This window comes from Phaseolus vulgaris, chromosome 1 (assembly GCF_000499845.2).
Source record: "Phaseolus vulgaris cultivar G19833 chromosome 1, P. vulgaris v2.0, whole genome shotgun sequence".
NCBI lineage: Eukaryota > Viridiplantae > Streptophyta > Magnoliopsida > Fabales > Fabaceae > Phaseolus > Phaseolus vulgaris.
This window is the reverse complement of record NC_023759.2, coordinates 33,773,749-33,845,837: the sequence shown is the minus strand read 5'-3', so window position 1 is coordinate 33,845,837 and position 72,089 is coordinate 33,773,749. Positions and strand designations below refer to the sequence as shown.

The window sequence follows — 72,089 nt, the reverse complement described above, 5'->3', positions numbered from 1 at the left end:
ACATTGCTGAAAGAATCCTTACAGAAGAATAAGGTGTCATTAGCGAACTGTAGAATACTTAACTCAACCTCTTTCCTCCCAATCCTCAAACCGGATAGTAAGTTAGCCTTTACAGCTTGCCTTACAAGCCCAGTCAAGCCTTCCGCTACAATCAAGAAGAGAAACGGAGCAAGTGGGTCTCCCTGCCTCAAACCTCTCTCAAGTTTAAATTCATCTGTCGGGCTCCCGTTCACCAGCACAGAGATAGAAGCACTTTCCAGACAACCCTGGATCCAACTGATCCACTTCATATGAAACCCTATCTTGCGCATCATGTCGTAGAGGAATTCCCATCTAACCGAATCATAGGATTTTTCAAAGTCTACCTTTAGACATAACCTGCTTTGCCGTCGTCGTCTGATGTCCTCAATCACCTCATTAGCCATTAGAACACTGTCCAATATCCCCCTATTCTTCAGAAAAGCCGACTGGCAATCATCAATAACCGTGGGCAGCACTTTCTTGATCCTTTCAGCTAACACTTTGGATATAATTTTATACACAGCACCAACAAGTGAAATAGGTCTAAAATGATCAAGAGAGACAGGATTCCTAACTTTAGGAACTAGTGCAATGAAAGACGCATTGCACCCCTTGGGTATAAAACCTGTTTCATGAAACAAGTTCATCACTTCCATAAGATCTTCCTTCATAACCTCCCAACCCTTCTTTAAAAAATTGAAGTTAAACCCATCAGGTCCAGGACTTTTTGATCCTTCGCATTGCCACACGACATCCCTTACTTCTGACTCAAAGAATCCCTCTATCAGCCTCAAGTTATCTGTCATAGATAAAGACTTAAACTCAACTGCATCGAATCTTACCCGTAAATCTTTTGTTGCTCTAAATCTGTTTTCAAACCACCTTCTTGCTTCAGCACGAACTGTACTAGGCTCTTCACACCACAATCCTCCTATCTCCACTCCCTTCACTTCATTCCTGCTTCTTCTCCATCTCAACGAAGAGTAAAAGAACTTTGTGCAGGAGTCCCCATTCTTAAACCAGCTGACTCTGGTCTTCTGGCGCATAAGAGACTCAAGCTTATTATCAACCTCCTTCAGCTGGCCTACTAACTCAATCCTCTTCATTCTATCACAACCCAACAGATTGTCATTGCAATCTTGACAATCATAGTCCTCTAACTCCTGTAGGATCCTCTTTTTAGTTGTCTCCAAATTACCGAAGATGTCCCTGTTCCATACTTTTAAATCTCCCTTCAACCGCTTCAATTTGTCTTTAACCTTCGTGAAACTACTCCCTTGTACTGTGTATGTAGTCCATATATCCTTCATCATTTCCATAAATCCTTTCTCTGCTAACCAGACATCAATTGTTCTGAAAGGTTTAGGACCTCAGTCCTTGTCCACAAACTTTACTACTAACGCACAGTGGTCGGATACTTCCCTACGTTGCACATACTGTTTGCACAAAGGCCACATTTGCATCCAATCTTCCGATACCAACACTCTATCAAGCCTACTCTTCGCCTTCCCATTGGAATTAAACCAAGTAAAATTCTTACCGACAAAAGGAAGCTCGATCAACAAGTTGGCGTCAATGAATCGGTTGAACTCTCTTATTTCACTTAATTGAGAGCCCATTTCCTGCGTTCCTTTCCTTTCACAATGACTTCTTACTGCATTGAAATCGCCACAAAAACACCAGATCAGATCTTGGGATGCAATTTTGATGCGTGACAGCTCCCCCCACAAAACCTTCTTCTCCCTCAAGGAACAGGCGGCATAGATATTGACCACCACACACCTACAATTAGCTTTCACATGCTGCCCAGAGACTGCTATATACCCCTTCCCCATAATGTGGTTGTCATAGATAAAAGCATCTGTGCGCCACATAGATAGAAAACTTCCCCCACCATTATCCCTTTCGTAATGCACCCATCCAACATTGTTATCCCCCCATAGCGAATAACACCTCGCATCCGAGAACTGAACCGCTTTAGTTTCTTGTAAACAAACAAAAACCGCATCCTCTCTAGTTATAATGTGCTTCAAGTACCTAGCTTTGATACCTCCCCCCAGCCCTCTTATGTTCAAATTTATTATTATCATGACAACCCATCCTTATCCCCCTCCTTGGCCAGTTTCGCAACCCCCGTCTCTCTCTCTTCCATACACACATATTCTTGGACGACTTCTTCTTCAATCCCATGACAGAAAATCCCTGATGTTTTTCCAATCTCCCACAACAGTGCTGGTTCAGCCCCATTGCCTTGTTCGCACAGCCGAGAATTATAGTTATAAATGTCTCCATCCGAGATCGAGGCAGAGATCTTACCTTCTTGGTGATGCTTGGACGGTGCGGAGAGAGCTTGTTTCTTGTGTAACCTTACAGACCGCCTCCTTTGGGGTAGAGATGAATCCCTCAAATCAGTGAGCCCTTTCTCCTTACGCTGACGAAGTGGAGAAAACCACAAGCCTGTAATTCGTTCCGAGTGGCCCCTTGGGTGGTTTCCCCCTTCGACCGCAACGCCTTCTCCATTCCTCTGATACTCATCTTTCTCCATTGACCCATACTCCCCATTCTTGTCAAGCTGCATGCCTTTCATTGACCGTGCAACTCCCTCCCAATTCTCTTCAGTGTGTGAATTGCAATCGTTATTACGTGCGTGCGCCTCCGCTATTGCCCCCTGCATCCCACGCACGTAACCTTCGCTTCCTTCCTTTCTCCCACAACACTCCCTAGCGGGCCTTGGCCCACCTTCAATGATAGAGAGAGTTTGGTCCCACCCCGTCCCGGATTGGGCCTCCAAATTTCCTACTTGGCCCAGTCTGTTATCTTTGAGCGTTGCTATGGAAGATACTTCAATATCTACTACCACTTTAGCCAGGTCAGCGTGTACAGGACTACTACTATAGGCCTCGGTGCACACAATAGCTGAAAGAAGACCTATTTCAGCACCTTCCGTATGCGTCCTTCTCTCACGTACTTTTTTCGTGAAAAAAGAACAGCTTTTCCCCTGATCATCTCTGATCCCTGAACTTGATTCCTTAAAAAACTGCTCTTTTGAAGATGTTCCCAAAATGCCCCTTGCCTTTGCTTGCCCTTCGTCCTCCTCCTGCCATGAACGGATGCACTCCTCTTCCCACTGTCGGAGCTCATCCTCGCCACTTTTAATCGATAAAGAAGATTCTTCAACGTAGGTCTCCGAAGACGATTCGTTAACCGTTGAATCATAGATATTGCACTTGCACACGCCTCTGCCATCTGTAAAAAATTCCTCCTCCATGACAATGCTACACAACATATCATTAAGCCTCATACTTTTCACCCACCTTAAGCTATGACTTAGAGAAGTGCGCACCTGAAATCTAGCGAACTCTACGTTCTTCCAGGATAACGTAGCATCATCCACAGACACCAGCGTTACCTCTTTGCCCACCACCTTCGTAAACCCATCCATGTTCCACAAGGTTAAGGGCAGCCCGTAACACCTCACCCACACACGTTTATGGTCCACTACAAAAGCTGGCGTCCACAACTTAATACTAATGAAGACACTATCCATCCATTGCTGGTTATCCGAGCAGAAAGCTTCAATATCCACCCCTTCTTTTGGTGTCAATAAGGCAAAATTGTCCCCCAGAAACCTTACTTGCATCATGTTTAGGCCTCCTTTTATGAACTCCTCCTCCACCTGGTCGAAGCTTAAGTCTTCCTTGAACTGGCCTATACTACTTCTTACCATCCATGGTAGCGACTGTTGTAGACATTTGACCGAAGGTTCTTTCCAGCTTGCCTGGCTTGCCCCTGTAACCGCTTCAACGAAGGACCTACTTCCTTGCTTCTCCACCCATACTTGTTTTCCATTCTCCACCCATGCTTGCTTTCCATTCTTCTCCCGACTAGTCTCGTTTTCCTTCTGTTGCTCCTTCCCTTCCCCCCTGTGCCTCCCCACATCTATGTTCCTCAGAACCCTTCTACCATACCTTTCGTTTTCCTCCTGAGTCCTACGGTATTTTGGGATGTTGACGTATAGTTTCCGGTTTCCAACGATTATTTGGTCTAGCTCACTCTCAAACCATCTCACATTTCTAACGTAAAAAAATCTCACAAAGCCGAACCTTCTCCCCCATTTATTCAACCTTCGAGAGACAAACACTTCTTTCACTCTGGCCCATCTTTGAAAGACTTTGAGCATATCTATTTCCGTATAACCATTTGGAAAATTGGAGAAAAAGAACGTTGTGTAATCCTGTGATGAACCATGGTCTCCATGTCACTTTCTGGTGTTTACGCCCCTCTCATGCTCTATCTGTAAAGTTGGCACATTAAAAAACAGTTAATGAAAGCTATGAAGGTAGCTTGTAGGGTGCATCACTCCCATCCACTTATTCCTTCTCATCATGTTCATGGAGTGTGTTCATGTGTCTTGGTAGAATGAATCTGTGATCAGTAGTGCGTGAAACAAAGATGAAAACCAGAGAGCAAGGAGTAAGTTTTGCGAAAAGACTATTCCATAACCTATATTATCTTTACTACTGTGCTGTGCATTGTTTTTATATATTTTGTGTTTTTAACGATCTCTTCTAACTTTGTAGGATTGACATTTTGGCTCATTAATTTTGTTATTTTTTTCTGTTTCTAATAGACAAGACTTGTATTTTTACTTAGATTTATCATTTGGTGAATGTTAACTAAGGTTTTATGTTTTATAGGAGATATATTTTTTATTATTAATTAGAAATTCAATGTGTAAATAAATTATAAAGAAAAAAATTTCTTTGACATCACATACTGGAAAAACATATATTTGACACCATATTATAATATTTAAAATTAAAAAATAAATTAAGTATAATTAAAATATTACTTTATTAGTTTGTAAATGAATGTTTTCTACTGTTGGTTTGTGATGTACTACCCAATTATAAAATAACAATTGGATTATTTATATACTTCTAACTATTAATGAAAATAATACAATAATATTACATATATTACTAATGTAGAAATAAGTTGGTGGTTGACTTTGATAAGTAGATATAAAAAATATAGAATTAAAGAAAACGTGTGGGGTCTATCTATATTAACAATTCTTCTGGACTATTTATGACGTCTCTAACATTTGAATTGAGGACTCTTCTTGGAAGTAGCTTTCTGGGAGAGTTGTTGGAGAACCCCCGACAGAAAACGTGTGGGTCTATCTATATGACTCGGTGAATGTAATTGTGTAAGTATTTTTTATTTAAAATTTACTCGTTTTCCTTTAGTTTTTTGAACATGAAATTTTAGTTCTATATAAAGTTTTCATCACATTGAGGTTTCTCTCATCCAAAAATGGAGGCTGTCTGTTTGAGATGGCTGAAGAAACCAAAGGTACTGAGATGTATAAGTCTTGCTTCATTTGTTGTTGGACTCATCTGTTATACACTCAGTTCCACTTTCAACCATTCACTGGGAAACTGGACCTGGTGGAAGATGCTTCTTTATATTGTAATCAGCTTCATCATTTACCTTGCCGTCTTGTTCGCACCGGCAAGGTCCAGCTCCATCTCTTTCCGGCTGGAAGTTCATTTAGCATTTTTGGTTCTTATACTCACTTCTGTTTATTCCTTTTTGTTAGAGAACGTGGTGAAGGGTAAACCAGATGTATACAGCCTTATCTCTTGTGCTGCTTTTGCTATCATGTCGCTTGGCTTGTCAAATCTGACTCAATTCGGATTCCAGATTGATTTACTACATTTCTTCTGTGAACTTCTAATAATACAACTCTTGATGATGAAATGGTGGTCAGGCTTTGTTGGAGCGGGCTTCAGTTATTGCCTCCTCCAGCTTCGTTTTTATACAAGCAACAGAGAAGTTGATCCAGTCAGAGTAAGTAGTGTCAGTCATGTTATTAACATGCCACAAGAAGGTGGTACTGATAACGTCACTCAAAGCATCTCACATCCACAAGATGACGTCAACTTGGTGATGGATGACCCTCCGTCGGAAATTACGAGGCACCCCATTAAGAATCCAATCAACCTGAACTTCGAACGGGCAGATTCCATAAGTACAGGGAAAACTTCGTCCACACGGGCAGATTCCATAAGTACCTTGAAACCTTCGTCCACACGGGCAGATTCCATAAGTACAGGGAAAACTTCGTCCACACGGGCAGATTCCGTAAGTACAGGAAAAACTTCGTCCACACGGACAGATTCCACAAGGTTAGAACCCACAAGGGGAGATTTACGACGCATCACAAGTGCAAAGTTTCGACGGGAGCCTAATGATTTACCTAGGAATCCATTTAGCCGTGCTGAAATCCGGGAGCCTAGAGCGAAAACAATTTTTGGTGATAACATCCAGGAGCCTAGTGCGAAAACAACTTTCCGTCATAAAATGCGTCCGCCAGATAGCTCTGCCAAATATAAAAACTTCTAAGATGTTTTAGGATATATGTCGGTTTAGGATATATTAATATTTTAATAAGATATCACGTGTTTTGTTTTTTAGTTTTTCTCAATCATTGTAAAATTTATAGTTTTCTTCTATATTAAGTTTGTGTTTTTGTTTTGTCTTCTTTTCAATTTTATTATTTTTATTATTATTATTATTAATATTAATAATATTAATATTAATATTAATATTAATATTAATATTATTAATATTAATAATAATAATAATATTAATATTAACAATAATGTAATAATATTTTTCTAACTTAATAATTATTATCTATCTATTTATTTTTATATTTTTACAATCTTAATTTAACTTGATCAAATATGTTGTTAAATAAAATGAATATTTATTATAAATATATTTTTGAATTATATTTTTTTTGAGAGAGTATTGTTATAATTTTATTTAAAATATTTTTTTATATATTTAAATATAGATTGTGATTAATTTTAGTATTTTGTTTATTAAAATATTGATCAATTGGAATTGAGTATGGTTGAGGTTAATGTCTTACATTCACAAAAATAGTTTAGGATGTAATTATCTGGTGTAAGTTTTTGCACAGTGATTAGAGAGAACGATGAATAAGGTGAACTGAGTTTGTTTATCACATGTGAAATTTATTTATCATATGAAAAATAAAATCGATTACATTAAATATTTTGAACAATATAACATTGGTAACAGAGACCCACTAACCAATAAAATTGTCTAACCTAAAACATATATTATAAATATTGTACACAACTACGGGTTCGACTGGTTCACTGTGATAATTATACACTGATAACAATGACATTAGAGAAATTCATCTTCGTGTCCTCCATTGGGGTCACTTCACACAAACCTCGTGCACCACCCCATCGAACAACAACAGTAAGCTCAAAATGTCAGAAATTTATTCAATGTGCAGAAAGTTAATAGTAGGTCACTACTTATTCCTACACAAGTCACCACTTATTCATACACAAGTCATCACTTACTATGACTAACTACATTTATACTAAGATTAGAGAACTTTTTCTCGGTGTCCTCCACTGAGGTCACTTTACACACACCTCATGCACCACCCCACCCAAGAACAATATAAAGCTCAAAATTTCTAAAACTTTTTCACTATGCAGAAACTTGGTAGCAGGTCACCATTTATTCCAACCTAAGTCACCACTTAGTGTATCTTTCACTAACTACATTGACACTGAGATTACAAACCTTGACATTGGTGTCCTCTACCGAGGTTACTTTACAAACACTTCATAAACCACCCCACCCAAGAACAATAATAAGATTAGATTTTGAATTATTTGATCAGTGTGTAGAAACTTGGTAGCAGGTCACAAATTATTCCTATACAGGTCCCCACTTACTATGACTAACTACATTCACACCGAGATTAGAGAACTTGATCTTGGTGTCCTCACTAAAGTCCCTTTGCAAACACCTCATGCACCCTCCACCCAAGAACAAAACAACGTTTAAAATTTCCAAAATTACATCATTGTGCAGAAAAATGGTAGTAGGTCACCATTTATTACTATGCTTACAGGAGACTAAAGCTTTGGTGTTTTCAGATGTAATATATTTCTCTTTGTGGGGGAACAACAATGTGGGTTGGTTACATAACACGGGGTTGAATGGTGCAGGGAGTTTGCTTATCGCGTGGAATAAAGGTGCGTTCATTTATGAGAACCATGTGTAGGTTAGGGGCTTCATAACTATTTTTTGGGCAGTATCTTAAGGAGAATTTGGAATGTGCGATAGTCAATGTGTATGCAATATGCAATATAAAAGATAAAGAAACTTTATAGGAGAACCTTTAAGCTTTAAAATCTGCAACCCGAAACCTGGCGTGGTGTTTCATTGGTGATTTTAATGCGGTTAGATTATCTTATGAGAGGAAAGGAGTCAGAGAAGGTGGTACCCAAAAGAGTGAGATCCTTGATCTCAACAATTTCTTTGATAATAATTTTTTAGTGGAGTTTTCTGTCGTGGGTAAGAAGTATACGTAGTATAAGGCAAATGGTTCAGCTAAAAGCAGGATTGATAGAGTTCTTGTATCTGATGAATGGTTACAAAAGTGGCCTATGGGAAAACAATATATTTTACCGAGAGAGGTATCAGATCATTGAGAAATTGTGGTCAAATCCTCGGTAAAAGATTAGGGTTTGAAACCTTTTAGGTCTCTAGACACGTGGCTGATGGAACCAGGGTTTAAGAATATGGTGGAGGAAAAGTGGAATACTTATTCTGGTAAGGGTAGTAGTATCTCTGTGTTCAAAGATAAGTTGAAGTGTTTGAAAGCTGATCTTAAGATGTTGAATCATGATGTGTTCGGGCATTTGGAATCAGAGAAAAAGAATATTGTGAAGGAGATTGAGGAGCTAGATGGCCAAGATGACGGCGATGGCCTACCTGAGAGTTTTGAGGATGAGAAGGTTGACCCTCTTCAGTCGTGTAGCAATGATTAATAAAAAGTTGGAGTCTCTTTTTAGGCAGACAGCTAAAGTTAATTGGCTTACATTTAGGGATTCTAACTCCAAGTTTTTTCTTAATAAGATGGAGGAGGCTTAGGAATGAGGTTAAGGGTGTCGAAGTGGGAAGTATGTGGATTGAGGAACCTGAGATAGTTCATAGGGAAGCGATGAAGCTTTTTGAAGCTAGATTCTCGACTACTCAAGACTTTGGAGTTAGACTTGACCATGTTGAGTTCAAGACCTTTTCAGAGGAGGTCAGTTTAAGTATGGTATCCAAGATCTCAGAGGAAGCAGCTTGGATGTGTGAGGGGTCAAAAAGTTCTGGACCAGATGATTTTAATTTTAACTTTATCAAGAATAGTTGGGAAGTGCTGAAACATGATATTGTAACTTTTGTTCTTCATTTCCAGGAGACGGGATGTATTCCAAAGGGGTGTAATGCGTCCTTCATCCCTCTTGTCCCTAAGTAAGGGATCTGATGAGGACCAAGGAGAGAGGACGCGTGAAGCCCAAGCCCAACAAGCCAAAGCCCAATCTGAGGCCCAAGCCCAACCTATGATTACATCATCCACCATGCCAGGAATTACTAGAAACAGGGCACAAGCATTAGGAGATGAGCATCAATTGATGTCTCTTTTTGTAATTTCTTTAGAGTGGTTTTTAAATAGAACATAAAAGGGAGTTGTGGATAGGAGTTTATGACTATGAGAAGAAGTAGCAAAGTCACACTTGTTGAACATGGGAGATTTGATGTGTCAAATCCACATGAAGCCTGAAGTTGTGCTGCTTTTTGGTTTGGGTTTAGATTAGTTTTTTTTAGAATCTTTGTTAAGATCAGTTTTTAACCCTACACAAAGCTTGATCAATTAGTTTTAAAAGAAACAAAGTGTTTTTCCAAGCAAAGGGAAAACAACTAGTTGAATCATCGAGATAATCGGTTGTTTGTCACCTAGCTGGCTTGAGGTTTTTGAAATTTCTTTTTGAATTAGTTATGCTAGTGCTTGACAAATTCAACCGGTTAAATCGTGGTTTACTCGGTTAAATGTGTGTTTTCATAACAATTTTTTTGAAAACTTGTTTTAACTGATTGAGCTGATTAAAACTGATTTAAACGACTACATTTCAAAGCTATAAATATAGTCTGTCTTTCAAAGCAAAATACACATTCAAATACAACAAGTATTGATACAAATTTGAGATAAAGAAAAGAGATTTGTTTTTAAAAGGAGTTTGTCAAAGTGCAAGATTGTTGTTCAAGCTTTGTTGTGGTAACAAGTTATGATCATAGGATTTTCCTGTATTGTGCAAATCCATGCGTTTTCTATCCTCCTTTTTGTGTGTTGTAATATGATTTTGATTACTAGTGGAACTTAGAGGTTTTATGAGAACTGGATGTAGCTCTGTGTGAGTGAACCAGTATAAAACTTTTGTGTAAATCTCTCCTTCTATCAAACTCTCCATAACTATTTGATAATTTCATTTTTGCTACTGGTATAAACAACCGATTAAAATGAAGGTTTAACCGGTTAAAATTTTGATAACTGTTTCTGTTGGATTGTTTGATTTCTTTCCTCAATTGCTTATCTGGATTGTTTGATAAAGATTCATTCTAAATCAAGTCTTTGCGAAAATATTTCATAAAACAATTCACCCCCCCTCTTGTTTAAGCCATCAATTCTTACAATTGGCATCAAGAGCTAGGTTCTTGAAAATTACTCAAATTCCTGTTTCTGTTTTTCTAAAAAATCTTTTTGATGGCTGACAAAATGCCTTTTGGGAAAGGTGCTTCTTTGAATAAACCACCTCTGTTTTGTGGTAAAAACTATCAGATTTGGTGCATTAGAATGAAGTTCTTTATTGAATCATTAGATAAGGAAATATGGAATGTTATTTTAAACAATGCCTATATGTAGATGCCTGAAAATAATTCTGCATCATCTAAAGAACACCTTGATTGTATAGCAAAAAATATAATTGTCTCTGCTCTAGATTCTGATGAACCACTCAAGATCTCAGAATGTATCTCAGCTAAAGAAATGTGGGAAATGCTTGAGAAAAATCACAAGAATCCAAGGAGTGATTTGGTGGACAAGGAAGAATCTTCTGCTGATTCATTCCCTTCAGAAATCAAGATGGAAGTCTGTCTAATGGCCAAAGAAGAATTTGGATCAAATCAAGTAAGTACATCTTCTTCCAACAATTGTGAAAATTATTTTCAACTTCTTAATGCTTTCCAAGAAACCCATGGAGAAGCTAAAAGATTAGCCCTTTTAAATAACCGATTGAAAAGTGAAAACAACAGGTTAAAAGGGAAAATCACAGTTCTAGAAAATGATTTGAACAATTCAAATGCTGATTTCAAAAATCTTGAACTGATTTATGAAAACTCATCTTGCAAATGTGATTCAAGTTTTTGTAAAAATTGTAAGTCCCTTCAAAAGAAAGTTTTATATCTTGTGAAAATGGTTGATACAATTTCAAAAGGGAAATCAAATCTTGAAGTTGTGTTAGCATCTCAAACATGTGTTTTTGGGAAATCTGGCTTGGGTTTTAACCCTCAAAGCAGAAAAGTGGATGTTCAAAACCTTTTTCAACTTTCACCAAAATCAATCGGTTAAAAAGTTGAAACAACCGGTTGTTTGTTGTTTCTATTGCATGAAAAAGGGCCACCCTGTTAGGTTCTGTAAAATGAGGAAGTTTTTTGTTCCTAAAGGTATCCTGAAATGGGTTTCTAAGGATCCTAAGGTTCCTTGGAAACATCTTAACACACATGGACCCAAATTCGTAAGGGGACCAGATCTAGCCACCTGATTTTAAATTTTGCAGGGTTGCTTGGAGAGAAAACAACACTTATGGTATCTAGATAGTGACTATTCCAAGCATATGACAGTAGATGCATCCAAGTTCATCAACATTTCTATCAAACAAGATGAGCATGTAACTTATGGTGATAACAACAAGGGAAAGATCCTTGGTAAAGGTACTATAGGCAATGAGAATAGCTTGCTTATTCATGATGTGCTTTATTTTGAAGGTCTAAAGCACAACCTGCTTAGTATCAGTCAACTCTGTGACAGAGGATATCAAGTCAATTTTAGAACGAATTCGTGTGAGATTCGATTGCCAAATTCAAAAGATGTTCTACTTATTGGTAAGAGGTCTAACAACATCGATTTCCTTGATATATCTAGCTCCACATCAATAGGTTGTCTTCTAACAAAACATGAGGAATCATGGCTTTGGCATAAAAGAATTTAACACATTCATATGAATCATTTAAATAAACTTGTTTGAAATGAACTTGTTCATGGCTTACCCAAACTCTAGTTAGAGAAGGAACATGTGTGTGAGGCTTGTCAAAAGGGGAAACCAACTAGAAAATCTTTTAATTTGAAACATTGTGTTTCAACTTCAAAACCCCTTGATCTTTTGCACATGGATATTTTTTGTCCTTTTAGGACTATGAGCCTTGGAGGAAATCTGTATGCTCTTGTGGTTGTGGATGACTTTTCCAGGTTTACTTGGACTCTTTTCCTACACTCAAAGAAGGAAGCATATCCAGAATTCAAAAAGCTAGTAAAGAGGTTGCAAAACACATGTTGCAGTAACATTAGAGTTATCAGGAGTGATCTTGGAGGGGAATTTCAAAATGAGAAGTTTATCAGCTTTTGCAACAAGCTAGGTGTTGAACCAAGTGGTGTTCATGTTTTGAAGAATCCAAATCCTTTGAAGGATGTTGAAGCCTCTGCTATGCTTGATGTTGCTGTGCTGGTTTAAGCTTTGTTCTGGGGTAGTTTATATGTTGTAATCCACCCTTTGATTAAATCTAAAGCATTAACATTCTCAATCTTTGTGAAAGTAAAATGTTTTCAAACTAAGTTAAAACAACCGATTGTTTTGTCGAAACAACCGATTGTTTATACTTAGGTGTTTTGAGAAAAAGATTGAAAACTGTTTTGAATGGTTGAACTGTTAAAGTACCAAAACAACCGATTGATTCGAGGAAACAACCGATTGTTTGTTTTGGGACCATAACAAAAAAATTGTTTTCTCTTTGACTAAGCTTTAAATGTTTTAACTGCTTACGCTCCAGTCATTAAATGCTTTGACCAATCTTTTAATGCAATTTAAGAGTTTGTTAAGATTTGATAACAAACTACATCTTTGAATAAATTCAGAAAAACAGATTTGACAAAAGAAAAGAATCTTTGAAAAAGTTGTTCCACAGAGTTTTTCAAAGTGCTGAGATTGCTAAGAGTTTGTGATTGATCAAAGTGTTGGAATAGGATTCTGCTTGTATTGATTTCAGATTATCTTTTGTAACAAGTGTAATCCTTGTACTCTGTTGAAAAATTCGTTTCTGTGTTTGCTGAGATTGGCTGTGTGTTCTTGAGGTGTTCAAGATCAACAATCTTAGTGTTGGCTAAGGAGAGTGTGTTTCTTGAGGTGTTCAAGGTCATTCTCTTGGTTGTTGTTTAAGTGATCAAGTGATGATTGCTTAGTGGATTTCCTCAGGGTTTCTGAGAAGACTGGATGTAGCTCTGGTTTGGAGTGAACCAGTATAAACAACTGTGTACAATCTCTCTATCTCTAACTCTTTAAATTTAGTTTATTTGTTGTTTGCTGGTATAAACAACCGATTGTTTCTACGAAACAACCGATTGTTTTTCTGGTACTACAACTTGTGCTTGCTGTTTTGGCTAACTTAATTGCTGAATCAATTGGTTCCTGAGATAATTTCATTCTAGTTTTGAAAAGTTTGCGAAAACCCTCTTTAAACAATTCACCCCCCTCTAGTTTAAAGCCATCTTTTCTAACAATTGGCATCAAGAGCTTGGTTCTTGAAAGTTATTCAAGTTGATCCTAAAAATCTTTTTAAATGGCTGATAGACTACCTTTTGGGGAAGGTGCTTCAATTAACAGACCACCTTTGTTTTGTGGTTTGAACTACCAGTTTTGGAAAGTAAGAATGAAAATATTTATGGAATCTCTTGACAAAGGAATTTGGGATGCAATTGAAAATGGTCCTTTTATCCCAAAGTTTGAAAAGGATGGATCTGTCATTGAGAAGCCATGGTCTCAATGGACTGATGCAGAAAGCAAAAAGGCCAAATTCGATTGCATTACCAAAAATATTATAACCTCTACTTTAAATTCTGATGAGTTTTTCAGGGTCTCGCAATGCAAATCATCAAAAGAAATGTGGGACACTTTGGAAGTCACTCATGAAGGAACAAATGAGGTGAAAATAGCTAGAAAGCATGCTCTCATCCAAGAGTATGAGATGTTTAGAATGTTTAAAGGAGAAACAATTGCTGAGGTGCAGAAAAGGTTTACGCACATCATCACTCACCTTATGAGCCTAGACAAGACCTTTGATAAAGAAGAGCTGAACATCAAGATCTTGAAATGTCTTGATAGAGCATGGCAACCAAAGGTAACTACTATTTCCGAATCTAAAGATCTAACATCATTAAGTGTTGCTTCTTTGTTTGGAAAGCTTAGGGAACATGAGCTAGAGATGAATAGACTCAATGTTCAAGAGAGTGAAGATAAGCACACAAGGAGCATAGCCTTGAAAGCATCCACACACAAGGGAAAGCAAGATTCAAGTGATGATAGTGATGAGGAAAACCTTAGCTTGCTGTCAAGAAAATTCAGCAAATTCCTAAAGAGAAACCGCAACAAATTATTTTTTTTCTAAAATTGATTTCTATTCAATCATTTATAGTGACGATTCCAAGTGGGTCAGTGGTCCATGGTTCACAATAAATCATGTTAGAAAAATAATACACACCTTATATGCATTGAAGACCTTTAAAACCTTGATGATGAGTTTTCGATGATGAATAATCTCTAACTATGTCATATTTACCAAAATAAATTAAAATTGCCTCATTGCATTATTGACAAAAGATGCCAATTTCCTAATTGCAATATAAATTTAACTCCATTTCCTTAAAATAATTGCATTACATTGATGCTTAGTACGTACATGGTTAAGATTGCAATAAAACTTGGGTGGTAAGCTGTAAACCAAGACACAGTGAGTTCATCTATCCAAACGGCAACATTGATAACTAGGTTGAGATCAATCTTGCAGTCCACATAGGACATTATAAAGAAATATTTTGTCTCTCTCAATTAACTAAAATTTAATCTGAATATATCGCTTTAAAATACAATATGCCACACAAAGGAGTGGCCGGCCATCACGTAATCAACGAGGAAAATGTCTCTAGTGACAAATGACAGAAAATAATAATGTTACTAGGTAAGACCATAACATTAAATGCTTCAAAAACAAGCAAAAATAAAAAATTTGCTAATTCTTTTAAAGAACTTTGATCATATAATCTTTGTCCATTCATATATACGCCTCAAGGAAGCACACAAGAGTACCCTAGCCAACTACTTCTCTATCTCATATGCATTCTTTTGACAATACCATGGATAACATTGAACCCGGAGGCAGTATTTCTCTCTTGCATTTTCCAGAACCCATTTTGGAATGCATTCTAAAGCTTCTTTCACCAAAGGAACTCGTTGGAATGACTGAAGTGTGTACTTGTTTGAGGGATAGATGTCGAAGTGATCCTTTGTGGGAAGTCCATATAAAGCAAAAATGGGGTGGAGTCATTGGTGATGTTGCTTTCAAGGAGTGGCAATGGCATATCACAACAACTAAGGAGAAACAAATTAACCAATTGGATGAACAAATCAATCAGAAGGGATCATTGGGATCTTTCAATGGTATTTGGCCTATGTTATACCTTAGATCATATGTAGAAGATTGTAGCCATCTTAATAGCTCATTGTCAAATAGCTTTATGATGTCCTTGTATTTCTCTCTAGAGAATGGCAAGTTTTGGTTTCCAGCTCAAGTCTACAGGGTAAACCCTTTCTGGCTAGCTTATTGGTTATACTTTTCACTAAGAAAATTTTATCATGAGATCACTATGTTTCTCTTTCTCAGGGAGTCTTTGTTCGTGACGCCTTAGTTAGATATGATTCCAAATCCGATAACTTTCAAGCAAGGTAAAGGGAGATCACAAATGAGGAGGGAAAGTACTATTTAGTGTGGTTATTTTTCTAATCCGAGATTAAGAAATGAAAATTAGCAACATTAAATATCTGAATTAATTGAAGGTAATGCATAATTGTAGACAACAAAGTGGTGGTTGGCACATAATGGGCAACAACATCCAATGGGATAACCTGAGAGCTCCTCCAGTTGATTCTCCTGCATGTGTTAGATACGTCTGTGATTGTTTGCAAGAGCTGAAACCAGGTGATCATATTGAGATCCAACGGAGATTTAGAAGAGAAACTCCTTATGGTAGGTTTCTTGTCACTTTGTTTTCGTATAGTTGTAACATAAATTTGGATGTAGGACGTTTAGGTTAACATTAATGTATAACCTTTTGGGTTGCATGTTTACATTTTGTATTGTGATTTCATATTGACTTTTACCTGAATTAAAAATTATAGATATTATTTAAGATATGACCAATGGTTTGGTCAGTTGATGAAACAAAACAATTGGTGGTTATGTTTAGTTTGCTCAACTTATTTTTGATTTCCCTTTTCTTTAAACTGTGAAATAGGAGCAAACAAAAATTTGAAGAATATGTACATTTTTTTAAATATCAAGAAAACTCTGAAAAGAAAGATTAACAAAACATTAATGTTAATTATTGTTACTTTATTTCAAATTTCAAGATATAAGAATAAATAAAATGGCTGAATTCTATACTGAAGCTATTTGGGTGAAGGTATATATAAAATGATTTATTTCTTTACAATAGCTTATAAACTTCAAAATAAAATGGACCAAACGTTAGCTTTGATTCGATCCATTGCAATTACTTTCCTCTTTCATATATTCTTCAACTCTTCTTATTTAATTTCATTTTATTTCTAAGTTTTCTTATACAAGCTTTGTCAATTACCATAAAGTAATGCCTAATCAATGGATTGCAGATTGGTGCTATGCTGTTATTGGTCATCTGGAATCCTGTAATGAAAATGAGAACTTCTGCAGCTGTCACCACTCTGGTAAGAAATCTTTTTTTTCTCCACAAATAGTAAGCTAGCATGAACAAACTTCCTCTCACATTGTATTGTACCACTCTCACTTTCCACATAAATAAAAAATATGGAATAATTGTACTCTTCTTAGTCAGCACCAACACTGACTCCTGTCTTTATTCTCTGAAGAAGAATCATATATATATATTATTAGTGCAGAAGAAGTTGCTATCTCACTCGTTTGCGTGTATCTAATTTCCTTTACTGACAGACACATTGATCTTGGAGTTCAAGCAATACTCTGAAGGATCAAGTATGAGACGAATAAAGCTACACAGAAATGGGGAGCAATATGAAGAAGCAAGTAGATGCTATGGAGGAATTAGAAAGCTTCAGAGTGAGGAGGAGATCCAAAGATGGGAGAAACATTTCCCACTGCGTCAAACTCCTGTATATATAACTTTGCAAGCAGGCTTTAATAACATGTTTGGTTAATTCTTTTCTTCCAAATCATTGTTTTCTTAAGAATTTTGTTTCCAACTTCTTCCTTTTTACATATTCTCTCTCCAGTTTTTTTTTTCAAATATGCTATAGAATTTGACTCTTCTGTCACATTTATAATAAATTTCAAACTAGGTTAACATTTTGGATTGTTTTGAATTGCGAGTGATTAAAATAACATTGTATTATAAATTAATGATATATTATTGAAAAATATTAATGTTTATTAATTTAAATTTTGATTATTATATAATTTATGCATATATATATATCAAATTAATATTTATTATGAATTTTAGTTACATGAAAATAAATACTTATTCTATACCACGCAGAGGTGAAAAATACTAGTAAAAAGTATATAAAATATAAATAGATTTTAATATGATGACGAAAAAATGAATAAAATTGAAATTTAGCATAAAAAATAATCTCCTTTTATACAGATAGTTTGGAGTGACATGCCACGATCACGAAGGGTGGTCTCTAACTCTGTTTCTAAGTTTTGAATAAGGTCAATCTAAATTCTCCTTCTTTACTATTTACTCAAATTTCGTCAATAAATCATACGAGATCATAAATATGCTGATGGGTTGGCATGGTTAGATCTGTGCAATATATAGTTTCTAATGAAATGAATAACAAAAAACTAGGATTAGTTTGACTTGAACTGAATGATAGAAAAAAATAAATGTTAGGCCATGGGAGACAAAAATATTATTTTCAATAGAAATACTTTTTTATCTAGATAAATAAATTATTTTCATGTCTATGCTAATTTCCTTTTTCTTGCCACTATATATTATATATTATTAATTGTGTTTTGTACATTTCAGATGCTCCTCCAACAAAAATTTGTTGTCCTCCGTCTTTCGATTTACAAGAAGAAATCTTCATTACTCTCTAATTAGAACGTGTGTAATGTCATTATTGAGATTAACTCATTTCTTTATAATAGGAATAAATTGATTTCAATGTAATATTTTATTTAATCTTGTGTTTTTTATTCATTTGACTTTTGGTCACTATTTTGTGCATAATTTTTGTTCCGTAGAAATTATTTTTGGTTGATTTCAATTGCATTTTATTATAGATTTTTAGTACTTGAAAATGAATATATGATTTTCTTTGATTTGAAGTTCTATATTACTTCTTATGATTTTTTTTGAAGTTGTGATAGATTTGTTGAAATTTTGTAAATGAATTTTTGCAGATTGAATTTTTTTTTATTAGCTTAACTTTAATTCCACTTTATCAACCCACATTTGTTTAATCAAGAATTGTCTTTCATCTCCTTTGCTCTTTTTTTTATTTTGTATTTTTCTTTTGTTCTTCTCTTTTCTTTTTTCTGACATGTGTTTTCATCGACATGTGTTTTCATCCATGGAGAACTAAATATTATTGATCAATTCATGGAATCAAGATCAAATAAATCAAATTGAATTTTGCACCAATCGTTGAACACTCTTAGTTTGTTCTTCTTTTCTCTAATCTCGGTTTTGATCTTTCTGATTGCAAATTGCATTTCTAATTTTAGAATTTAATTAGGAATAGATTGAACGTTGATTCGATAATTAAATACATATTAGGTTGAATGATAGTTTAATTTAATTTGTATAACCGGTTTAGTTGATTAATTGAATCAATTAATTGTTCAAACTTGGATTTGACTTGTAGGTGCAGTTGGCTCTAGAAGGAGGGGGAATTTGAATAGTCTTAGACTCTTTTTGTAGAGGATAAAGATAGATTGTCCAATAAACTGTTTAATGAGAACAAATTAGATTGTCTAGCATAATCATCTAGGCAGACCGTCTAACCAGAATAATAAAACAAATAACAAATAATGACCAACAGTAAAAGTAAAGAGATATCAACACATAAGAATTTATCCTGGTTCACTAAAACCCGAGCTACATTCAGTTCCCTCAAGAAACTTCTTAAGAGCTTCCACTAACCAACTGATTATACAAGTATCATCACATTTCCATGTTACTCCAGGTTACACCTTCTTAACCTCCTAAGATTAAGAACTCCCAAAAGAAACAAGAAACACTCTCAAAGATAACACAAAGAAAGCTCACACGAGTATAACCTCACAAAGTGAAGTATTACAATGGTTTCACACTCAACCCAAAAACCTAAAAGTTCTTATGGCTTGATTTGACGTTCATTACAACTATCAATATATTCAACAAGATCACATATCTTCTTGTTGCTTGACTTTCTTGCTCTTGTTCTTCCCTCCAATCTCTTTATAAATCTTTTTATTTCGTTCCCTCCTACATGATTTTGTTAAGATTGGATATTACAGAATCTTATCTATTTCGTGTTAGATGCTCAAATTAGAAAGTCTGGATTTGTAATCTTCTTATTTGTTTTCACTTTGAATCTATTTAAGAAATTAATTCAACAGTATTTTCAATATGGGTAAGTATAAAAAAGTCAAAACATAATTAGAAAATTATTTCATTCTAGATAACACATGATACTAAAACAGAATATTTTGAGATTTTCAATTTATTCAAATTGTTCTTATTTAAAGAAGATTTGGAGATATTCACAATATATCAAGAAGATATTCACAAAGTTACTTAAACAATAGTATTTAGGAAAGGATAGATTTTAAAAGATATACGAAAAACATAAATGAATAGAGTTAACGTGTAGATTCAAATCTTGTTATTTTTTGACACAAAATATCTTTAATTGAAAGTGTTTTTAGTAGATATATGAATTCAAAAGATTTCATTTAACAATTATAAGCAAAACATGTTACTTGTTCAACTTATTCGTGAGACCTTCTAGCATGAACAAACTTGTAGACACTCAAAGAGTCTACTCTACTCTACACTATAGTTGTTTCAACATGTTCATCAGATCGTCTAACATGAACAAACATGTAGACACTCGAAGAGTCTAATATATACTCTAGTTGTACAAATCATTGTTAGAATCAAGTAACACATTCACTATGAATTATGTTATTCACTTAACAGGACTTCTCAGACCGTCTAACAAATATATGTTATAGACGCCTAGATTGTCTATCAAACCATCTAATGAACATTGTAGTCGTAGAAACATTGTTTAGATCTTGCAATATACGTGTAAGTCATTGAAACAATTTTTGTTATCATCAAAACATAAAGACATGAACTCATATATTGTCTAGAAAAATCGTCAAGGGTCTCAACATGACTGTGATGATAAGAGGAATTTTATTGTTAAATTTGTAGATTAATCTTTCTTCATCTTCTTGATGTCGATCTTTAAAATCTGAAACATTTACTTTAACCTTTTCAAATCCCTAAACCCCTAACTTGTATTCCTACGGAATAATACTAAAGATTGAATATAATGAATATGTGTCCTCGTCATAATCAACATATGTTGTGCTCTATATTACAAAATTTTGAGAAACTTAGTTTATTTAGTTATAAGTATAAAATTGAACATCTAAGAGTCATATGAAAGAAATTGTGGTTCATGGTAAAAGATATCCACAGGTATTATTAGCAAAGGGTGGCATGAAATTCACAAATTCCATTAGCTAATCTTTTATTTTTTTTCCTCAAGAAGTCATTTGTGGAGTGAGACTTGTGAAACCAAGACATGGTTGGTTATGCGTTTTCTTTACTTGGCTGCTAACTGCATACCACTACTATGCAATTGTTCTATTGCCTTCGATATATCCACTAAAAAATTCCAACAATCCCTAATATATAACCACCAGCTCTTGGTTCTCTATATCATGAAGTGTTGTTGGTGCCTAGCAGGACAATCAAAGACTTCTAAACAACACTACTTTGTCTCATCTCCCACTTCCTAATTCAACCTTCTCTTTACCCCCCGTCCCATTTCTATATCTCCTACTCCTTATCTCTTGCACTGCTTATCTGCTTGTAAAAACAATGTACATTTACAACAAAATGAGGATCATTATATGCACTTCCTGATCCACAACTACAAATTCTAACAAATATGACATGTATCATCATCTTTTTGTATCATTCATTGGGGTCCATGCTTTTCTATCTCTTCAATAGTATCATCATCTTTTTGTTTCAACTTATAACGTGATAACCCACACCTCAAACAACTTTTCAACAATTCAAAATCTTTCCTATATAATATACAATCATTAGGACATGTATGTATCTTTTTATACTCCATACCCATTAGACAAAGAATCTTTTTGGCCTCATAATTACGATTAGGTAGAGTATCTCCCTATGGAAGCATATCCTTCAACAACTGAAGCAATTCCGTGAAGTTTTTATCAGTCCATCCATTTATTCCCTTCAAATTCATCAATCTTAACACCGCCGATAATCGTGTGAAGTTACTTGATCCAGGATACTTCCATATCCATGCGCTTTTGGAAAAGACTCAGCTCCCACATCACAAATCATGTCCTCCAATCATCATGTACTGCATCATCCATGGTGGACCCCACATATTCTTTAGTTACGGAAACACATGGTAAATTTAATAATTCACCATGTCATGTCCAAGTTGTATAAGATTGAAGAAACCCTTCACATAGAAGGTGCTCCCTGATTTTCTTAACATCAAGTATCCTTCCATTCAAACAGTTAATGCACATACACCTAATCTTTGCTCCATCATGACCACTATTATTCGTGTTACGTTGTGCAAATTGTATAAATTATTTTATTCCTTTTTCGTACTCATCACTTATGCGAATAGAATTAATCCAATTTCAATCCATTATATTTTGTAATAGTCATTTAGGTGTTTTCTAATGAGTGGTTCTATCTCACGTTTGTTGAGGGTCGAATACCCCCAGACTCAATACCAGCATGTATCAATTTCTGAGGGTCGAACTCCCTCGGACTCTATACCAACACGATAATTCTGTTCTAAACTAACAACTAACATAATATAAATTAATAATAAATAAAAGTTATAATAAATACTAAATAATTGAATTAATTTTAAATATTAAATAATATAAATCTATTTAATAATTTAATAATTCTATTCTAACATAAAAACAAAAATAATATAAATTTTAAAAAATACAAATTATAAAAAATAAATAACATTAATAACATTAAAAAAATGTAAAAAATTTAAAACATACTCCACCAACCTTGTGCGTGAAGGCAACGGTAGTGATGAAGAATGAAGGCGGGACAAGCAGCGGTGGCAGCAACAACGACGAGCGAGGCACAATAGAACCAAAATAAAAGCTTGCCCGCAATGGCAAAAAACAAGCTAATAAGAGAAAAGGAAAAGTATGAAAACATAAGTGGCGTGCTTATGACACTAAGTCCTTTCAATGACCGAAAAAGCATTAACCATTAGACCAAACAAGTTCTTTAGTTATATTATGATTTTTATTATAGATATTATTATTAATATAATTTATACTTATTATTATTAATAATAATTATATTATTAATAATTATAATTATATTAATAATTATATTAATAATTATTATTATTATTATATTAATAATAATAATAATAACAATATAAATTATATTAATATTATTCAAATTATTAATAATAATAAATATAATAAAAATCATAATAATACAAAAGAATTTGTTTGGTGTAGTGGTTAAAGTTTCTTTGGTTACTAAAAGAACTTGCTTTTGAGTCCCATTCACTGTAGTTTTTTTTTTTACTTTCCGCTTCATAGTGCGAAAGTTACATACAGAATGTTCACTCTGCATACGGATCCGTATATAATTCGAGATTTTCTTGTAATGAGTTAGGGTAAGAAATGTTTTAAGAATGCGACTATTCTTATATGAAGTTAATTTTAAAAAAAACATTAAATAAATAGTCGTTGTTTTTACATTTTGCACTAGTAAAGATATTACATCCAAGCCTAAGGGCAGCTAATCTTTTGAAGGCCCACAGTTTAAAAATACTAAGTTGATTACACGCACAACAAGATTGGAATATTATTATTTTATTTAGAGTTAGGATTTGAACTCAGGACCAAGTAAAGAGTATCAACCTAACCATTGGGACAATTTTTCTTACAAACAAGAAAAGACCTCTAGCTAAATTTGCAATTTATACACTGTTGGAACTCAGAATAGGGGAACAAATATGACAATTTTAAAGAGTGTTTCTCTGCTAAGGTTTTTCCTTGCATCTTGCGATCTTATCAAGAATCCACAAATTCTTATGGCGATCATCCTTAGGGTTAACAAACTTTGTTTGTAGCGCCTTCCTTTATCCAGGTTTCTATTGTTACTGTTTTGAATTTATTCCGTTCCGTAACCCTAAATTCCTAATTTTATTGTCATTTCTATTTAGATTCATATCACTACTCCCCAATTTCGACGTTGACCTATGTCATACACTTTCAAACTAAATCAATGATGGTGTGACTCTGAGAAGTTTCAATCTCTAACCACATTTGTTGCCCTAGTCTACAACCTCCACAACATTTTAAAAGTTCATAAGATCCAATTTCATTAAGTTCAAAATGAAGATTATTGGTCTCCTTACATGAGACCAAATTTTATACCCGACCCACACATGAAGATCACAATAGGAGTCGTCCATATAGACAATAACATGTATACAATTGTACTATTTTTCTCTTCACCAAATACCTGTACATAACTTAACATGTTTAACTATTTTTTTCCTTAACTATTTTATTTTTAAATACATTAACTCTCCTTCCTCTTCCTTCTAACACATATACAATAATTCTATTCAATTTAATTAAGAATTAATAAAAACTCAATTCAAAGATTAAACACGTACAAAATATATGATGAGACAAAGTTGTCCCAAGATTCCATGACTTTAGGGTTTAATGTAGTGTTAATTTTGCATACTAAGTCATTTAATTGTTCCACGGTCAACCTTAAAGAATAAAAGGTCATAGCATAGCATGGTACTACTTCACTTAGTCTATTAAAAAATTATTTGTTCCACTGAACAAAAAATTCGTCCAAGGATCACACGAAGGACACTAAATTCGTTCTTAGGTCATACAACACCTTTAAGCAAATTCATTCCAAACTCAACTTTAGAATGATGAATGACTTACACTAGTGCAAAAAGAAAAAAAGATACGCTTTATTTAGTGCGGCTTTTGCGCTATCCGCTTTCGAAAAAAACGCGGTGGCATTTTTGAAATTATTTTGATTTACGAATGCGGTTATACCTTTAACCGCATTCGTAAATCCTTTTTTGCCTTAAATTTTGAAGCGCGCCACACACAATTTCAAACTTTATTTCTCGTCTTTGCCTTCGTTTCGCGTTTGCACTCTAAGTTCGTCTCCTTCTACCGCATCTGCATTCCATTTGTGCAATGTAAGTTTCTTGAACTCTTTTTTTTCCTCTTCATCTTCACAAATATATGCATAAATGTTTTTCGTTTTTCTTATATATGTTTTTTTCCTTGCATTAGTGGTCTTGAAGCACTCTTTCATTGTCTTCGTGGTTTCTTGTGGATTTTTTTGTTTGCTCCGTTGCTGTCGCTTCTGCTGCCGCCACCGTTGTTCGCTCCCGTGACTCTTCATCAATCTTGGCTTCACACAAGATTGATGATGTTTTAAAATTTTTAATTTTTTTTAATGATTCGGCATATACAAGTGCGGTTAAAGCAAATAACCGCACTTGTAAATGGTATTTATAAATGCGACTATATAGCCGCATTTATATTTTTTGATTTACAAGTGCGTGTTGATCAAATGCGGTTATAAAGCCGCATTTATAAATTCAAAACAACCGCATTTGTTTTATGTTTCTGCACTAGTGTTACTAATTTATTTAATTAAAAAATATTTATTTCAATAATTAACCACTAAAATTGCATCACTTATGTAAAATTTCCTTATTTATATATAACAATCTTTTAGATAATACTTCATATACTAATCAATCTAGCCATCAAATTATTATCCTTAAGATGGATGCAAACTCATAAGAGACAAAGACGATTTTTTATTTAACGATTTATTGTTTGATCATCAAACAATTTCTACACTCTCCATAAAACAGTAATTCATATTAGCTTTTTGAAGGTCATATAACTCTTTCTGAATAAAAGAAATCCTGAATAATAGGCTTAAGCATTCATATATATATATATATATATTAGTCTAATTTTTTCCTTCTTATTTTTATAGTTTCCCCCCTTTTTACACATATAAACTAAACGAATACTTAAAATTATATATGCAATTGTAAAATAAATATATTTTTATAATAAAATAATAATTTATTAATAAAAAATATGAAAAGAGTATAATGAACAAAATAAAGAATTAAAGTATTAAAAATGGTAAACACACATCACACCTATAAATAAATGTTGATACGCAAAAAAGACAAATAAGCTTGTACAATACATTACTTGTGCCTCACCCTATCTTATTATTAAGTTATATAATCTTGTTTACCCAAACCAAAAGGTTAATTATTTAACTCATTGTTCTTGCGTAAAAGTCCTTATTCTATCGATCAACATCCAAGTGAGAATAACTGGAATGGTGATGAATAAAACAACGAAAATAAGGCCGAAATTATCGACAACGTATAACGGTGCATTCGATGTGTCTATAAGACCAAGTCGTGTACGCTTCAAAGTTTAACTTTCTATCTCTTAAATTTAAATATAACCAAAGACTAATTGATAAAAAAAATGGTTTTAGTATAAGTTATAAATTGGTTTCATAAACTATCTTAAAGATTTATTGCTTAACATATGTTATTTTAGATATATCTTTTTTCAGTTCTGATAAACTCCCATCACTTGTGGAGTGGCAATGCAAGTTGGTGAGTTAATGGATAAAATGTGCAATGCTGATATATGTGTTATTTTCCACCACTTAGTTTGCATAATTTTTTTATTCATTGTTGTTTGAAATTATTTATTTCGAATATAATAAGATATTGTTATTCATTATTTTATTAATATCATATTAATATAATTTTTTTACTGTTGAAAATTGCTTACACTTGTATACTTATACGTATAAGTTTAAATTTTATTTTTTATTATATTTTATTATATTTTCTAGAATATATTTCCTTATTATTTACCGTCAACAAGAAACATTTATTCTTTAATTTTTTAATGATTTAACATCATTTTATTTACATAAAAATATTTAGGAGAGCTAGGAAGAAAAAATTATCAATTGTCACCCCTAATTATTTTACTTCATAAATATTAAAATATGTGTTAGTTTAGAATAGTGTGTGATCTAAATGATAAATAACTTTGTTTAATAAGAAATTCAATCTCATATGAATCTAACTTCTAAATTGGATATCAGTATATCAAGAGATTAATCCTTGACTCTTTGCAAAAGGATACCTAGGATTTGTTAAAAAATACACACATACATGTCATTTTACAATATTTTAAAAAAATTGAATTGATTATAGCATTTTCATCTTTAGAAAACTGTTTTAATTTTATGTAATAAAACTTCCTTAAGAATGACTAAATCAATTAATAATCTGACTTGCCAATTCAATAAGCTATGAAGTTTCATATGTAAGATAATTCCTCCTTAATCAGCCAAACCTTTGGGTTTGTATTGTTGAAAGCTGCAAAATCACTTCAAGTCATCTGGTGTCTCTAGGTTTCAACAAATCATAATGTCATCTGAGAAGAACTGTGTATCTAAGCTGGAGAAGCAAAAAGATTGCAAAGTTTATTCTCTCTTAGATTTGCCTGAGTGGACCTTGGATTGCATTCTTGAGTGCCTTTCACCATTGGATTTGTTTAGAGTGGCACAAGTATGTAACTGTTTGAGGGATAAAACCAGGAGTGATGCTTTGTGGGAGAAGCTGATCAAGCAGAAATGGGGTAGGCTTGTTGGTGATGTTGCTTACCAAGAGTGGCTGTGGCACACAACAAAAATAAACACACAAAGCCTCTTGTTATTACAGCATAATCAGAGTGGATTATGTGGCTCTTTCAGTGGTGTTTGGCCTTCTCTAAGCTTTCATTCTTACTTGGAAAATTTCATTGACTTGATTAGTTTGTTCAAAAATTGTTCCAAAATGGCTTTGTACATATGTCTAGAGAGTGGCCGCTTCTGGTTTCCACTTCAAGTTTACAAGGTTACACTAATTGATCATCAATTGCTTCTATCTTTGTACATTTCTAATTTATATCCATTGCTTTAATTTCATTATATCATGTATGAATAACTTTGTAGAATGGAAATCAAAACCTATTCTGCTGTGATGCCATTGTCAGCTATGACTGTAGAACCAACACCTTCCAAGCAAGGTATAGTTTGACTCAATCCCCTTCAAAATAAAAATGAACTACCACTATTTTGTGACTGTTGTTGGCTTAAAATTGAGGAAAAAGTCAATAATCATACTGTTCTTCACACACTAAGATAAAAGCAAAAAGCTAAACACATACTATGATAACTCAGTATATTTTCATATTTTGATCTGTTTGTGGGCTATGTATGTATGCTTTATATTTGACAGATCTCCAAGAGGAGGGTGGCAAATGATTGAGGGAAATGTTCCATGGAATAGGTTGAGAATATCACCTGTTGAAACTTCTACTAGGGCTTTTTATATGTCTAACTCTATGAATGATTTGAAACCAGGGGATCAAATTGAGATTCAAATTAGAAGACGAAAAGATTCCCATTATAGTAAGTAATTAATTAATTCAACATGTTTTCATTTAAATTTAAGAGTATATATTCCTTTTTAACATAATATTATTTTTCTTTAGGATGTTTAGATAAGTTTTTTTATAAAGACTTCTACATGAAAAAAGAAAATTAATTATTTTATAAGATAAAATTATAAGTAAATATTTGTAGAACTTTTTCCTATAATGTTTTTTAATTTTTATATAAAGTAATTTTAACTTATGAAAAATTGTATTTATTTATTTTTCTATTTTAAAAATCTTTATAGAAAATTTTGTTCACAAAAAGCACTTCTTACAACATTATGTCAAATATGCTACTTAATCATATTCTTGTAATCTATTTCCTTACTTCTGTTTTAAATGAGCTGCAGATTGGTGGTATGCTGTAATAGGTCATCTGGAAGCATGTGAAGAAGATGTGAGTCAATGCCATTGCCAACATAATGGTAAGATTCATCTCAAGTTTTAAAACTACAATTTTCAAATTTTTATCTACACCAAATCATCTACAGGTGCAGATATATTAAGGATTTACCAGCAATAAATATTTATAAAAATTAATAGAAAAAATGTCATGTTTCTTGAGTTTTTTCTATTGAATTTTTACTAAAAGAAAATTCTTGTACAGATTTTTTTAGATTTTGTAAAGTCTTACAAATTTCTGAGATAAATCCCACCATGAATATAAGTCAAATTTTAGTAATGAGATACAATTTTTTAAGGTTTTACCTTAAAGAGTTGTAAGTATAATTTCTTGAATGAAAATTATTCTTTCACATCACCAGAAAAGTGAAAGTGTCAAACTATGATGACTATTTCTTGAAAGTTGGATTAGTGATAGAAAGACATTCTGGTAAAAGTATCTCTCTGTATAAGTTATTTTTCTTACAAGGAAAATGTTTTCTTTCAATTTTTCATAGATGTTTGTCTTGGTTGCAGAGATGTTAGTAGTGGAGTTCAAGCAATTTCAATCCCAGAGTAGATGGAGAAGATCAGTGTTGAACAGAAACATGCATGAGGAACAGGGTTCTAGGACTCGCTGGTTCGGTGGAATCAGAAAACTTGATAATGTGGAGGAGATTAAAAGGTGGAACAACTTTCTTGAATCTAGATAACTAGATTTTGTACCCTATTCTGCATGAATCTGTTCATGCATAATAGCTTTATCTTCATGCCAAATTACGATAAGCTACTCTACAATGGAATTTATATTTGTCATATCTTACACTCTTTTTTGGTCTTCAATTCCTTATTAACTTGAAAGGGGAAGGGGAAAGAGGCCATGAAGGGGGAATTTGAAGGAAATTTGCTTGTGATATATATATATATATATATATATCAGTTTTTTGTTTCTTTTGTTTTTTTTTTATTTTCAATTTGCTTCTTCTATTTTTTATTCCTGCAACTCGATTAGAGTAAATGTACGTCATTTGCATGCAAGAAATAAAATATATTATTTTTCCTTTCACTATGCATTGTTTTAGCACTAAAATTTCCACTCAGTCTCAGAAGTTGTTGAATTTCAGCCTCTAATCACACTGCACGCTCTGCTTTCAAATAAAGCTTTTACTTATTATGGTGACCATTACGCAATTTTCTTAAACCAAAACTCAGGTTGTAGTTCGTCTCTTATTTCTTTTACATAGATGGAGTCTTTGCAGAATGAAATGCAAAACAGCACAGATCATCACAAAATCCTGCCAGTGCCTATTATCTACACCCAAACAAGAATCCCGACATTATTATTTGTAAGTCCTCAACTGAACAGGAATAATTACAAGAGCCATGAAACGCGCTCTTCTTCCTAATATAACAAACTTACACCAGATAGAAATATGTGTTATTACATTGATAATGAAATTGACTTGTGAAAAAATTTAAAAGAAAGATTCTCTAAGGGAAACAATTTTAGAATACTTTATCCTATTTAAGAGCTACATTTCAGATTTCTTTACATATCTAAAAGTCTTGTGGGAAGAATTAGAATAATTGAGATCTACACCTAGTTGTGTCTATGAGATAAAATGTAGTTACAACCTTGTTAAGAAAAATTAATGGAATCTGCAAACTCCCAAAACCCAACTAAGAATCCAACCAACAACCAAACACATCATTTAACCATTTTCATACTAATCAAAGGATCCAGACACCAATAAGAATAAGAGAAAACAATTGAAGATGTCACGTAATCCAAACCTTTAACTGAACAAGAGAGAACACTTCTAGAACATTTACCACGCCACCTTTAAAAATGACATTATTTCTATGTTTTCAAATCTCACTTACTACATCAATCCAAATCGCTCCCCAAACCTCGTTCGCAGAATCAGAAGAACTACTCAACCAAAATTGCAAAAAGTGGCTGAAAGAATCATTGTGAACCACCGATGTAACGCCAAGCCAGCAAAACACTAACTCCAAACTAACCAAATTATTGTGCACTCAAAGAATAAATGACGACAAGATTCCTCTTCCTCCCCGCACATACTACACAGGAGACTTTCAACCTCAACTCCTCGCCTTTCCAAATTGACCCTAGTAGCAATCTTATTTAACAACACCCTCCAAGCAGCAGTGACATGGGCTGAAGGTAACGCTTTACACCTCCAAAACTTATCGTACACAATTCTATTATCCCCTTCAACCTCCCTCCTTAAAGATACATACGTTGATTTAACCGAAAAACTCTGAGAACTCCCCATCCTTCCAAGCCGAACTATCCTCCTTGTCCACGTCAAACCTCAACCCTTGAAGAACCTGTAAAAGTTGACTCTTCAAAATCTTTTCCCATTCAAAAAGACTCATTCTCCAAACTAAACACCACTCTCAAACACCGTTACTCCAACCACCAAACTCTGCCAACTTAGAGGCTTTGGAAGTGCTCAAGGAAAACAACCTCGGAAAAACACACTTCAAAGCACCACCACCCACCCAATTATCCTCCCAAAAGCAAATTCTCTTCCCTTCACCAATCTTCCACAAGAAGGCATCATCAAAGCTCCTTCCCCAACCCTCCAAACCTCAAACCTCATTCAAGAAGGTAATTAAATACAAGATTTTGAGCACGTTACTACTTTCTAAAAGGGCTCAATGATGTTTATAACACCATCGAAACTTAGATCTTGCTCATGAATCCTTACTGGCATAAATTTTGTTTTTCCTCTTGTTCTCCAACAAGAGAGACATTAAAAACTTGATCAATAGTTTGCCAATAATCATACCAATTGGAAGTAACAAGGGAAGACTAGTAAAAACAACTACAATAATAATTTGAAGACACAAGAAAGAGGAAGAGCTTGTAATTCAAGTTATGGGAAACAATGCACTTATTGTAACAAGATGAATCACACAACATAAGAGTGTTTTTTTAAACACGATTTTTCACCTTCATATAAACACAAAAACAAACATGTCACTAACAATTTTTCGTTTGACATTGATTCTAATAACAGTGAAAGTAAATATGATGAAATGATAGAGATCAATCAACAAATTACGGGAAATCAGAACATTATACAACTTATTCAAGAACAAATGCAACAAATATGAAAAATCATGCAAAAACCAAATATTGGTTACACAGAAAACTAACAATCTCATTGGTGATTTAGTTGTATTTTCAGAGAAAGGTAAACAAAATCAAAACCTTTGGATTCTTGACATAGGCACTAATCATGTCATTTATACCATTTCATTATTTACCAATTATCACAAATTAAACCCATTTTTTTTCTTCAATTACCTAATGGATTTAAAGTGGAACAATGCATTTTTCAAGGCATCTCTGTATAGATAATGTTCTTTATATACCTCAATTCACTTTCAACTTAATATTTATTCAACACATGATACAAGTTTTAAACTGTAAACTTTTTTTTTTCTCATGAGTTTTGTCAAAATTAAGGATATTCATTCTTAGAAGATGATTGACAGAGTTGAGTTGCATAGTATTTGTACAAGGGTTTAAACACAATCATATTATAAACTTTGTTGATTTTGAAAAGATAAATTCTTGTAATAATGACTTAGATATTTGACATCATAGGTTTGGACTTCCTTCTCATAATGTCTTACAGTATCACTACAAGAAAATCTTAATTTAGCTGCAAACAAATATTGAAGGTCATAAGTGGACACTAAATAGTGTCCATTAAACCTTCACTAAACCTTCATTATTAAAATAAATTAAATAAGGTGTGAGGAAAGCGTGAGTTATTCCCACGTAAACTTAAAAAAAATAAAAATAATGGTTGCGTTGCTGAAATGGCAGCTACTAAAATTATAAAAATAATTAAAATTTAAATATTTGAAGGTTAAGCCCACGCTAAAAGTTTTAAAATTAAATTTAAATAATATGAAAGTTAAGCCCTCGCAAATTAAACACAAATAATTAATTTTAATTTTTCTTTCATTTTTCAATTGTGAAGAATTCTCTCCTACTCACTTCACTCCACTTTTCCTCATGAGGCATCAACAACATTCTCACATCAGCAAATTCGTGTGACGACAGAGAGCATTCAAGCATTGCGACGATGAAGAGCATTCAAGCATTGCGACGGAGAGCATTCAAGCATTGTGCCCTACCGTGTTCTTGATTGTGCCCTAACACCGTAAGTTTCACATTTCCTTTCGTTTTCAATCCATCTCGACCTCTACAGTAGCTAATTCGTGTTTCGCTATCAGTGAAAGAAGGAGGCTCAAGGCTCTTTGTGGTGGATTGGGATTGCGGAGGAACAAGCCTCACGACCACGCTTTCAACGTTGGCGAACCCTCGTTTTTGCTGCCGCAACAGAGTTGTGCCTCGTTCTACTGTGAGTTTTCTCGCTTTGTTTCTATCTTGATTTTTTTCATTAGAGTGAGGAGCCATGGGTTTAGATTTGGCTTCCTTAATCATTTTAATCATATCTCTAATGTCTCCAACCAAGGGACAGTAGGAACTCCCTTGGATACCCTGTTCCTTGAGACGCCTCTCTATCCTCTTAGGTCTCAGCCACATCCAGTTGAGTGCATTCCAAAACCACCATATCAGCACCGTAGCAATCAAAGTCTCATATATCTGTGTGACTAAGTGTACACCACATGTATCTGTGCGACTAAGTGTGTCTGGAATCATGGTCACACCAGCTCTTGCTAATTCAGAGATGATATTCCTAATAGCTCTGTCCGACTAAGTGTGAAAGCTTGCCCTCCCCTGCTTATTTCTTCCACTGCTCATTTTCTCCATCGTGATTCAAAGTACAACTATTTTATCGATTTTTAGTAGCAGTGATTTGAAGTTGGATAGCCTTAGATAACCATGAAAGGTTTGAATGAGTATAACTAGAGTTAAGTTTTCTTCTTATAGCTATAACAACGTCTTCTGGATCACTAATACCTAGGTGGATGCTTAGGTAGTGGAATGGTTTTGAAAGGTAGTGGAAGAAGCGTTGGGACATTTGAGTATCTTGCAAGACTAATTGAACTGTAGAATTGTAAGCAAGTCTATATAGCTTTGCTCTAGTCACGGTATTTAAATTGGATGGTTGTGTTCCTGTGAAGTTATAAAATACAGGAGGATTTCCAGGAAAATCATCTGTGAAAACTCCCTTAATTTTGAAGAAATGTGCTTGGAGAAGAGAAATTTTAGGCATCACAAATGTAACATTGTTGATATCTGCTACCACCCTGCTATCACTAGTACAAAATTTGAAAACAACGACTATTTATTTAGTGCGGCTTTGCGTTTAAACGCATTTGTAAAAAACGCGGTGGCATTTTTGTAATTAAATTGATTTACAAATGCGGTTCTAGGGTAAGACCGCATTTGTAATTCAATTCAGAATGAATTACAAATGCAGTCTTTACTATGACCGCAGTTGTAATTCATTTTAATTGATTTACAAATGCGGTCTTACCCTAGAACCGCATTTGTAAATCAATTTTACCCTAAAAATAGAAGCGCGCCACTGGTTTTCACTTTCACTTTCGTCTTCTCCGCTCTTCGTTTCAACGTTCTCAGCTCTCTCCGCTTTGCATTGTAAGTTTCGGCTCTCTCTGCTTCAACGTTTGTTTTCGTTTTCGTTTTTGTCATTGTCATTATTCACTTCCTTGGCATTGTCATTTCGTTTCCTTACTCGTTTTCTGCATATAGGTGGTTACTGTTCTATTGGTTCTCTGGTTTTTTCTGCTCCGCCACCGCCACTGCTTCTGTCACCGCCACTGCTTCCGCCACCGCCTTCGCCTACGCCTTCGTCTTCGTCTCCGATCACCATCAACCTAAAGGTTGGTGTTGTATTTATTTAATATTTTGAATTTATATTTAAAATTTTGAATTCATATTTAATATTTTGAATTTTTATTTTTCTGTATTATAATATATATTTAATTAATAACTAATATAACTTGGAATGTATAACTAATAACTAATAATTTATATATTTGTGTGTATTTTGAATTTTTGTATTATATAATTTCTATTTTCTTAAATTTATATTATATATAAATTCTATTTTTGTAATTATTTTTATTTTTTGCACTTTCTCTTTGCTTATCTTTCTTTTTTTTCCCTGGCATCATTTATTTTTTATAATTGTCACTTTAAACTACTTTTACTTAAATAAAAATGAATATGATATTAATCTTTATGGAATTATAATTCTATAGTGTATTAAACTTTGTTCTAGAATTTTAATTTTAGAAGTGAAATATTTAGTTAGTTGTTAATTACATTTTAATAAAAGTTTTATGTTATGTTAGTTATTGTTACTTTTAGAATAGAAATATCGTGTTTGGATTGAGTCCGGGGGTGTTCGACCCTCGGCAAATGTGTGAGATTGAAGAGAATACTAATTATTAGAAAATCCTAACTATATTCCAGAATATATAATGGATCGAAGTTGGATTAATGTTGTTCGTATAAGTGATGAGTACGAAAGGGGAGTAGAGGAATTTATACAATTTGCGCAGCGTAACGCGATTATTAGTGGTCATGATGGAGCAAAGATCAGGTGTCCGTGCGTTAACTGTTTGAATGGAAGGATACTGGATGTGAATATCATGAGGGAACACCTGCTATGTGATGGGTTTCTTCGATCTTATACAACTTGGACATGGCATGGTGAATTATTAAATTTACCACGTGTTTCCGTAACTGAAGAATATGTGGGTTCTACCATGGATGAAGCAGTACACGATGATGGAGATGATGATCGATTGGAGGACATGATTCGTGATGTGGGAGCTGAGTGTTTTGCAAAAGCGCATGGATATGAAAGTATGTCAAAAGATGCAGAGACTCCTTTGTATCCTGGATCAACTAACTTCACACGGTTGTCGGCGGTGTTAAGATTGATGAATTTGAAGGCAATAAACGGATGGACTGATAAAAGCTTCACGGAATTGCTCCAGCTGTTGAAGGATATGCTTCCAGAGGGAAATAGTCTACCTAATCGTAATTACGAGGCAAAAAAGATTCTTTGTCCAATGGGTATGGAGTACAAAAAGATACATGCATGTCCTAATGATTGTATATTATACCGGAAAGATTTTGAATTGTTGAAAAGTTGTCCGAGGTGTGGGTTATCACGTTATAAGTTGAAACAAAAAGATGATGATTCTATTGATGACATGGAAAAGCATGGACCCCCAATGAAGGTTATGTGGTATCTTCCCATCATTCCAAGGATGAAGCGTTTGTTTGCAAACCCAGACGATGCTAAGAATCTTAGATGGCATGCAGATGAGAGGAAATGCGATGGCATGTACCGACATCCAGCTGATTCTATTCAATGGAAGAAATTTGATGATGACTTTCCAGAATTTGGTAAAGAATCAAGAAATATCCGACTTGGTTTAGCTACAGACGGAATGAATCCGTTTGGTAATATGAGTACAAATCACAGTTCATGGCCTGTATTACTAGTTATTTACAACTTACCTCCTGGATTGTGCATGAAGCGAAAATACATGATGTTGTCTATGATGATATCCGGTCCGAAACAACCAGGGAATGATATTGATGTTTATCTAAGTCCCCTAATTGAAGATTTGAAGTTAATGTGGGACCAGGGTGTCGAAGTATTTGACGGATTTGCTAATGAAACTTTCAAGCTTCATGCCATGTTATTTTGCACCATCAATGACTTTCCGGCATATGGTAACTTATCAGGTTATAGTGTTAAGGGTCACAAAGCGTGTCCAATATGCGAAGAAGACACTGCTTCTCAACAATTGAAACATGGAAGGAAAACAGTATATCTTTGGCATCGGAGGTTTCTTAGAAGTCATCATCCTTACCGGAGGTTGAAAAAAGCCTTTAATGGACACTAAGAGGGTAGTGGTCCACCAACTCCATTAACCGGTGTTGAGGTTTACGAAAAGGTAAATAACATAGACCACACCTTCGGCAAGTCCAAAAAAAATTCATCTGTGACAAATATTTGGAAGAAGAAATCAATCTTCTTTGATCTTCCGTACTGGTCGAGGTTAGAAGTCAGACATTGTATAGATGTAATGCATGTTGAGAAGAATGTGTGTGATAGCTTAATTGGTACACTTCTTAACATTAACGGGAAGACGAAGGATGGTCTAAATGCTCGTTTAGATTTGATTGAGATGAACATACGCGGCGAGTTGGCACCCATACAAATGGGTAAGCGTACATATTTGCCCCCAGCCTGTTACACAATGTCAAAAGATGAAAAAATTAGTTTTTGTCAATGTCTAAAGGGTGTGAAAGTGCCACAAGGACATTCCTCAAATGTGAAGAGTCTAGTGTCAATGCAAGATTTGAAGTTAATTGGGTTGAAGTCTCATGATTGTCACATCTTGATACAACAATTGTTGCCGGTAGCTATCCGTGGGATCTTACCAAAAAATGTTAGACACACCATAACCCGTTTGTGCTCATTCTTCTCTTCCATCTGTTGTAAAGTCATTGATCCCTCAAAACTAGATGAACTTCAAAATGAAATTGTTGTTATCTTGTGTGAATTGGAAATGTTTTTTCCTCCGTCTTTTTTTGACATCATGGTTCATCTAGTGGTGCATCTGGTAAGAGAGGTTAGATTGTGTGGACCAGTGTACTTAAGATGGATGTATCCTGTTGAGCGGTATATGAAAATTTTGAAAGGTTATGTGAAAAATCATTATCGTCCAGAGGCTTCAATGATTGAAAGGTACATAGCTGAAGAAAGTATTGAATTTTGTTCAGAGTACATGACAAAAGCAAATCCAATAGGTGTTCCAGCTAATTCATGGCACCACAGGCGTTCTACAAGTAAATGTTTACGTGGTGTGAATATTGTAAGCAAATCTCGATCAGAAGTCTTGCAAGCACATTTGTACATATTGAATAACACAGATGAAGTTGTACCTTACATAGAAGCTCATAAAGCCATTGTGAAGGCAAATAACCCAAGACAAGCAGAGAAATGGGTCTTGATGGAACATAATAGAACTTTCATGCCTTGGTTTAAAGATGAGGTGTTCAAGGATTCAACGGCATCAGAGACCTTGACTTGGTTGGCTGCTGGATTGAAGTTTGATGTCATTTCATGTACAGCGTACGAAGTGAATAATTGTATATTTTACACGAAGTCCCTGGATGAAAAGAGTACAGTTCAAAATTCTGGTGTTACTCTTGAAGCCGAGTCAATGCAGTTTTCGACTTCGAAAGATACAAATCCAGTACTTGGATCAATGGCATACTATGGGTTTATAGAAGAGATATGGGAGATTGACTACACTAAGTTTTCCGTTCCAGTTTTCAAGTGTAAATGGGTTGATAATAAAAGTGGGGTTAAAATTGATGAATCAGGATTCACACTAGTGGACTTTCGAAAGATAGGGTATCGAGATGAGCAATTTATAATGGTTCAACAAGCATCTCAGGTTTTCTATGTGAAAGATCCTACGTCAGAACATTGGTATGTCGTTTTACACGGGAAAAAACAAGGGGAAGCCATAGATGATATTGAATATGGCGAAACTCGTTCATTCACACCAATGATAACTAATAAAGATGACGATGTACTTGATGATGTACATGCAACCCGTAAAGACCACAGTGAAGGAATTTACATATAAACATTCAACCCACATGCAACATGTAAATAAACATTTATAATTTTATGTATTATTTTTATATGATTTTAATTCGATGCACATTAACTAATGTTTGTTACCTAATTTTTTTAACAGAGACATGGATGACGACCAGACTCCAGTCAGACCTCGATCTGGGCGAGGTAGTAGAGGACCTACTAGATTGAAGCGTCTTGCATTGAGACGTGCTGCTGGTGTGAAGACACATGTTGACATTGACGTCAACACTGGAGTGGCTTTTGGTCCTAAGGCAGATGAGTTTATGAGCTATCTTGGAGTTGTTTCTCGTGAGAGGCTCTCCATTTTGATTAATTCATGGGATGAGGTTTCAGAGGTTGATCAGAACATGCTATGGGAGGATGTTCTGGTAAGCTTTACATTATTATTGTTATCATATAATGCTTTTTAATATTGATTAATTAATTTTAATTTCATGATGTTATTTTGCAGGCAAACTTTGACATTCCTGATGTGGAACCGCTTCGATCAAAGATATTATCCAATATCGCACTTAAATTTCGTACCTTTAAGTCAAGACTGACATCGAGATACATTTTTGGCGACCTTAAAGACGAAAATCCATGTTTAAAGTACCAACATATTGATGAAGAGACATGGCGTCTTTTTAGAGAAAGCCGTGAAAATGAGGCTTGGATGGTAAGTGAAGTAAATTTTTTGTTTATATAACATTAATAAGTTTATCTTATCTACTTCAGTTTGTTTATTTCAATTATGACAGGATCGTCGGAAGAAAGCTCAAGAGATAGCTTTGAAGAATCTTACCCCGCACGTTATGTCTCGTTCGGGGTATAGAAAACTTGAGCAAACACTGATGGTGGAAAAGGAGAAATCTCAACAGGGGACGTATTCTGAGAATGTGGAAACAGGGGTCACTTCTCCTCCACCACCTTTTCGCCATGAAAAATGGAAGAGGGCCCGAATTAAAAAGTCCGGTGCACCAAGTTCCGAGCAATCCGGGGTTATAATCGAAAAAATTGTAAGTTATTTTTGTTATTTTCAATTTTTTTAAAGCATTAATTATATTAATGATTGAAAATATGATTTTTGTGTACTCTTGCAGGATTCCTTGGAATCCGACGGTACATTTGTTGCTGAAGGTCGTCACGATATCCTGGTTGAAGCAATTGGACGACCTGAACACTCTGGTCGTGTTCGTGCCGCTGGACAAGGGGTCGGAATTAAACTTTATTTTGGAGTTTCAGAACGACAGCCATCCTCCTCCTCCAAGAAGGAAACTCAAATGAAGACTAAGTTACGTGAAGAAATAATGGAGGAGATGAGAAAGGAGACTGATTTGATGTGGCTGGAGATGAAAAAGGAGAATGATCGAATGCGACAAGAGTTTCTATCGCAACAAGTTTGTGCTAAACCGATTGAACCCCTTGTTAGTCCCACTCCCAAGAGCACAAAGGGGAGTTGTGCGGCTCCTCCAACATCAGGGGATGATATCAATGGGCAGACAGAGGATTGTGAGCTACTGGTAGTGGGCGGCAAACTTCCTCGGGTGGTGGCACTTGAAAAAGTCTATAAAAACGCCACCACCTTACATAACGTTCCTCTCTCCCCTGATGTGGCGAAGGTAACTGTTGAAAAAGTACGATTTCCTGATGCTCGTGTTCCACTACCTTCAGATGAGGTAACCACTGTGGCCGATGCATTTCAGACATTCGTTGCCTGGCCCAGAGAGCTCATTCGATCTATGCCCGAACCTCATGTAATAATTTCGTTTCATTATATTATTTTTTATTTATATTTATATATTACATATAATTTAATACAAATGTTGTTTATCTTGTAGGAACCTTTTCAGCCACCAACTCCGAAAAAGAAGCGTGAGGTTCCAGTTGACGATCCTATGGCTTCCCTACGTCTCATTGCTAGTCAGATTGGCAATGATCCTTTTCCAGTTCCGTGGGATAATACATTTTTTCAAATCAACACTGAACTGCCACTGATGATTTACAACACAGATTTATCAGAATTTATATCTGGGAACCAGGAGCTCAATATAAGTATAATTCAATTTTTTATGATGTAAGTATCTTTACCTATTATTCAATTTACTTTATGTTAAATTATTATTGATTATGCTTTAACTAAAAACTTGTAGGTTTTTGCATAGAGTCTGTATCACTGAGGGGAAGGAAAATATGTATGGATTCGTAGATCCTGCATATACTAATCCCATTGGACCAAACTCAACTGAGACTCAAGCATACATCACTAACATCCTGGAAAAAGAGGGAAAACAAATTTATTTATGCCCTTACATTAATGAGTAAGTTTAATTATATGTCATCAATTATTATTATTTCATGTTTTAAATATTTACTAACTCTTTTCAATGATCATATAGGCATCATTGGCAGTTACTTGTCTTATCAATGGTTGATAAGACTGCTGTGTGGTTCTGTTCCCTACACAAGAAGATGCCCACAAAATTTAAGGATATCATTGATACGTAAGTATAGTATAAACTTAACTTTGTATATGTTACTAATTAACCATCTACTAACGAGGTTTTTTGTATTAACCAGTTCATGGCGTGGATATAACATCCTAAAAGGTCGATCCAGATCAAATAATTTGAACTACATAAGAGTAAAGGTTTGTAATTTTTTTCTTTCTCTATTATCATTGTTTATCAATATACTAACATATTACTTTTTATTGAATTATATAGTGTAATAAACAACCAGGAAGCTATGAGTGTGGCTATTACATTATGCAATGGATGATTACCATTATAAGACTAGGTGTTAAAACTGGTTGGAAGGAGGTATATGTTAAATCATTTTTATAATTCTTGAACATATATATATCTAGAAACTAATTTATGTCAACTTTGCAATGCAGTTATTCACAGAAGAAACACCAATGAGTGAGGAAGGCATTTCATATGTTAGAGATTCTTGGTCCACATACTTCATTAATTTTTATAACTCTAGCATAAGTAAACAACATTAGTGGTTTTATTATATGTAATTTGATCACTTGTAAATGTACATTTTGATGATTTCAATTGGTTACTACATTTTTGTATTTGTCTGGCTGGGTTTAATCATTATGCAGGTTATTTAAATATATGGTTTCTGCACAAAACAGGATGTACCAAAAAAAAAAAAACACTATTTACAAATGCGGTCATTTACCAAGACCGCATTTGTAAATAGTGAATTCGCATTTACAAATGCGGTCTTAGTAAATGACCGCATTTGTAAATAGTGATTTATGAATGCGGTCTTGGTAAAAACCGCATTCATAAATCCTAAACCCCAAACCCACTCCCTAATTCAGAATAATATACAAATGCGGTTATCTAAAATGACCGCATTTGTAAATGTGATTTATGAATGCGGTCATAGGACCGCATTTGTAAATTCCAGATTTACAAATGCGTGTTGATCAAATGCGGTTCTATGACCGCATTTGTAAATTTAAAATAGCCGCATTTGTTTAACTTATCTGCACTAGTGTATTATTCAAACAAGTAGCACAAGGGTTGATACCAAGACTAACAGTGAAGAGCAAGTTTCTATCAATCTTCAAAGGGACTCTGGCTGGATACTTTTTAGAGTTTAAGCTTCTGAGAGAGTCAGTGAAACTGGTAGCAAGAATGGTGGAATTTTTGGGAGGCATGGAAGTGAGGGTGGTGAGGCTGGAACTAAGGGTGCCTGAATAGTGTAATATGGCAGTGGCAGTCTTGTTGTCTACTGCAATAGGAGCATCCATGAAAGGAGAGGCTGCAACCAAGTATTTTCCAGCTGCATGTTTGGTTGTTAGAAGCACATTTGTGGTCTGGCCGGGTGTTATGACAATGGTATCAGTTTTGAATGGTTTTGTGTAGACTGCATCAACTTCAACAACAGTGAGTTCATGACCAGCAATTTTAAAGAAAAGCTCTTCATTGAGTGCAGCATTGATGATTCTTAGCAAGTAGATGTTTCCTGGTTGAACATCCAACTTAAATCCTTCTGCACACCAAAGAAAGTTTTTTTGTTTTCAAACATTCTTCTTACAAATATTTGAAGACCAAAAATAAAGAGAAATAAGATGTGACTTTTGAGTTTGCCATTTTTTTCCTTTGGCTTTAGGTATTGAGTAGAACTTGTTAATTGCAATTTTTGAGTCACATTGGCTTGGTCTAATCACACCAAAAGGCTAGAGTTTAGTAATCTGACTTTACCTTGTGAAGCACAGCCTTGGACAGGTCCTGGATGACCATTGATTGTGTGAGCATCAGAGACATTAGGTGCCAAACCAGATTTCAAAGCTTCATTTATTACAACCTCAGTATCTGATTTCCACCATTCACCACATTGGGTTCTTGTCATTTAGGTGTGAATCTCTTGAGAAACTCTTTTATCTGTTATCATCAATGAATGTATTTAGCGGAATGTCTGTAGTGTGTTCTGTAGTTTATGTATGCATTAAAGCCACCTTATAACAACTGGCTATGTTTACTTAAGGCCCTCTTAGTAGAAACTACTTTTAAGCACTATAGTCTATAGCACTATTTTTAATAATTCTTCTCTTTTCCTTCATTTATCTCTCTTTTTTTACAATAATGTTCACAATTGATGGTTGAGCTTTATGATGTTATAATTTTAGTTGTATTTGGATGAAGCCCCAACATCATTCTCAACATCTTAGAAACTATTATGGTCTGTGTTGAGCCTTTTGGCTGCAGGAAGTGGTAGCTGCTTACTAGTATCAAATATCAGTAAGTTGACTTTTACTTAAATATATATTCTTGAAAGAGATGGTGGCAAGGCAACTACTCCTAGTTCAAGATCTTTAATTATGAATTTCAGTTCATTGTTCTTTTGCAGCCACCAAGATATCACTGTACATGTATATTAGCTTGTTTGGAAGAAAATACTAAAAGGGGCTTATTTTGAAACCCTTAATTTCTGCAAATTTCTACTAGTAAAAAGACAACAAAAATTCTACATAAATCATTATTTGGTTAAATTTCTTGGTAGTCCTTGTAGTTTAACAAATTTTACATTTTAATTCTTATATGAAAGACCATCAATTTTAGATTTTATGCATTGTATTTTTAATCTTCTTTAGTCATTATGAATTTAGATAACAGTGAAATGTATGCTATAACTAATTAAACTTAATTCTTATTATCCTTTATAACATCTCATACAAAGACACCAAATAATACAAACATCTTCTTTTGTTTTTTAGTTTTTAACTTATAAAAAAAAAAGCAAATTAAAAAATATTAATATTTAATATTTAAAATCTAAACTTTTATTTAAAAGTGGAGTTCAATAGCTGCTTTTTTTAGTTTTTAATTTATCAATTTTTTAATGTTTTTTTTCTTTTTAATGCTATTGCAAAAAAAAAATTAAAAAAAATTAATATTTAATATTTAAAATCTAAACTTTTATTTAAAAGTGGAGTTCAATAGCTGCCAAAAATAGTGCATACAAAAAAAAAATTATGTGTCCACATATCCAAGGTTAAGCCCATTCTAATTTCATTGTCACTTTACCTAGGTCAAGCCCTCGCTTTATTCTAATTTTATTGTGCCACTATCCAAGGCTAAGCCTAAGCTTTATTTTTAATTTTATTGTCCCCTTATCCAAGGCTAAGCCCACGCTAATTTTATTGTCCCCCTAGCTAAGCCTAAGCCCTCACTTTCTGCCCAAGGCTAAGCCCCCGCTTAAGTTAACATTTGTAATTTTTTTTGTTGGCAACTTGTAGGCAAAACCCACGCAAGCCAAATTATTGCGACGCCACGCACCCGACATTTTTTTTTTGCGACGGGGATATTAGCTTCAAAGTCACGTTAATTGCATCTTTGCGTGGGCTTTTTGTGATTAATGTCCGCCTTTGGCCCAATCTAATAAAAGTTTTTTTTGTAGTGTATACAGTACTTGGCTAAACAACATAGGTTCTCAAAGTAAAATGTTTCTAAACATATTATTGATCTTATACATATGGGGTTGGCCCAAATGCTTCTATCAATATATGGGGTTCTATCAATATGCCTTCCATGGGGTTCTATCAAAATATATGGGGTTGGCTCAAATGCTTCTATCAATATATGGGGTTCTATCAATATGCCTTCCATGGGTTCTATCAAAATATTATTGTTTCTAAAATGCTTGGCTCAAATTAATATATTGGGTTCTATCACTATGCCTTCCATGGAAAAAAAAAAATATTTTTTGTTGATGACTTTAGTAGATATACTTAGATTTTTCTTATGAAGAATAAAACCGATATTAAACCTGCTCTGTTAAAATTTATCACTCTTATGTAAAATCAATTCAACACTAAAATAAATGTTATTATATCTTATTGTGGCTAGGAGTTTGCTTGAAATGATTTGTACCATAAAATGGGTATTGTACACCAAACTAGTGGTGTAAAAACTCCCTAACAAAATGTTGTCGTAGAAAGACCCACACATTCTTAATGTAACTCAAAGTCTTTTTTTTTTAATCCAGCTTACCTACTAGTTTTTTGTCTTATGCCTTATCTCACGTTATTCACCTTATAAATAAAATTCCTACGGTTGCTCTGAATAATAAAACTCCTTACGAGTTTTTTTCATAAGAAACTTAATAATCTTACTAGTCAAAAGGTTTTCATATCTCTTTGTTTTGTTTATACTCTTGAAAGAGATGGACATAGTTTCACCCTATAGGAAAGAAATGTGATTTTATAAGATAAAAAATTGGAACAAAAGGATACATTATTCTTGACATTAAGGGTATGTTTGCTTCTGTGGATGTATTGTTCTCAAGCAAAGAAGTGAGAGGATATTTTTCATTTGGATCTAGGGTTTTGTGAGGAAGAGAAGGAGAAGATATGCCTTTTTTTTATCGGCAAGAAAAAATAAATAAATATGAACCACTTTAGGGGTGACTCAACCCTTATACATAACCATAACACAACAGGTCCTCAAAACCCCTTCTAACCTACCTAATCCTTATAAACTTAAAATAACAAACACCCCAACCAAAGGAATAAACCTTGCAAACGCTCACTTAATTGAAAACATACAAGCCACAGGATCAATGCACCACTCAGAATAAGTGAAACAAGCAAAATCAGATTTAGATGTTATTCAAGACCAAACCTTTAACTGAGTCAAGGTAAACATTTTTGAATGATCGATCACTCCACCTTGGAAAATATGTTTATTCTTGTGCTTCCAGATTTCATTTACTACTGCAATCCAAATGCTACTCAAAACAACTTTAACCTGGGCAGAAGCATTTAACAAATTAAACTGCAAGAAGTGAGAAATTGGATCAACATGATCAACTGACGAAATCCCCAACCATGTAAAACACTGTTTCTAGACAAGCCAAGTAATCCTGCATTCAAAAAATAGAAGATTTGTCGACTCCACATCCATCCTGCAAAAACTACAGAGGTTGCTATCAACCGAAACCCAACGCCTTTCCAAGTTAACTTTTGTAGCAACTGAATTAAACAACACCCTCCAAGCAGTAAACTGGGCTGAAGGCAAAGCATAAGACTTACAAAGGGAGACAAACAGACTATCTCCATCATAGGGGCCTCTTAAATGAGCATAGGTAGACTTTATCGAAAACCCACTATCCTTACCTACCTTCCAAACCTGGCTATCTTCAATACTCAAGACCAGGGCCTTTCCATGCACCTCTTGTAAAAGTTGGGCTTCCTGACTATTTTCCCAATCAAATAGACCTCTCCTCCAAAGTAATTTCACTCCACACTATCGTTAACCCACTCCCAGCAAGACTCTAAATAACCTTCTTTATTACCACATAAAGAATATAGTCTTGGGAATTTACTTTAAAAATCTTCGTTGCCCACCCAAACATCTTTCCAGAACAAGATATCCTTCTCGTTTCCCACTCTCCACTCACAATTGTTCTCAAAGGTTCTACCTCATTCCTCCATCCCCCAAACCCCTTTCAAATCTATCCACCAGTTGGAATCCTTAACATTACTCCTTTGTTCTTGCAAGATTCTCCAACCTCCGTATTTAGAGTCTAGAATTTCCTTCCATAAACCACCATTCTCGGTCTCCAGACGCCAAATCCACTTTCCCAGCAGAGCGACATTGAAAAGCCTTAAGTTCAAAATACCAAGACCGCCAACTTCTCTAGGCTCGCAAGCCTTTTTCCACGAAAACCACACTATTTTCCTTCCTTCTGAACCCCAACCCCACAAAAACCTTCTCTGAATTTTTTCAATCTCCTTTAGCACAGCAGAAGGCAACTTAAACATAGAAAAATAGAAAAGCGGGATAGAAGAAAGAACCGACTTAATGAGACAAACTCTCCCGGCCAACGAAAGAAATCTACCTTTCCATCTTCCCAACCTACTCTTAACTCTTTCAAGCACTTCGTCCCAAAATGAGACTCGCTTGTGGCTCCCCCCCACAAGCAACCCCAAGTATTTGAAAGGAGTTTTCATCACTTCGCAATTAAGGATTGCAGCAAACTGCTGAATCATAGTGTGGTCAACCCCCACCTACTCTTCGAAAAATTGACCTTCAAACCAGAGGCTAATTCAAAATAGTGCAGAATGACTTTCAAATTGCAAACAGATTTAAAGTTAGCTTCACAAAGAAACAGAGTATCATCCGCATATTGAAGCATGTTTACCTTAACCTTTTGTACCCCAACCTCCAGACTCTCCACCAGATTCTTCTCTATAGCTTTCCTTACAACACCTGTCAATCTTTCCGCCACAATAAGAAAAAGAAAAGGCGCAAGAGGGTCGCCTTGACGTAAACACCTCTTTAGGTAAAACTCTGAAGTAGGACTCCCATTTATAAGCGCTGACACAGAGGAAGACTCCAAACAGGATTTAATCCACCTGATCCATTTTTCGCAGAAGCCTAACCTTCCGAGCATGTAATATAAAAACTCCCAACTTACAGAGTCATATGCCCTTTTGTAATCAACTTTAAAGTAAACACAACTCTTCTTCCTCCGCTTCACCTCCTCTAAAACCTCATTGACCACGAGGACACTATCCAATAAGCCCCTTCCTTCCAAGAAAACAAATTGCCTCATATCAATCAACTTACTTATCACCTTCTTCAGCCTAAGAGACAAAACCTTTGAAACGATTTTGTATAAACAACTTACCAGAGAGATAGGTCTGAAGTCACTTAATTGTTGCGGGTTGTCAATCTTGGGAACGAAACAGATGAAAGACACATTTGACCCTCTGGGCCAACTGCCTCTATCTGCAAACTCATTCACTACCTTCAAAACATCCTCTTTTAAAATCTCCCAACAAAACTTTAAAAAGCCAAAGTTAAACCCGTCGGGATCAGGACTCTTCGAGCTTTCACAACTCCATATTGCAAATTTAACTTCTTCTTCAGATATATCTTCGACCAACATTCTATTCTCCTCCACAGAAACTGAGTTAAACTGGACATTATCCAACCTGACAGGAACCCCATCAACTCCATCAAATCGAGATTTAAAAAAACTCCTAACCTGATCTTTTACCACCTCTTTATCATCACACCATAGACCGTCCACGAAAACTCCATTTAAACCATTCCTCGTCCTCCTCCACTTGACAACCGAATGGAAAAAACTTGTATTAAGGTCTCCATGTTCAAACCCTAAACCCTGTTGTTATCATAACACAAGTATATTTTGTGCACGAGATTACTACATATATTCCCTTTTACACCAAATTAGGATTACCCACCTTCTTCAAAAGGCTTACAAGTTCTTTGATCATATAATCATTTTTATTATACTTATTATTATTAACATAATTTATACATATTAATATAATTATTATTATTATTAATAAAATAAATTATATTCATATTATTAATATTATTAATATTTATGAATATTATTCATATAATTAATATTTATTAATATTATTCATATTATTAATATTTATTAATATTATTCATATTATTAATATTTATTAATATTATTCATATTATTAATATTATTATTATTAATATTATTATTATTATTAATATTATTATTATTAATATTATTATTAACATTATTAATATTATTATTATAATTAAAATTATTATAAATATTATCATTAATATTATTATTGTAATTAAAATGATTCTAAATATTATTATTAATATTATTATAAATATTATTAATATTATTATGAATATTATTATAAATATTATTAATATTATATTCATATTATTAATATTATATTCATATTATTAATATTAATATTATATTCATATTATTAATATTATATTCATATTATTAATATTAATATTATATTCATATTATTAATATTATATTCATATTATTAATATTAATATTATATTCATATTATTAATATTAATATTATATTCATATTATTAATATTAATATTGTTAATAATAATAAGTATAATAAAAATCATAATCATGCTAAAGCTTTTGCTTGGTGTAGTGTTTAAATTTTATCTGAGTTATTTTGGTGCCAAAATTTACATACGAAAAAATTCGTATGTAATACCTGTTTACATACGGATTTAGCCTTCCCGCTCCATGGCGCCAAAAGTTACATACGGATTCCGTATGTAATGCCTGTTTACATATGGAAAAAAATCCGTATGTAATGTTTATTTTACATACGGATTTTGATCCGTATGTAATTCGCATTTTTCTTGTAGTGATAGACCTATTGTCTCTACCCCCACAGGAAACTCCTTTGTATACTTTTGATCTTGTTACAAACCGAAACCAGAGCTTTAAAGAAAGACAAATAAAACAGGGGGATGGATGTAAAGACTGATTTGATCAAGCAGATTCTTCCTGCCATAGACAAGAATTTCCCTTTCCAAGAACTCAGTCTAGCATTGATTATATTGACTACAGGCTCCCAAAATTGTGCCTTCCTTGGATTACCTCTTATTTCTATACCCAAATACTTGAAAGGAATCTGCATGGTATTGCAGTTTAAAGTCTTCGCATAGGTTTCTAATGTATACCTATCCACATTCACACCTGCCAACTTCAATTTGTGGAAATTAATTTTCAACCCAGAAACAAGTTCAAAGCATCTTAGGATCATCTTGATAGAGAAAATATTGGAGAAGAAGTCTTCACACATGAATAGGGTGTTGTCTGCGAATTGTAACATACTGCACTCTATTTCTCTCCTCCCCACCTTCACACCTGTGAGCATATTTTGCTTAGACGCTTACCTCACTAGCCCAGCCAAGCCTTCAGCTACCACAAGAAATAAGAACGGAGCCAAAGGATCTCCCTGTCTCAACCCTCTTGAGGGTTTAAATTCCTCAGACGGACTTCCATTAACTAACACTGAAATAGAAGACGATTTCAAGTACCCTGTAACCCACTTTATCCATTTGCTATGAAACCCCAACCTGTGTAGCATATCAAGTAAAAAATTCCACCTTATCGAATCATATGCCTTCTCGTAGTCCACCTCAAAGCAAAGTGCACTCCTCTGATTCCTCCTCACCTCCTCAAAGCCTTAGCTTCCCTACGTACTCCTTCCGGTTCCTCACACCATTGGCCCCCAACTTCCACACCTTTGACTTCATTTTTAAGTCTTCTCCATCTTATAGCCGAGTGATAGAATCTGGAATTCATGTCCCCGGACTTGAACCAGTTTGCTCTTGCTTTTTTCTTGGAAAGGGAATCCAGCTTATTATCAACCATCCTCAATTGACTAAGTAATTCCATTCTTCTCAGTCTACTGTTTTCCTCAAGTACTTCATTATCATCCTTCACATGAAGGTCCTCAATTTCCTTTACAATACGCTTCTGATTTGACTGTAAACATCTAATCACATTCTTATTCCAATCTTTAAGGTCACCCTTCAAAAGTTGAAGTTTATCCTTGAAGTTAGATATACTATTCCCCTGGACACTGTATGTACCCCATTTCTCCTTCACATACTCCTTGAACCTTGGCTCCATGAACCATGCATCTATAAAACGAAAGGGTTTAGGGCCCCAATCTTTGACCCCAGACTTCGCTACAATAGCACAATGATCTAACACAATTCTTGGTTGCTCGTATTGCTTGTAAGAAGACCATCTTTGAAGCCACTCTTCAAAAATAAGGAATCTATCCAACCTACTTTTAGCAGTACCATTTGATTTGAATCAAGTATATTTTTTACCCACACATGGAATGTTTATCAAGCGGTTTGTGTCAATAAAAAAATTAAAGCCACTTATTTCCTTCTTCTGGCTGGGGCTTCCTCTTAAACCTTTTCTTTCATCTTCTTTTCTTACGACATTAAAGTCACCGCAAAAACATCCTACCATGTTTTGATAAGACCTCTTGAAAGACGTTAAGGCTTCCCTAAACAGAACTTTATCTGTGTAGTTGCACGCTGCATAAACATTAACCACAAAACACATACAACTTGATTTGATATGATGACCTACTACTGCGATGAATCCGTTTCCCATGACATGCGAATCGTAATTGAATTTTTCTTTGTGCCACATAGATAACATACTCCCTGCCCTATTGTCTCTTTCATTATGCATCCAACCAATATTGTTATCCCCCTAAAGCGAAAAACATCTATGGTCTGAGATAGACGTAGTTTTTGTCTCCTATAAACATACAAATTCTACACCCTCCTTGGCTACAATATGTTTCACATATTTACTCCCCCCCCCCCAAGCCCCTAATATTAAGATTTACTATGATCATTATACAGCATGACGAGAACCCTCCTCACACAGTTTTTTGCCTTCCTTATCCCTTTCCTCCATACCCTCTAATTCAACTACTACATCCACCTCCTCCCCTGAACATCTCACACCTAACTGTTTTCCCGCATCCCATATATGCACAGATTCAACCACATTATCCTCAAACCTTAACCAGTTATTATAGTGTATAATATCACTTTCAGACTCAGCAAAAGAACAACAGCTTAACCTGGATGAGGAATTAATTCCATAGTGAAGAGGACCCAATCCTCCCTTGGATCTCCATCGTAAGCGAGATTGCTTCGTGCCCTGTTCCCAAATATCGCGCAATCTTCGAACATTCACCAGTGTTTTGCATTCTTCTTCCACAATTGCATCTTTTTTTCCCTTGACCGGATTTCTCCGCTCCGACAACGAACTACCCACGCTGCTCGTTTTGCCCTGAGTACTGTTATGGTTGAACGCAGAATCAGGCGATGATCCTCCTTCAGTCTCGCCTCTTCGAATAGGATCGCCTGGGTGGCCATAGGCAAGTTTGCGCTCCACCTTCGTATTTGCCTCTCCGAAGAAATTAATTGACGACTCCGAAGCCGAGTTCGTGCTCCCAGCAATTGACGATGACAAATTCCTTAGCCCATTTCTTGCACAAACGTCTTCCGACCCGACCCTAACTCTCTGGTTCTCTAGGCCCATTAGCCCAATATTTTTATCCTGGACTTTGGAAAATTGGGTCGCACTATTTTCGGGTTCATCTGGATGAAAGTTAAAACATTGGATAAAACGCATTAGGTCAGCCACCGAATTTTAAATGAGAGAGAAAATTGTGTTGACCTTCTCTGGCTCAAATAAAGCTGCCCCATTACTGAAATTCCCTTGCTCATGCATTACCTTATTTGTGTAATGTAATTCACTTTTGCTCTTACTCTCCCTTTCTGCCTTATTATGTTCCTTCATTTGTTTCAAATTTGTCTCTAGAGATAACCAGGATTTTCTAACCTCCTTAGCCTCCTCGTCCTGCCGGGAAGTGATGACGGCGTCACCATCTCCTTCATCAAACGCTTTTTCCGAAAAGATGGTCTCCTCAATGAAGGTATCCATTGATGAAATGTTATCCGAGGAAGCATAGTTATGAACAGTACAATTGCATACTCCTCCATCTTTGTTGGGTTCCTCCTCAACAATATTAATGTTATATATTTGACCATTAATTCGGTAACCTTCTGAAACTTCCACTTTACAAGATTTCAACACCCGTATTTGAATGTGTGCGTACTCCAGTTTCTCTGCTCGGTGGCTTCCTCGATGCTTATCAGCTGTGCCACTTCTCCAACAACCTTAGACAGAAAATCCTTATTCCACATAGTTATGGGTAAATCGTAGCACCTGACCCATGCTAGTTTGTGACCCGCTACAAAAGATTCAGACCTGGGTTCTATATCCTCGAACACACTTGTGAACCAGTTGTTGTTTAGCTTGATGATATCTTCCACCCGTTCTCCTTCCTTCGGGGTTAAAAGCACAAGGTTGTCACTCATATATCTCACCTTAATCATAATCATCCCTCCTTTGATAAACTCTTCATGTATCAACTCGAAGTTCATATTTGGTATCATCCACCCAACTGCACTATTAGATATCCAAGGTAGAACTTTTGATGTAGTCTCAATGATTGGACCTTTCCACTGATCTTGTGAAAATTTCCTAACTACATCAGCATATGACTGTTTCAAGTTAAGGTTCCTCCGGGCACCCTTCTCTTTTACTTCTCTCCAAACCTCCTTGCTCTTCGGCTGCCTCTGTGCATAGTTATGATGAATCGTACCCTTACTATTCGCACATGGTGCCACACCATGATGAGCATTCCCATTTCTCCTATATTTTGGCAAGTTCACATAAAGTTTCATATTGCCAATATATATCTGGTCCAGCTCTTTCTCCAATCTGAGTTCATGTGGCACCGTAAAAAATATCACAAACCTAAACCTTCTTCCCCATCTGTTTCTACGTTCAGAGATGAACACCTATTTCACCCTAGCCCATCTTTAAAAGATTTTCAGCATATCATATTCACCATGAGTACTTGGGAAGTTTGAGAAGAAGAATGTAAAACATGATTTTGAGGACATAAGATTTGTATGTGGTACAGGTTTCTCCTCTGCTCTCCCCAACGCCACCCTCTGTTTCCTCTGCTCCTCATCCTCCTAGATTAGGATATTACTCAAATTTACTTTTAATCATTTATGCAACTTATTTATTCAACACAACAACTCATAATACCTTCCTAAAGGATCCCACAAGTTAGGGTGCCGAAGATATATTCATACACGCCTATACATAAATACTTAGATGGATACCCATAAATAATTGAAATATATATTTATATTCATGAAAACATGGGACAACGACCAATATTTAGGAAACCATGTGTTAAATTACACAATATCTAAGAAACCATTACATATAGAATTTGAATTGTAATCGTAGAAACTGTTGTGTTTTGAGCTAGCATGACAATAATGATGATTACAGTCTTTTGCAATAACTGATGTAGTGTTAGTTACGACAAAGTAGGAGAAGTGCTAAAGAATCTATGTTTCTTTTCTTATTATTAAAACATAGAAGGTGAGATCCTCTTTATTTTTTTATAAAGGTTGAGATACTTATTTTTTACTAATAAAAAAAATGGGGACAAGGACCAAAGTTTTTAAATTGAGTAAACTATCATTTATTACATAATTAAGGTAATTTATTACATAGTTATATGTCATTATAATATGTTCTATTTTCAGGATTAAAAATAATATTTCACAAAATGGGAAGATAAATTTTTTAATTAGATTATCAAAATAAATAATATTTTCAATTTCAGAGGATTAAAAACCTATTTAATCTAAAAATTTATTAGTAATATATAAATATTATTTAATTATTAGAAGAAATTTCACTTAGCTTTCTTGAGACCATGCTAAATGATATTCACCTCTCTTTAGTTTTAAATAGACATTCATGTCTCAATTATTTCTAATAAAATAATAATCACATCCTCTTTTATTTGTATATCTATTGATATTGAGATAATAAACTTGGTCGGAACAAGTGGGCTTGTTAGTCCGTCCTTGAAAAGGACAAATTAATATTTTGAAATCGTCAATTCGTATTGGTTTGACCTGTCTAATCTGTCAATCTGTCGGATCGTAAGTAAAGTTAGACGGACCAACCCCTCAGCTCGTCCTTCTTTATTTATGGTATTTTTGAAGAGATATCATGCTTTTGTAACTAAAATTGGTAATTGTCAATATTTTATATAAAAATTTATTTAGATTAATTTTTTTATATATCATTTAATTTATTGGAATATTGTTGATATTTTTTTTGTTAAGTATTAAACTTTCTTTGATTATAATATTAAAATTTAATTCAAATTTATTGTTGTTTCTTGTAATTTTATTGTTTGAAAAGTTATATCAATGACTACAATTAAATAAATAGGTCTAAAACAAACAAAAAAACCACAAAAAAAGAGAATTATTTTTAAAAGCATAAACCAAAAAAGTGACTGGTCAATCCACCAACCCATCTGTCTACCCTATAATGGGACGGATTACTACTTTCAATCTATCCTATATCCATATCTATATATTTTTTTAGAAGATGATATTCACTACAAGAAAATCATTTAATAGAAACCAATTTTAGAAACAAAAAAATAATTAGTCTGACTAAATTAGAAACCATTTTAGAGACTACAAAAATTGGTTTCTAAATTAGTTTCTATTATTGATAAATAGTTTCTAAATTGGTATCTAATTAGCTACCAAGGTTTTTGCTACCAAATTTAGAATATAAATAATTGGTAGTTAGAACCTTGGTAGTTAATTAAATACCAATTTAAAAACTATTTATCAATAATATAAACTAATTTAGAAACCAATAACTTTTTTAGTCTTTAAAATGATTTCTAATTTAGTCACGCAACTAATTATTTGTTGTCTCTAAAATTGTTTCTATTTAGTGATTTATCTTTAATAACTGATATTGACCTTCATATTTATTTAAAGATAACATATTAATTATAATTCAAAATTGTGAAAATTAAAAATTAAACTTTTAAAATACAAAGTAAAAGAACTTTTTTTTAAAAAAATGAATGATTTGATTATAAGAAAATTGCATTCAATTTTTAAGATCTTCTTAAATGATATTTATACGTTGTGGAAATTCATATAACATAACGCTTCATTCTCCATTATGTGCGGAAATTTATTTGGTCAACAGTATAGTCATAGTATTAGTATCATAGAGGAAATCAAACTTTCATACAGTGGGTTAAAGAAACTCGTTATAGAAAAAAAAAATAACATCATGTTATTAACAAAATAACACCTTACTCTTAATTTTATTTGTATTAATATGTACAAGTAATAATAAATTCAATATATGTTTTATAGTTATTTATTTGTATATCAAAATAGTGTTTTTTTTCAAAAATACAAATTTTAATATTTCTATAACAACTTATAATTTAATAACGGTATAATTTGCATGATTTTTAATATATAACAATTAAACCATTAAAAATTTTATAATATTTTAAAACTTTAATTTTAATTTTCATAATTTATTATTTAAGTTTTAATCAGTATAATATTTTTAAATCAAATAAATAAATTGAATAATATTTTAATAAAATTTAAAGAAATTGAATATTATTTAGTAAAAATATAAGTAAAATAAATATCATTTTATTAAAATATAAAAAGGTAATTTTTTATTTAAAAACTAGGAAAGATACTTTATTAAAAACATTTAAATATCTATTTTAAAGTTAAAAATTATGAATGGTATCTTAGGTAAGAAACTACTAGTCATAATTCGACCCTTCACCTGTATTTTTTTTTTCAAGTAAATTAAAAATGACATTTAATATTTCACAATCCTTATACAAATCCACCAAAAAAATAATCTAGTATTATAAGCATGTAAAATAAAACAAGTCAGATTAAAGCTGCATGTAAAACCCCTATTTAATCATCTAAAAGAGCCTAAGCTTCTAAAGAGGGCATGGACATGACAGCAACGAAACAAGACTCAAAAGCAGGATCCCAAACACTCTTACTCAACACAGCAGCTTAAAGCTCACCCCGACATCTCCAAAACATGCTAATAAGATGAATTCTAATCTGTTATGTGCACGAACCTACAAAAAGACAGGAAAGATAATTAGATGTGCACGACCCTTCACCTATATAATTAGGAAGATAATTGTTTTTTGTTTTAACCAAAAGTCCAAAAGATGAACCAATCACGAGACATTAGCCGGAACAATGGATGAATCGAAAATGATCAATGACTTAGAAATCATCGAAAACATCTAACGGTGAATCCAAGGTGTCTCTGGATTCATGACCAAGTCATTTACAGTTGAAAAAAAAATAACTTTCAGTTTGTCAAATTTAATTATATTTCATCCTTCTTAATTTCAGTAAAACTCACTGGTTCACACATGTATACGTCTTAAACTATATGCTATTTTTAATATTTTTAAAGCTTTAGATATTTTCATTTGTCATTTTAAAAACATGTATAAACTACTTGTTTAATTGATTTGATATTATTTAATAAAGCTCTTAACAAGGACTTGGCAATTCAGAGCTATGTTTGTGATGGGAGATCCAGTTTGAAAGAGATGCCTATGGCAAGCTAGAATTCTTCGTTGATGAGCCAACTTTTAATTGTTGATTCCTTTCTTCCAATTTTGGGCTTGTATGGTGGAGGCTGCTAAATCATTTCAAACTAGCTAGGTATCTTTGAAGTTTTCAACAAACCAAAATGTCATCTGAGAAGAACTGTGTGTCAAAACTGGAGAAGCAAAAAGATTGCAAAGTTTATTCTCTCTTAGATTTGCCTGAGTGGACCATGGATTGCATTCTTGAGTGCCTTTCACCAATGGATTTGTTTAGAGTGGCACAAGTGTGTACCAATTTGAGGGACAAAACCAGAAATGATGCTTTGTGGGAGAAACTCATCAAGCAGAAATGGGGTAGGCTGCTTGGTGATGCTGCTTACCATGAGTGGCAGTGGCACACAACAAAATTTGCAAACACACAAAGCATCTTCTCACTTCAGCAGAATCAAACCGGATCATGTGGCTCTTTCAGTGGTGTTTGGCCTTTCCTAAACTTTCATTCTTATTTGGAAAATTTCACTGACTTGATTACTTTGTTTAAAAATTGTTCCAAAATGGCTTTGTATATCTGTCTTGAGAGTGGTCGCTTCTGGTTTCCTGTTCAACTGTATAAGGTAACCCTAACTGATCATAATTTATATATATATATATATATATGTGTGTGTGTGTGTGTTTTTTCAAGTGTAACACTACATAACTTTGGTTGTAGGCTGCAAATCTATTATGCTATGATGCCATAGTCAGCTATGACTCTAAAAGAGACACCTTCAAAGCAAGGTAAAGTTCAATCCTTGAGAATAATATATAATTAGTCATTGATGTCCCATGTTTGTTTAATTTGGAGTAAAAGTCAATAGTAATATTTTTCTTTAGTGAAATGTTTGCTACCCTCTTTCTCACAATTATTTTCCAATATTCTTTTCCTATAATTCAGTAAAGTTTATTGGAAATCACCAATTTTAATGATTTTGGTAATTTCGATTAAATTTTGTTTAATTATAGAAAAAGGTATTTGAGATAATAGATAGTATTTCTTTTCTTTAACATAGCTTAATTGTGCAATATGTAAAAATATAAAGGAAATGCAATGATAGCTTAATATGTTGATTTGTTTATGGCATATATGCTTTATATTTTACAGGTGTCAAACTGGTGGGTGGCGACTGACCGAGGAAAATATTCAGTGGGATAGGTTGAGATCATCACCAGTTGAAACATCTCCAAGGGAGGTTCATATGTCTAACTGTATGAATGATTTAAAACCTGGAGATCAAATTGAGATTCAGCTGAAAAAACGCAAAGAATCCCCTTATTGTTAGTAATTAATTCACTCTTATCAACATATCTTTCTTTAAATAGAGTATATGTTCCTTATTTAACTTACCATTATTTCTTATTCACTATAACTTCATAAGAATTTGACTATGATTAACAAATAAACAAACCTTTACTTGTTCTTTGTAATTAATTTATTTCCTATTTTGAATGAGTAAAATAGATTGGTGCTATGCTGTAATTGGTCATTTGGAAACATGCAACCAAGATGTGAATAATTGTCGTTGCCAATATAGTGGTAAGAAAGATTCACCTCAAAAGTTTCATAAATGCTCAAGTATCTTGTGTGTACAACTGAGAATACATTTCCTTTTAATTTCAAATAATGTTTTTTGGTAAATAGAGAAGTATTTGAAATGCTTCAATCATTTTACAGTATACATTACACAACAAAGTTTTAATCATACACTCCTTACTGTAATGCTCATATAAACAAATCTTTTAGACATAAAGTAAAATATTTTGATTGAATTCATCTTATTTTTTTTGCAGTAACTAATATAATAGATGTCTCTTCAACCCTTGTATCTTATATAAAAACAACTAATGAGACTACGTTGAAGAGACCTTTAGGAGAATAGAAACATCTCCCTGTATACACATTCACAATAAGAGAGATTCCCATTTGTGGACATCAATGCACTTATCACTGTTTTCCTCCCCAAGTTTTTGTAACCACCTCATCTTGTTAATCTGCTTCCTATCAAAGTCTAGTTGCAGCTGTAATTGGGTTTATTACAGTGGAATGCATACAAAAAAAACATAGTGCCCATACATATATATACATACGGGACTTCATGCACTGCAAATTGTACTCCTCAACAACTAGTCTTGTTTCTTTTTCTCATACTTTATTTTCTTTTGAGTGCAGTTCAAGCAAGCAAAAATGATTAAAACTATGTTTTGGTAAGTAGTGTTGTGTTGTACTGATTCTCACCCACTTATTGTACTTATCACACACACTCCTTTGACTCGACATGTTAAGAATAGATAGCTAACTGTTTCTTCTTTCATATAATTAAAAACACATGTTTTGATACCTAGCTCAACTCCTTTGTTGTGTAACATATTTTGTATTACCCTTCAAGCAAGAAGATCAACCCCTTTGTTATGTAACATATTTTGTATTACTCTTCATACTATGATAAAATATGTATAAAAAGCACAAGGGCTGTAGCTCAGTTAGGTAGAGCACCTCGTTTACACGAGCGCCAAAAGTCAAATTCTGGGGTTTTTTATTCCACAATTCTAAAGAAGATGTGTATACGGTAGTGCTTTCCTTTTCTAGAACCTTTTAAATAACATCTCATCTTATATTCTATTGTAGGCAAACTTCACAACGTAAACTTGTTGTTCGTCACTCTTTCAAATCCATTCTTCCCCATACTGCCTATTCCGAGGTCTTCTAACTATCTCTTATTCTAACTCTAGTACTTGGTTTCTCTCTAGATTAATCTTCATTCCCATGAACTACCATTTCAACTTCCTAATTGTCCTAATGTGCCTCCTTACTCACGGCATTGCCATAAAGTCTAGGATATCTCTTTAAGAATAACGTCTCCTAGTTATCTGTCATCCCAAAATTTGATCTTATCGCATACACCTCTCTTCCAATCTATATTTTTCTCAAATCAATTGTCTTGTTGTGTGCATCCTCAAACTCTTTTAATGTCTCTCCACCACCCGGACTCATATCTATCCTCTTCACTACTATTCAAATACCTTCTTGATCCATACTTGGATTCTATGACATCTTTCCATAATTCGTTTTATTCCTTTCCTAATCTCCACTTCCACTTTCCTAATAAATCACTATTAAAGATTTTTATATCCTTGACATTCAACCCTCCTTCTTCCTTTCATTTACAAATATTTTCTCACTTGACCAATTTTCCTACTCTCGTGTTCCAAACCCTAGAGAAAGTATTTCTAGATTTTATTAACGTATTTCTCCACACTAATTAGCATTTTAAAATATAATAAATAGAACAAAGATATCCCAGTTAGCACAAATTTAATTAGGGTAACTATCGACAAATGAAATGCATTTTTCTTTCCATTTGGCCAACCTTTTCTTAATTTTTCCTATCATACCCTGTCAAAAAAGGATTTTTTGTGGTTATCTGTTACTTGTATCCCCAGGTATTTGTATCCCCGAGTATGTAAATAGAATATTCATGATATTGCAGTTTAGGATCGTCCTGAATCTTTTTATAGTGTTATTTTCTACTCTTATACCCCATATTGTACTTTAGTAGAAACTCACCTGAAGTCTCTATGTGAGCTCAAAAAACCTTAGAATACACTTCACATCCAAAATAATATTTGCATTGCCTTTACAAAATATTAAGGTGTCATCTGCAAATTGTAGCATATTGACCCTCAACCTCTTTTTTCCCTACGCTTACACTTGCTAGTATATCTTTTCTTAGTGCCCATCTCACAAGAAAGGAGGTTAGAAGAGCCTCAGGTAGGTCTTTTGTATAAGAGTTGAGGTATCCCTGAAATACCTCCTCTGTATTCATTCGTTTTTTGTTAATAAAAAAAAAAACTATCAAGAAAAAGAAATGACACCAATGGATCCCCTTGTCTCAATCTTTTTGGTGGTATTAATTCACCAATTGGGCTACCATTAACTAAGATTGATATTGTTGATGATTCCATGTATCCCCTTATCCAATATATCCATTTAGAACAACCCTAATCTTCCTAGCAAATAATATAAAAACTCTCAATTGACAGAGCCATATGCCTTCTCATAATCTAATTAACAATGATATATCTTTTCTTCTTCCTCTTAATTTCATCCACCATCTCATTAGTTATTAACACACTATATAAGAGTCTTCTTCCACTATTTTTTTTTATCAGCAATGAATTAATAGAATAAAAGGGGACCTTTAAGGGGTGTCCCAACCTGTATACAGAAATTCACCAAGTTAAATCTCCAACAATACAAAGCAAACTAGGTGAAACATCACTAAGTTGTAGAAATATAAGTTAACTAAGGGGCCTCCACCACCCTTACCACCCCAAAAAATTGGTTCCGATAAGAACCAACAAAGACAAAAAGCAGTTATTATTACTGGCTACCAGCTCCCTATAGAACCACAAACCAAGCATTATGTTGTCGGTATACACTAACCAAAAGCTAACCATTTCCACAACAACCTAAGTTAATGGATATCAGACTTCTGAAACTATGCACCAAAAAAACAACTTTTCAGTTGCTGACTCTTCCCATTTAAACAAATATGGACCAGCAATAGAGTCTACTATGTTATATTTCCAAAGTGCAAACCAGCTACTCCTGCCAATCAACTTCTGAGACACTTCACTACTTTGACTTTCTTTCCCCTTTTATTCCTTATTCTTCTCACAACATGACATGGCTATTCATGTGCTCCCTGCAAGATACTTCTTCACTAACGTTATGTTGAACCTTGTGGAGGATCCTGACCAACTTTTGCACCAGCTTCCTCAATCAAAGAGAGCAGAAAAGTTGAACATTGGTGCTTGGTTTAGATAGGTCTTTAACTTCCAGCTTCACGAACAGGTAAGCCACAGACAGTTCCAACGAACCTGTTCCTTCCAATCTACTTCCCTATTCCTTCATACCAGCCAAAACTGACCCCTTCATCACCCAATATGCTTACACAAAAGCATACTGCAGTAAAACAAGATTTCTGTAGAAAAAACCAATAAAAAGATAACCCTAGAGCCTACTATTATGCTTCATGGATACTAGTTCCTAAAGGGGTTGACTAAGAATTGAGACATGTCTAAACCACATGAGCAAGCTTCAATTCTTCCCAAAAATTGATAGCAAATCCCTGCACACCAACAAAGCATGACTATTCAAAATACCAGACATTGGCAAACCTACATTAACAAAAAGCAGTACCTCCCCTGCATCAACTTCAGTAAACTGATGTTGTTTTGGTTCTTGCTCCATTTTAAGGTTAGTGAAGCTGCAAATAAGTACACAAATTCCTCCACTGTTTCTAAGACCTACCCAGACTGTCATTAAGCAGCGAAGCCCTCACCACTTACATTAAAGGGTTTGCTTATAATTTGCCAACTCCAGTATGGTTTGGCTTATTAGTTCCAACAATACAGCAACTGTGTAACAATTGCTCATTGGAACCACACTAACTCCAACTGGGTATGGTTTGCTAAACCGGTATCAAGTGGCTTCAAAGTACCAATCTCATACATTGTTCATTTAGTTTTGGTGGCATAAAGGCTTACAAATATTTCTTCACCACTTTGTTAAGAACGAAGAGGTACTGAGTGTATTGTGGAGCCACCATATGTGCATTCAGATCAGCCAGAGAAGTCACCGAAAGTATGTTATGATTGGTTAGCATGCTAAACCTCTGGTACTTGATAACTCCAACTCACACCAGAATCACCTGCAACTTCCTCCTTCCTCCTCTATAGTAGCTTGGCTCCATCTAAATCCTACTTACTTGTAGCTTCTGATACAAGACATTGGGTTCATGACCCAATCCACAAAAGAGTAACTAAAAGAGTGCACCTTGTGCTTCATCCATAACCAGGACTTGAGTTGTGCTCTTTGAAACACCTCGTTTGCCTCTACTACCCCTTGTTTGAACACAATCGAATTTCTATGCTCCCAGATACACCTGACTATAGTTGCCCATACACTTTTTCACACTAGATTTTGTTTAAGACTAACCTGAATCAAATGGAAGCTCTCAAATTGGGTCTCTAAATCATTATGTTGGACAAACAAGATTCCAATCCACTTAAATCACAAGGACCAAACACACATAGCAAATTTACATTCCAAGAAAAGATGTTAACATGATTCATCCTTGGCCTGACATAAAGCACACAAAGTGGAGTCTAACATCACCCTTCTCCTACTCAAGCACTCTCTAATTGGTAATCTATCCAACAAAACCCTCCATGTTGTGGTCATGATATTGGGGAACGCCTTAGCCTTCCATGTCAATAGCCTCCCATTTCATCGTTCCCCCACACCTGAACATCCTTTTTTATTCCCTATTGACATTAGCCCCTGAAATGTGCATAATAAGCTTTGTTTCCATCAAGGATTCCACTCAAATCTGACACACCTCCACCGCCATACCGATTCTTCTCACTCACCTACCTCTTCCACCTTTTGTCCCTGATTTAACGACAAGGAGTATAATCTTGGATATAATGTTTTGAGGTTAGTATTTCCAATCCACACATCCTCCCATAACTTTTCTTTGTCTCCGCGTCCTAATTTCCAACCTATTTCTTTTTGAAACCATCCATCTCCTCCTCCCTCCCTACAAACTTTAAATAAGTCTCTCCACCACCAGGATTGGAATTTCAATGGTATTTGCGGATTATCAAGTTCCAAACCATACTTTGAAGCCAGCAACTCCTTCCACCTCCCTTTCTCATCTGATATGCATCGTCATCTCCATTTAGCCAATAGAGCATAATTAAACTTTCATATGTCTCTAAAACCTAGACCTCTCTCCTCTCTTGATTTACAGAAGTCTTTCCATCTTACCCATGAAATCGGTTTCTTCTCCTTCCCCCAACCCCACAAAAACCTCCTTTGAATATTGGTAATGCTTTTACAGACCGAAATCGGCGCTCTGAACAGGGACAAGTAAAAAAGCGGTACTGCAATAGTGATGACAGATTTTATTAAACAAATTCTCCCTACCATGGACAAGAATCTCCCTTTCCACACATTGAATCTAGCTTTTAACTTGTTTAGAACCGACTCCCAAAACCTTTTCTTCTGTGGATTTCCTCCCACTTCTAGGCCCAAATAATTAAATGGTATTCCCATCTGAGCGGTTCAAGGTCTTTGAGTAACAATCAAGACTGTTTCTCTGGACATTGATGCCTACTAGCTTTGACTTATGAAAGTTTATCTTCAATCCTGAGGCTAGCTCAAAACCCTAAGAATAGACATCAGGGTTTGTAAAAGAGTCCTCACATAAAACAAATGTGTCATCCGCAAATTGAAGCATGCTCATTTTGACCTCCTTTCTACCGATCTTAAGACCAGAGAGAAGATTGGCCTTCACAGCTTGCCTTACTATCCCAGCCAGTCCTTCAGCTACCACTAGGAAGAGGAAAGGAGCTAAAGAGTCACCCTGCCTCAACCCTCTAGTTAGTTTAAATTTCTCCGTAGTACTCCCATTAACTAGTACTGAGATTGTGGCATTTTCCATACATCCACGAATCCAAGTGTTCCACTTGCTGTGGAATCTCATTCTATATAACATATCATATAAGAAATCACATCTGACCGAGTCGTAAGTTTTTTCAAAATCCACCTTCAAACACAAACCACTCCTTCCACCCTTCCTTAGATCCTCTACCACTTCATTAGCCATAAGCACGCTATCAAGAATCCCTTTTTCCTTTAAGAATGTCGATTGGAATTCATCAATAATAGAGGATAGAACATTCTTTATTCTGCCAGCCAACACCTTTGAAATGATTTTGTATATAGTACCTACTAGAGAAATGGGTCTAAATTGCTCAAGTTTAACAGGGTCCTTTACTTTAGGTACTAATGAAATTAAAGATGCATTACAACCCTTCGGGATAACACCTTATTCATGAAAAAGGGTCATCACTGCCAAAAACTCTTCTTTTATAATCTCCCAACTTTTCTTGATAAAGTTGAAATTGAAGCCATTAGATCCAGGACCCTTTGAGCCTTCACATTGCCACACCGCATCCCTTATTTCTTTCTCGGTGAAACCAACTATCAGGCTCAAATTGTCTTCCAAGGATAAAGACTTAAACTCAACCATATCAAGTCTTACTCCAAAATATTTTATTTCTTTAAATCTGTTTTCAAAAAGCATCTTCGCTTCTAGGCATACTGTACTAGGTTCCTCACACCATTGTCCCCCAACCCCAACGCCCTTTACTTCATTTCTGAGTCTTCTCAACCTCAAAGATGAATGAAAGAACTTAGTACAGGAGTCCTCATTCTTGAACCAGTTTGTTCTAGCTTTTTGGCAGATAAGGGATTCTAACTTTTTATCGGTTTCCCTCAAACGACTTACCAAATCAATCCTTTTCAACCTCTCACTTTCCAAAAAAACATCATTGCAGTCTTGGCAGTCTGAAACCTCTAATTCGTGTAGAATCCTCTTCTTTGTGCTAACAATGTTACCAAACACATACCTATTCCATAACTTTAGATCACCCTTCAAGCGTTTCAACTTTTCTTTGACCGTCGTGAAGACACTCCCCTGGACTAGATAGGAAGACCATTTATCCTTCACCATCTCAATAAAACCCTTCTCCATCAACCAAGCATCAATGGTTTTAAAGGGTTTGGGACCCCAGTCCTTATCCAAGGATTTCACCATTGAAGCACAGTGGTCAGAAACTTCCCTTTGCACATGGGCCAGTTTTGCAGCCATTCTTTAGTGACAAGCACTCTGTCTAACCTACTCTTAGCCGAACCATTTGAGTTAAACCACGTAAATTTCTTACCTACCAAAGGTAAGTCAAGAATAAAATTGGCATCAATGAAGCTATTAAAGTCTCTTATCTCATTTGACTAGTTATCCCTAACCCTTACACCTTTCCTTTCACTACGACTTCTTATGGCATTAAAATCACGGCAAAAGCACCAAACCGATACTTGGGATGTCATTTAAGATTAAACAAATCCCCCCACATGGTCTTCTTTTCTCTCAAAGAACATACAACATAGACATTTACCACAACACATCTGCAATTAGATTTAAAATGTTGTCCGAAAACAGCAATGAACCCCTTCCTCATCACATGACTATCGTAACTAAAAGTTTCTTTATGCCACATTGACAGCAAACTTCCACTTCCATTTTCACCTTCATAGTGTAGCCAACCAACTTTGTTGTCCCCCCACAAAGAAAAACATCCGGCTTCCGAAAGCACAACAAATTTTGTTTCTTGAAGACACATAAATTTCACTCCCTCACAAGCTATGATTTGTCTCAAATACCTAGCTTTGGTACTTCCCCCCAATCCTCTTATATTCAGGTTTACTATCAACATAATAAACCATTCTTGTTACCCTCCTCAGAGCATTTCATAATCTCCAAATCTCTCTCTTCCAAACATAGTTATTCTTTTACCACCTCCTCTTCATCCCCACGGTAGGTTATCCCTGCTTGCTTTCCAATCTCCCATAATTTTGATGGTTCCACCATATTACCAGGATCACAGTACTGCAACTTACAATTATTAATATCCCCGTCCGAGTTAGAGGCTGAACACCTACCGTCTCTGTGGTAAGGCGAAGTCCCAATCTGCGGAAATCTCGCACTTAGTCTCACTTACCTCCTTGGGTGAGAGTTTCACCTTGCGTTGGCGTGGTGGAGATTTGGACCTAGTTTCCACATTCGCTCCCTCCTCTCCTAGCTCTTACGGCATCATCATACCTGATTTTACTCCCCCTAGAGCGCCATCACCTACACTAATTTCGCGAATAACAGAATTTTCCTGCATCCCATCTTCCTCCCTCATCTTTGACGATGAACCATTCTCTAGCACTGTGTTATTTGACCAGCTCGCCACATAGATTGTGTTTCGGTCCTCCTTGCAGTCACTTACCTCCAATCCTCCAACCAGAGTTATGTAAGAGGCATTTATACTTCCTTCCTCACATGCGAGACCTGCTTGCGTTGGCCCTGGTCCATACCCACCATCTCCCTCTTCGTTATGGGCTAGAGTAGAGTCTTGACCCTCACCTAAATGGGCCTCCAACTTCCTTTCATGGGCCGAAACAGAAAAAGGTACTCGAAGAGTATTATTGCATTCAATATCCAGGTATTACAGATAAAGGCGTGTGCGAGGGTGCTATTACAGGTAAAGGCGCATGCTTGGGAAGAATGGTTATCAAAGTCAAAACCTTCATATACCTTTTGTCCTTTTCTTTCTTCATTTGTGAAAGAATTAATATCTTTCCTCTGACAAACTTTGCTTTTTGAAGGTGAATTCCCAAAAAACATTTTTTTCGTATGTGAGCCCTGTTCACCACCTCCCACTGCCTCTCCTCCCTCCTCCTTCCCTTTTGACCGGAAAACCTCCCCACCCCAAAGCTTGACCTCCTCCTCACAACTTTTGACCGAAAGAGTTGTTTCTTCTACATAGGTTTCCGAAGAGGAAACACTATCAGACGAATCAAGGAAGTGAAGATTATCCTTGCACATGCCTGCAAAAAAAAACTGGAAGCTCCTCTTCAATGACAATGTTACACGTTTGGTCATTGATCTGCATGCTCTTCGCCAACTTAACTCTGTAACTTTGTGGAAGGCGCACTTGCAATCTTGCATATTCCAGGTTCTCCCACATTAACGTGGATTTGTCAACAGACACCAACGTAGCCTCCTCTCCTACCACTTTTGCAAAGCAGTCCTTGTTCCAGAATGACAATGGTAAACCATAGCATCTCACCCAAATGATTTTGTGATCTGCTACACTAGTTAGCGACCAAGGCTCAATGCTGACAAAAACACAGTTGAACCATTCTTTATTATACTTAAGAAGAACCTTCATACTCTCCCATTCTCTTAGAGTTAGTAGAACTAAGTCATCCCCCAAGAACCTCATTCTAATCATGTTCATACCCCCTTTCATAAATTCTTCTCCCACCAAAGCAAAGTCCATATCATCCTTGAACTCGCCTACAACACTTCTTTCCATCCAAGGCAAGATATAATGTTGTGTTTTAAAAACTGGCCCCTTCGTTGACTTTACTTAACTACTTTTCGTTGAAAGTTGATGTCGTTTGCAAATATTGTTTCAAATCAATGATCTTATGTTGGGTTTTCGTAAGTCTATTAGATAGAGCTTTAGATATAATCTTATACAAACATTCTACCAAAGATATGGGTCTGAATTCATCTAGGTTTTGTGTGTTCTTAGTTTTGGGTACCAAGATTATGAAGGATGTGTTACTTCCTCTTGGTCACCTCACATCCCTAATTTTAGTCATATAACTCTTAATTTTTTTTTTCTCTATAGAGCTTCTTGTTTAAAGCTTATTTTGAACAAAGATGCAAAGAGTTGTTTTTCTCTTTAACCTTTCCGTCTCTTCCAATCGAAATTTTCTTGTCCATTTCACTAATCTCTTTCATGATTTTGTGTTTACCTTGATATATATCTCCAGACACCTTCTTATTTCAATCTCTTAGATTTTGTTCAGCCTTTTCAATTTCTCTTTAAAAATAAACATCCTTTTACCCCTTATCTCGTGACTATTCCATTTTACCTTAACAAACATTATTTGTAATATATCGAGATTTCTAAAAAGTGTAGGTCGCAATCATTTGAATTCAATTTTAAAACAATTGCATAATGATTAAAAATTATTTTGTCTAGTACAAGTTGTTTGCTTCTTTACCACACATCTAACTACTCCGATAATACTAGAACTCTATCTAATCTATATCTAATCTACTTCTAGTTGTCGTTTGGTCTATACCATGTATATTCCCTCCCAACCATTAATATATCCATCATTTCTAGATTTTCAATAAAAACATTAAATCTATGCATCTCCCTTCTATTGTTGTTGACTCAAACCCTTTCGTTTTTTAGTGCCTGTCACCTAATATTAATGTCCGCACTCCTAAAATTGTTTATTTCATCCCGCATAATATTTCTCTTTTAGCTAAATGCACACGATGAGTATACCTTTACAATTGTATCCTCTTGATTGTGTTCTCCCCATTTCCTTTCCAGGATTATAAATCGTGTATTAACTCTCACATCCAAGTCTACTTTTGCACCAAATACTCATGATACCTCTGCACCATTTATGGATCTAGTATATGTTATTATCACCCAAATGACGTAGCATTTCTCTTGACTAATTTTCTCTCTTTTTATTTCTTTACATATTTCTTTATTTCTTTAATACATACTTTAAAAGTTGTTTATTCTTTTGGAGGGGTCAAATATGAAATTCATTGTTGCAATGTTTAACTCTGTTGCAGACAAATTAGTAGTGGAGTTCAAGCAATATTCACCTTCTAGTAGAAATAAAAGATCAGTGTTGAATAGAAACAGGCATGAGGAACAAGTTTCATTCCTTCGCTGGTTTGGTGGAATCAGAAAACTTGATAAGGAGGAGGAGATTGAAAAGTGGAACAACCTCTTTGCATCTAGATAACTAGATTGTGTCCACCGTTCATATGCTTGGACCAATAATACATGTTCATTATACCTTTTGCTCCAAACGTGTAATGCAGAAATAGAATATGTTATTTGCTTTAAAGTAAATTTGTGTTTCTCACATCTTATACTCTGATTGCTCTTCAACTTCTCATTAGTTACAAAGAAAGAGGAGAAAAAAGCCATGATGAATTAGAAGGGAATTAGCACATGACATGAGACGTTAGTTTAAGATATATATATATATATACACTTAATTGCTCAAGAAAAAATGGGTAATGAAAGATAAAGAAATCCAGAAAAGAAGTAAATGATATGATAAGAAAGGAAAATAAGAAAAATATTAAAATCCTAATAGAGTTTAACAATATCAAGTTCATTTTTAAAATAATAATAATAATAATGTATAAATGAAATCAATAGTTATCAACTAAACTAAATTATTGTTTAACTAGCAAATCTCACATTAATTATTTTTTTTATTAATAAGAAAAAAAAATTTGGACCACTTCGTAGTGGTCCAACCTTTATACAAAAGGAATAAATCTTCCAAAACTTCTTCCTAAGAACAATAAAATCCTACCAACAAACTAACAAAACACCAGCAAACACCCAACAAGAAAATAACCAACAACTCAAAAAAACACTAAATCAAATTAGACCAACATGAGATCAAGACACCAATCAGAATAAAAAAAGCTAGTTGAGGTACCTTGGAAGTTATCCAAGACCAAACCTTTAATAGAATTAGAGCAAACATTTTTGAAACATCAATCACACCACCTTTAAAAATTACCTTATTCATGTGTTTCCAAATCTCACTTATTACAACAATCCAAATCGTCTCCCACTCAGCATTAACATATTTAGGTGCATTAACATATTCAATTCAGGCAGGTGCACTGCACATCTTGAATTGTAAAAATGATGACATGATAAATTGAAAGAAATGGCTAAACTCCATCAGACAATCATAATTATTTAAGGTAGATTTGTTCAAATAGTTTTTTTTTATATTTTGTTTCCTTTTCTTCTAAGATAAAAAAAATATAATTTCATACTCTCCCTTTCTTATGTTTTCTACAATAACCGAATTTTGCACACGAAAATTAATATATATATATATATATATAATTAATGTTATATCTAAGTTTTTCATTTAACCAATGTCTCAAAAGTTAGTAATCCAAAAGAATTATTATACTAAAAAAAATCATATTAATTTTATAAAAAAATAATAATTAGTCATTATATTAACTAAATTAGATATTATTTTAATGATTAAAAAATTATTAGTATCTAAAATAATTTGTACTATTAATAAATGGTTTCCAAATTAGTATCTAATTAGTTGGTAGCTAAAATTTTGGTAACTAATTAGATACCAATTTAGAAATTGTCTATTAATAATACAAATTACTCTAGATACCAATAATTTTTCAGTTTCTAAAATAATACTTAATTTAGTTAATATAGTGAGTAATAATTTTTCTCTCTAAAATTAGTCAATATCTAATGATTTTCTTGCAGTGCAATATCTAGTGGGACATTGAAAGTTGTCAGTTTTTTTTTTTTTTTTTGTTAGATTAAAATGATTCTTGAGATGATAGTATAATTATGACCCCAATTTGTCTCCCAATGATATTGGTATATTGGTATTCAGAATCTATTTGCAATCAAGAAAAGTTAGCAATAACAATAAAGATCAAAAAGGGGTTGAGATTGTTTAACAAAACATATAAAAGAGATTAAAACAACAAATAAATAAAAAGTGTTTGATCCCTAGTTTCTTCCACCATTGAATTCTTCACAGGTTCTATAAAGATTAGTCTTTTCTCAATCATCAAGAATCTATCTGCAATAAAGAAAAGTTAGCAATAACAATAAAGATAAAAAAAAAGGGGTTGGGATTGTTTAACAAAACATATAAAAGAGATTAAAACAACAAATAAAATGCACTTGATCCTCAGGTTCATCCACCATTGAATTCTTCACAGGTTCTATAAAGATTAGTATTTTCTCGATCCTCAAGAATCTATCTGCAATCAAGAAAAGTTAGCAATAACAATAAAGATCAAGATCAGAGAGATTGGTGTTTTTTTTCTGTGTTTTTCTAACCCTCCTTAAATAGGCATGTCCATGCAATCTCCCCTACATTTCTTGTTGGAGGCACCACTCACTACAAGTGAAACGCGAATGAAAATCCAAGTGGGATTCAAAACCAGGTTCCTTCAGTAACCAAAGAAAATTTAACCACTACATCAAGTAAATTCTTTAGTATTATTTATGATTTTTATTATACTTATTATTATTAATAATATTAATATTATTAATAATATTAACAATATTAATAATATGAATATAATATTAATAGTATGAATATAATATTATTAATATGAATATAATATTAATAATATGAATATAACATTACTAATATGAATATAATATTAATAATATGAATATAATTTATTTTTTTATTATTATTATTATTATTAATTATATTAATATGTATAAATTATTTTAATAATAATAAGTATAATAAAAATGATAATATGACCAAAAATTTGTCTGGTTTAATAGTTAATTCTTCCTTTACTTGGATTCGAGTCCTGGTTGCACTGCAGTTTTCTTGTAATGTTAATTGGGGGGTTTGGGAGAAAATATTTCATACTTTACATAAAATCTTTTCAAATATTTTTCTTTTGTACCTTAATTAATGTCATGGAGTTGAGGTAGACGTACCAAAAAGAATTTTTACATGGTAATCTTCCTTCTTCATTGATATATGTTCAATATGAGTCTTTAAAAAAAATCAATTTATAGTAAATTATTATATATATATATATATATATAATTTTTTGGGATGTTGCACAATTTGTTTATAAAAATCAAAATATATTAATTACAATTTTCAATTTCCATATAAAATCTTAAAATCACATTTAGGATATGTTATCCTCCAATTAACTGTAGCGTTTCATTTTGATAATTTATAATATATTAAATAAGATGAAATTGGAAAAAAGTATTATT

General features: G+C 34.2%; 6 protein-coding genes across 6 annotated transcripts; 4 read left to right on the top strand and 2 right to left on the bottom strand.

Annotated features, from left to right (window-relative positions):
* Window positions 1-1,391: 1,391 nt before the first annotated feature.
* Window positions 1,392-2,111, bottom strand: LOC137815911 (uncharacterized). The gene has a single exon (XM_068619019.1). It carries the CDS (start codon window positions 2,109-2,111, stop codon window positions 1,392-1,394), a length of 720 nt encoding a protein of 239 aa, XP_068475120.1.
* A 13,265-nt stretch (window positions 2,112-15,376) lies between these two features.
* Window positions 15,377-17,517, top strand: LOC137815910 (F-box protein At2g32560-like). Its single transcript, XM_068619018.1, has 5 exons — window positions 15,377-15,820; window positions 15,904-15,965; window positions 16,094-16,266; window positions 16,911-16,985; window positions 17,230-17,517. The coding sequence occupies exons 1-5, from the start codon at window positions 15,377-15,379 to the stop codon at window positions 17,451-17,453; spliced, it is 978 nt and encodes a 325-aa protein (XP_068475119.1). The 3' UTR covers window positions 17,454-17,517.
* A 9,554-nt stretch (window positions 17,518-27,071) lies between these two features.
* Window positions 27,072-29,216, top strand: LOC137816156 (F-box protein At2g26850-like). Its single transcript, XM_068619240.1, has 5 exons — window positions 27,072-27,539; window positions 27,638-27,711; window positions 27,924-28,096; window positions 28,473-28,547; window positions 29,041-29,216. Exons 1-5 carry the CDS (start codon window positions 27,072-27,074, stop codon window positions 29,214-29,216), a joined length of 966 nt encoding a protein of 321 aa, XP_068475341.1.
* A 9,334-nt stretch (window positions 29,217-38,550) lies between these two features.
* Window positions 38,551-39,678, top strand: LOC137815909 (uncharacterized). The gene is made up of 4 exons (XM_068619017.1): window positions 38,551-38,841; window positions 38,924-39,181; window positions 39,266-39,623; window positions 39,665-39,678. Exons 1-4 carry the CDS (start codon window positions 38,839-38,841, stop codon window positions 39,676-39,678), a joined length of 633 nt encoding a protein of 210 aa, XP_068475118.1. The 5' UTR covers window positions 38,551-38,838.
* A 1,978-nt stretch (window positions 39,679-41,656) lies between these two features.
* LOC137816155 (laccase-4-like) lies at window positions 41,657-42,827 on the bottom strand. The gene is made up of 2 exons (XM_068619239.1): window positions 42,392-42,827; window positions 41,657-42,179 (listed from the first exon to the last, which is right to left on the bottom strand). The coding sequence occupies exons 1-2, from the start codon at window positions 42,537-42,539 to the stop codon at window positions 41,662-41,664; spliced, it is 666 nt and encodes a 221-aa protein (XP_068475340.1). The 5' UTR covers window positions 42,540-42,827; the 3' UTR covers window positions 41,657-41,661.
* Window positions 42,828-56,537: 13,710 nt separating this feature from the next.
* On the top strand, window positions 56,538-69,152 carry LOC137816154 (F-box protein At2g41170-like). Its single transcript, XM_068619238.1, has 5 exons — window positions 56,538-57,166; window positions 57,262-57,329; window positions 57,694-57,866; window positions 58,051-58,125; window positions 68,879-69,152. The coding sequence occupies exons 1-5, from the start codon at window positions 56,696-56,698 to the stop codon at window positions 69,052-69,054; spliced, it is 963 nt and encodes a 320-aa protein (XP_068475339.1). The 5' UTR covers window positions 56,538-56,695; the 3' UTR covers window positions 69,055-69,152.
* The last annotated feature ends 2,937 nt before the right edge of the window (window positions 69,153-72,089 follow it).

What these genes read in the sequence shown, in the direction of transcription:
- LOC137815911 (XM_068619019.1), bottom strand. Translation starts at nt 2,111, where the DNA reads ATGATAATAATAAATTTGAACATAAGAGGGCTGGGGGGAGGTATCAAA.
- LOC137815910 (XM_068619018.1), top strand. Translation starts at nt 15,377, where the DNA reads ATGGATAACATTGAACCCGGAGGCAGTATTTCTCTCTTGCATTTTCCA. An exon ending in TCCGATAACTTTCAAGCAAG is followed by an intron (nt 15,966 to 16,093) that starts GTAAAGGGAGAT and finishes GCATAATTGTAG; the next exon opens with ACAACAAAGTGGTGGTTGGC. An exon ending in CTGCAGCTGTCACCACTCTG is followed by an intron (nt 16,986 to 17,229) that starts GTAAGAAATCTT and finishes CTTTACTGACAG; the next exon opens with ACACATTGATCTTGGAGTTC.
- LOC137815909 (XM_068619017.1), top strand. An exon ending in GGGTTATAATCGAAAAAATT is followed by an intron (nt 39,182 to 39,265) that starts GTAAGTTATTTT and finishes GTACTCTTGCAG; the next exon opens with GATTCCTTGGAATCCGACGG.
- LOC137816154 (XM_068619238.1), top strand. Translation starts at nt 56,696, where the DNA reads ATGTCATCTGAGAAGAACTGTGTGTCAAAACTGGAGAAGCAAAAAGAT. An exon ending in AGAGACACCTTCAAAGCAAG is followed by an intron (nt 57,330 to 57,693) that starts GTAAAGTTCAAT and finishes TATATTTTACAG; the next exon opens with GTGTCAAACTGGTGGGTGGC. An exon ending in ACGCAAAGAATCCCCTTATT is followed by an intron (nt 57,867 to 58,050) that starts GTTAGTAATTAA and finishes TGAGTAAAATAG; the next exon opens with ATTGGTGCTATGCTGTAATT.
- LOC137816156 (XM_068619240.1), top strand. Translation starts at nt 27,072, where the DNA reads ATGTCATCTGAGAAGAACTGTGTATCTAAGCTGGAGAAGCAAAAAGAT. An exon ending in TTCCACTTCAAGTTTACAAG is followed by an intron (nt 27,540 to 27,637) that starts GTTACACTAATT and finishes ATAACTTTGTAG; the next exon opens with AATGGAAATCAAAACCTATT. An exon ending in ACGAAAAGATTCCCATTATA is followed by an intron (nt 28,097 to 28,472) that starts GTAAGTAATTAA and finishes AATGAGCTGCAG; the next exon opens with ATTGGTGGTATGCTGTAATA.
- LOC137816155 (XM_068619239.1), bottom strand. Translation starts at nt 42,539, where the DNA reads ATGACAAGAACCCAATGTGGTGAATGGTGGAAATCAGATACTGAGGTT. An exon ending in CCAAGGCTGTGCTTCACAAG is followed by an intron (nt 42,180 to 42,391) that starts GTAAAGTCAGAT and finishes TTTGGTGTGCAG; the next exon opens with AAGGATTTAAGTTGGATGTT.